General features: G+C 39.0%; 1 protein-coding gene and 1 long non-coding RNA gene across 2 annotated transcripts; both read left to right on the forward strand.

Annotated features, from left to right (window-relative positions):
* Nucleotides 1-16,044: 16,044 nt before the first annotated feature.
* On the forward strand, nucleotides 16,045-20,460 carry LOC145108773 (myosin-H heavy protein). The gene is made up of 14 exons (XM_079045854.1): nucleotides 16,045-16,486; nucleotides 16,970-17,008; nucleotides 17,083-17,136; nucleotides 17,272-17,335; nucleotides 17,453-17,511; nucleotides 17,638-17,762; nucleotides 17,859-17,918; nucleotides 18,019-18,077; nucleotides 18,339-18,418; nucleotides 18,522-18,560; nucleotides 18,920-18,982; nucleotides 19,163-19,210; nucleotides 19,294-19,422; nucleotides 20,115-20,460. The coding sequence occupies exons 1-14, from the start codon at nucleotides 16,292-16,294 to the stop codon at nucleotides 20,160-20,162; spliced, it is 1,062 nt and encodes a 353-aa protein (XP_078901980.1). The 5' UTR covers nucleotides 16,045-16,291; the 3' UTR covers nucleotides 20,163-20,460.
* A 1,863-nt stretch (nucleotides 20,461-22,323) lies between these two features.
* Nucleotides 22,324-37,900, forward strand: LOC145108774 (uncharacterized). Its single transcript, XR_013708545.1, has 3 exons — nucleotides 22,324-22,756; nucleotides 23,826-23,890; nucleotides 37,694-37,900. It is a non-coding gene; the product is annotated as an uncharacterized LOC145108774 (long non-coding RNA).
* The last annotated feature ends 34,189 nt before the right edge of the window (nucleotides 37,901-72,089 follow it).

Consider the following 72,089-nt stretch of genomic DNA (forward strand, 5'->3'; position numbering starts at 1 on the left):
TATAAGTCTGTAGCATTGGAGAAGTTTCAATGTGAGACAGAACGAATAAGAAGAATCAAAGTATGGCAGAAAGATAAAAAGTTTCTCAAATCTGAAAAGATGGGAGAGTACTTTAGTGTCATGTTTATGATCATCTTAATGATTAAGATACCATATCACAATTGGTCCTCTAAAGTCATCTCTTATGACTAAGAAGAGGAGTCATGAATTGTTGAAATGGTTAAATCAAAAAGATGAGTCATACTTCATTCCAAAACAATTCTTAGAGTCATACTCCAAGATTGTAACTTGAGTGACATATCTTAAAGAGGGTTTGTTAACACTAGTCAAATGTAAGAGTAAAAGGTTATCTACTCTTGTACATTTGAAATTGGTAAGTTGTGATGTTTTGGATAAAACAGAGACCAACTTAGGCCAATTGTGTAAAGTGTTAGTCTTGATAAAGAATCCGCACTATCTCTTGAATATTTGACAAGGGAGTCTTATATGTCAAGAGGACAGTGGGAGTCTTAAAGCTCTTGAAAGTTTCATGACTTAATCAAGAATAAAACCTAAAGTCCTTCACTAGCACACGACTTGAGGTTTATAACCTATCGTGTTGAAATTTTTGTGCCTATTCAAGTTGGCTTTGCATAGGAGTTCTGAGAGTTCTCAATTGGTTGCACAACTACTTGGAAGCAATGGCAGGCACCTGAGCTGCCAAATGGCAAGAATTTAAGATTGCACAAGTTTAATCAATATGAGTTTGGATTTGTCACTAACCTTGTCTTGTGATTATGGTTTTGACAAATTCACATGGATAAGAACACATACACTATTAAATCTAAGTGTCATAAGGTTTCTCTCCGATTCATGAAAATGATGGTGAGGAAACACTTTCACTAAGTAGATTTTAGCTAGATAGCAATTGTGATATTTGCATTCTCAAAGTCGTTAGTGGAGCGTGTGTGGTTTACCGGCACACTAACATGGACTTGTGAGAAGTGGAAAAGGTCTAAACAATTGAGACTATGATTACGGCATCCCTTTTCATAGTTCTAAAATTGTTTAGACACACATGTGAGCTATCTAAGAGAGGTGTATGATTTTGATAAAGTTTTATCAAAACAATCTAGTATCAGAAATCTGAACTTTGGTAAGAAAGTCAGCTGATTTCTGAGTACATGTCAAAGCTAGTGGGAGCATAAGTGTTATGCTAATAATCATCATGTTAGTGGGAGCATGATAATTATGACAAAGGTTGCAAGTTAGCAATGTTAATTATAGAAAACAAAAGTTTCAATTCGTGAGGTTGCAGGGGTTGAAAAAGTTGTTTTGCTATAATTAAAGGAGAGGAAATTATACTTCATTTCAATTCTAAAAGCTTAGATTGAGATTTTAATCGTATTTAATCAAGGATATATATATATGAATTTCATGTTGGAATGGCTCAACATAAGGAAATTCTATATATGGGTCCATTATTTGCGTTCTAAAATTCGATTATGATTACGGCATCCCTTTTCATAATCTGAATTTTGAGAACTTGGCAAATTGAAATGGAAATATTATAGCAAAAGACTGGTTTAGTCTTTATGTGAGACATCATGAATCGTGTCCCGCATGCTTCGGATATAGGATCGATTACATGTGCTATATTCATCCTTTCTAAAATTTTCCAAATGCCTGGGGCATTATGAAGGGAAAAGGTCTAGAATTGGATATGACTAAATTGATTAAGCAATTGTCGAGGACAATCTAAGGTTTACCAAAGATTGGTTGCTCAAGGACAGTTGGAAGTATAATGTTAATTCTGGAAGGACCATATTGACATAATCTGTAAGGAGGCAACTCTTGTTCAGAAGTGATAGTCAAAATGGAATATGGAAATGTTTCAAAGTTAGAAATTATTCAATCTGTGTAAGATTAGGAAACTTAATGAAAGAAGGATGTTTCCAAGGAGCTGATCTCCTTTGGAATGCTCTGTAATGATTGTTGTCAAGTCTTTCTGACTTTGTGCATAATCATTAAGAGGATCAATGCATATAAGTTTAGAATCTAACAGATTTCAGTAAATGGCATGAATTTGGAATTCTTGCATTTGCAGTAAGGATTTGGGACTGTGAAAAGAGGATCATTGGAGTGATGTTCAATTGATCTATTTTACAAAGTAAAGATCATAGACAAACATAGTATGCATACTTGGTGTATGGCATGACTAGTGTTTAGGAAACATAGTGTACATGCTTGGAGCATGGGACAACTATTGTTTTAAATTCAAGTATAAAGTTGATAAAACCGAAACAATGAATAATGAGTAATCAGTATGGTGATAAATAAAAGTGTTTATTTATATTCATAGGGTTTGATACCATATTTGATTCATTTATTCTTGTGTTTCACTTTGCATGTTTTGACTTCCAGAATAACTAAGTCGCTCTTCCTGAATGATTAAGTTATTCAAACCATCCACAGTCGGTCATATGTTGGAAGTAGATATGAATCAAGACTGTCATGGGTTGGTTTGTAGAGGTCCAAGTTGGTGGACAAAGTGGTGCTACAACACTCATGAGTGCTCATAAGTTCTGAGTATTGGATTCAACCCGCGCTCATTTGAATCACTTCATGGATTTTATCACGAGTGATCATGAGACGATAATATCTTATATTCTTCAAACCTAGAGATATGAGTTGTTACTATGAGTTGGTTATACATTGATTGCACGAAAACGCATTGGTAACTCGATGTTCTAAAACGTGCCTTTGTGTATGATTCAACAAGTAGTAGAACAAGCCATATGAGTTGAAGTTTATCCATTCCTTTTACCTTCGGGATAAAAGCAATATATGTGGGCCCCTCGATGATTTAAAAATGATACATGTGAGTGCTTGGCCAAGCCAGGACTGATTTGATTTGTTCAATCAGTCAGTCATCATGAATCGGAAATCGGGAAACAACAAATGGACAGAGAGAATGATTGATAATCCATGTCTCAGTCCATATGATATCTAAAATGGAGGAATATATGATCCCTTATCTAATGGACAAGTCATTGACAAAGGTCAGAGTTCATCGACAAGGTCAGAGTTCGACAGAAGCTTTTGAGAGCTACGATTGCCGATCGGTTCCTGAAGTCATACGCAATAATAGTTTTAGACTTATCCAAGTGGGAGACTGTTGGATTAATGTCTAAGTCCATAACTATAATTGGTAAGACTTGACCCGACCCGACATGGTCCATTTGGGTTGCATGGCATCATGCATTTGGATAGACTATAATGAGAGAAATAACACTTAAGGTTGGTTAATATATTATAAGTTCTAATATATTAATAAGGTTATTTAATTAGTATTGATCAAGAATTAATTTGGAATTAATTAAGTGATCAAAAGGAGACTAATTAAATATATGGGTTGATTGTGTAAATCATTCATTATTATATATGTGGGCTTGTGATCCAAGATTCCTTATGTTGGACTAAGTCCATGGGGTGACCCATGGATACTCCATGGAGGTTAAAATCCATGGAGCATAAGGAATGGGTAAAGTTATGAGTTACATGGTGTAACCCTAATAGCCACCATATAAAAGAATCTCATGGCTCAAGAAATCGTGCACTAATGTGTGAGTGTGAGGGCTAGACGATTTCAAGGAATGTTCAAGTTTCTCTCAAGTTATTCCAAGTGTATTTGGTGTTGTGTGAACCATTTGAGGTGTCACACTTGGGGCACTAGGCACTCAAGCTTCATGAAGACATTCTACATCAAAGAGGTATGTATTCTATCTTGTTATATTTATTATTTTGTATGCTAGATTAGGATAATACCTTGGATGTTCATAATTGTATGTATAATAGAGAAAACATAGATCCAAGGTATTTAGGGTTGCATGTACACTTAGGAGTGTTAGAATGCTCATAACCCAACAAAAACAACATGCTAGTGCTAGGCTAGGGATCTTCAGGAATTGCATGATAGAATTGCCTGATTACATGATGCCTGGTAGCCTAGGGTTTTCCTTATATGAGATTGACATCATCACTGTAGTTGCTTAGTGTATGCATCACGGTCGTACATAACTAAGATCTTATAGCCTGAGAATGTTTGGTTCGGCCTTATTTCCTGTTCTTTTTTGATGAAGGGCTTAGGGTAGGATCAAGTATTCGCAAGTCTATAGGGTCCAGCATTATGTATGACTAGCATACACTAGTGCTGCAGGGTTGGTGGAAGTTTCATGGATGGGTGGGTTGTGTGAGACCGGTAGGTCAGTTGTGAGACAGTTAGTCTTCCTTTAGGAGTGAGGTTGAGCGACCACCATGTGTATGCATAGTGTTAGGGTGTTGTGGTGATACTTGAGACAAATATGGGTAGGTATGGAAGGTAGTATGGGCCCGTACTACGGAAAGCACAGGACCCATACGCGTAGCAAGGAAGTCACAACCCATAGGGTTTAATAGGGAGTTGGTTCCCGGTTATTTATGCGGATTGTCTGATATCTTCTTGTTATATTTCAGTACGGTGGTGACGAGGCGTTTCACAACTGGATCCGGATCGGGATCAGGACAGTGTGATCAGGAGGCCCCAGTGGCACCTGAGATTATCGGCCAGGAGGGGCCAGTGTTGACAGAGGATCGGGTCAGGGAGATCATCCGTGAGGAGGTGGTCGAGATTTTCCGGGGTCAGATTCTGGAGTTGTTTGGGACTATTAAGTCCGCTATGATGGTGTACTTTGATGACAGATATGCAGCCCTTGTTGAGACGGCTGCCGCTGCAGCTACCGCGACTGTAACAGCGGCAGGAGGGGGAGGAGCCAGTCGGGGCTTCCAGTACCGGGACTTCGATAACACGAAGCCCCCGATTTTTTATTAAGTTCAGGATCCTATCATAGCCATGAGGTGGATGTCTGATGTGGAGGGATGTTTCTTCACGTACTCGTGTCCTACTGACCAGAAGTTCAGGTGTGCCCTGAACTTGTTGACGACCGGGGTAAAGGATTGGTGGAGATTGGTTAATGGGTCATATTCAGATGAACAGAGAGCTGTTGTTACTTGGGAGCAGTTCAGGGATATGTTCCTCGCTCGCTACATTCCACGGGTCGAGCGCGAGCAGTTGTCACAAGAGTTCTTAGAGCTGAGACAGGGTACTGAGTCAGTGACAGAGATCACCCGTATGTTTACTAAGAGGGCGATGTTTTGCCTAGAGTTTCCCTCGGAGCAGGCTCAGATGACACGTTATCTGAGCATGCTCAAGACTGACATTCGTCAGTTTGTTGCCACACAGCGATGCGATACTCTACTGGATCTATAGGAGACCGCGAGGCGGCGTGAGTTGGAGATTGAGATGCAGTTGAGAGAGCAGCGACAGGCACCGGCACAGTCGCAGCCGGCGCCGAAGCGGTCTAAGACCGCTGATACCAGGACCGGGGGACAGCCAGGCCGCACTTGTGGAAAGTGCGGGAAGGCTTATTCAGGGACGTGCCGAGCAGGGATTGGGTGCCACCGTTGTGGCAAGCAGGGCCATCTGGCCAGGGATTGTAGGCAGCAGACTCTGACTTCCGTGGTCAGACTTTGTTATCATTATGAGCAGGTGGGCCATATGAAGGCCCATTGTCCTTTATTAGCCGCCAAGCCGGCGCAGGCTCCAGCGCCGGCTACATTGAGGATTACGGATGGGAGGCCAGTTAGGGCGGAGCCTCCGAAGGCTCAGGGGCATGCTTTTCAGCTTACGGTCGAAGAGGCCAAGCCAGCACCGGATGTGGTTGCTGGTATGTTTCTATTCTTTATCTCATTTGTTTATTTGAATTATGCTTATCTGTTGTACCTGTGATTAGGTATGTTTGTAGTGAACTCCTTGCCTGCATTGGTTTTATTTGACTCGGGGGCGAGTCGGGCTTTTGTATCACAGTCATTTAGTAGGGAGTTCAGTATGCCAGTTGGCGAGCTAGAGTGTCCGTTGCGAGTCTCTATCGCTAACGAACACGGGGTTTCTGCTTCTTCAGTCTACCGAGGATGTGAGATGGAGATCTTCGGGGTATCTTTCCCGATAGACTTTATTCCGATTCCCATGAGGGATGTGTGCGTGATTGTGGGGATGGATTGGCTCAGTCGATTCAGTGCCATGATTGATTGCGAGGGTCAGCGGGTAGTGGTTCGAACCCCAAGTGGGGGAGAACTGGTTGTATATGGCGAGGACACCAGAGTGGGATCAGGGTTTTGTTCAGCTGCCAGGGATCGACAGTATATTCAGCACAGGTATGTAAGTTATTTAGCGTACGTGGTGGATACGCAGGTCAGGGACCAGACTCCAGTTTCAGAGGTCCCGGTGGTTAGAGAGTTTACTGATGTATTCCTGGAGGAGTTGCCAGGGATACCTCCAGAGAGGCAGGACTAGTTCCGGATCGACCTGGTGCCGTACCGATTGGCGCCGTACCGATTGGCGCCACCTGAGATGCAGGAGATGTCATCACAACTGCAGGAACTGCTGGGTAAGCAGTTCATTCGACCTAGCAGTTCTCCATGGGGAGCACCGATTCTGTTCGTCAAGAAGAAGGACGGTTCGCACTGGATGTGCATTGATTATAAGGAGTTGAACAAATTAACGATGAAGAACCGTTATCCACTCCCTAGGATAAATGATCTATTTGATCAGTTACAGGGTGCATCTTGGTTCTCCAAGATAGACTTGAGGTCGGGGTATCATCAGGTCCGGGTCAGAGAGGAGGACGTGGAGAAGACTGTGTTTCGGACTCGTTATGGTCATTACGAGTTCGTGGTGATGCCGTTTGGGCTCACCAACGCGCCGACAGTATTTATGGATCTGATGAATCGGGTCTGCAGACCGATGATTGATCGCTCGGTCATCGTATTTATTGATGATATCTTGGTATATTCCAAGACTCGAGAGCAGCATGAGGAGCACCCCAGGGAGTTATTAGGAGTTCTAAGACGAGAACGGTTGTATGCCAAGTTCTCGAAATGCGAGTTTTGGTTACGAGAGGTCCAGTTCCTCGGATATCTCGTCAACTAGGAGGGGATTTTGGTTGACCCGGCCAAATTCAAGGCAGTCATGCAGTGGGAGGTGTTGAGATCTCCTTCAGACATCAGGAGTTTTCTGGGATTAGCAGGGTACTACCGAAGATTTATTCGATATTTCTCCAAGATAGCAGTACCCCTCACTCGTCTAACGAGGAAAAGGGTGGATTTTTGGTGGGACCCTGAGCAGCAGAGGGCGTTTGAGACCCTCCGACAGCGGTTATACGAGGCTCCAGTCTTGACACTCCCGGAGGGAGTTGAGGATTTTTTGGTGTTCTGTGATGCATCCATCACAGGTTTAGGGGCGGTCCTCATGCAGAGGGGACGAGTGATAGCCTATGCATCGCGACAGCTGAAGCCGCATGAGACGAGATACCCTACGCATGATATGGAGCTGGGAGCGGTGGTATTCGCTCTCAAGACCTGGAGACATTACCTATATGGGGTCTGTTGTACTATATACACGGATCACAAGAGTTTGAGGCATATCATGGATCAGCCGAACCTGAACATGAGGCAGCGCAGGTGGCTGGATGTAGTCAAGGACTACGATTGCGAGATCCTTTACCACCCCGGTAAAGCGAATGTGGTTGCAGACGTTTTGAGCCGCAAGTCAGCCGGGTCATCCACCCTAACGATATGTATGAGGATAGTGGTGGATTCTCTGCTTGTGAGTCTGATCAGAGACGCCCAGGTTGAGGGCATGCGAAGAGGATCAAGGGTGAGAACACCCGGTTTGTGCAGGATAGTCGGAGATTATTGACCCGATGCAGTCGGGTTTGGGTTCCGATGTCTGGTGGGGTCAGACAGACGGTCATGGAGGAGGTTCACAAGTCTCATTTTTCTATTCACCCGGGGGCCACCAAGATGTATAGAGACCTGAGTTTGAGTTACTGGTGGCCATGTATGAAGCGAGAAATCGCTTGGTACGTCGAGAGGTGCTTGACCTGTAGGATGGTCAAGGTCGAGCATCAGAGGCCGCATGGCAAGCTGCTGCCCATGGAGATTCCCATGTAGAAATGGGAATAGATCGATGGAGTTTGTTACCAAGTTGCTGAGGACGGCGAAGGGGTTTGATGCTATATGGGTCATCATGGATCGATTGACCAAGAGTGCCCATTTCTTGGCCATACGGGAGAGTTCATCGGCCGAGAAGTTGGCTGATGTGTATGTCTGCGAGATTGTTGCTCGCCACGGAGTCCCAGTCTCCATTGTCTCCGGCCGAGATGTTAGATTTACCTACCGCTTCTGGCAGAAGTTCCACGAGGAACTGGGCACGCGGTTGCATTTTAGCACAACATTTCACCTGCAGACCGACAATCAGAGTGAGCGGACCATTCAGACCCTTGAGGACATGTTAAGGGCATGTGTTATTGACTTCGGTGGGAGTTGGGATTCCCACCTACCCCTTGCAGAGATCGCCTACAACAACAACTATCATTCCAGCATTGGCGCTCCGCCTTTCGAGCTGTTGTATGGGCGGAGATGTCGCACCCCGGTTTGTTGGGGTGAGGTCGGACACAGGGTGATGGTCGGACGGAGGTAGTCTTGCAGACTACTAAGAAGATTCAGCAGATTAGGCAGCGGCTATAGACCGCTCAGAGTCGGCATAAGAGTTACGTTGACCAGCGACGATCCGAGTTAGAGTTTCAGGTCGGTGATATGGTACTCCTAAAGGTCTCGCCCTGTAAGGGTGTGATCCGCTTCAGGAAGAGGAGAAAATTGGGTCCCCAATATATTGGGCTGTTCAGGATTGTTGCCAGGATTGGCAAGGTGGCATACAGGCTAGAGCTTTCGGATGAGCTTAGTCGGATTTACAGCACTTTCCACGTTTCGCAATTGCGAAAGTGTGTTATGGACCAGGAGGCGGTGGTATCCTTGGATGACATTCAGGTTGATGATCGCCTGAACTATGTTGAGAGGCCCGTGGCCATACTAGAGAGGAAGGTGAAGATTCTACGGAACAAGGAGATACCTTTGCTGAAGGTACAGTGGGAGCATCGGAGGGGATCCGAATGAACGTGGGAGCCGGAGGCTGAGATGCGGGAGCACTATCCAGAGTTGTTCACCGCAGCAGACTTCGAGGGCAAAGTCTAGTTCAAGTGGGGGAGAATTGTAACGCCCCCGATTCTCAGGTATTGATAGTATGACTTTAAATTTCAAGTTTCAAGGTCTACTCGACGAGTGGATGCCCTGACTCGTCGAGTAGGAGCGGGTTTGGGCCACGTATTTAAGTGAGGGAGGAGTAGAGCCTCCGAGGGCTCAGGGACGCGCTTTCCAGGTTACAGCAGAGGAGGTCAGGGCAGAGTCGGATGCAGCTGCGGGTATGTTTCCATTTTGATATCCTGTTATCTTGTTGATTATGTGGTATTGTAAATCTGTCTGCCTTGTTCCGCATGTTTCGTAGTATGATTGAGGATCTTAGTAGTTAGGAGTTGTAGTTGGTTAGCGTTCAGGAGGATTCTTGGTCGAAAGATAAGGTTTATGATCTCGTTGCTAGGAATAGCAACTGCGATGCGAGAAGTGTTCGGTTGAGATTCGAACTTCCTTGGAGTTCGGGATGTGCGTTGACGGGAGAGAATTAGTTCCTGGTAAAGGGGGGGACTTTATCAAGTAAGGTCGATCGAGTTATTTCGGTTTGTCAGCGGAAGTTAGTAGTTGGTACACTAAGTGCGGGAGAATTGGAAAATTCTCCGGTGAAAACAGCAAGTATTCAGGGTTGGTTAGCTGTTTAGATTCATCAGTGTTGTTAGCCGAGAGTGTGGCATGATTGGAGCAAGTGATAGACAAGTGGGGCACGGAACAGACCATGGTTTCAGGAAAGGTAGTTGGTCGATGTGAGGCCTGGGTTTAGGCCATGGAAAGGATTCCGGGAACGGAACTGGAGTTCGGAACCCCAAGAGGGTTAGAACAGACTGCATGAGAGAGATTCCCGAAAGGGATGGTTCAGGGTGAAGTACGACAGTTTTGAGCGGTCCGGATAGACTGAAGGCCAGAAGGCGTACCAGTCAGACCGAAGGCTCGGGGAACGGTCCAGACAGGCTGAAGGTCCAGGAGGGTGGTCCAGACATGCTGAAGGTTCTGAGAGTGGTCCAGATAGGCTGAAGGCCTGGTAAGGCGGTCCAGTCATGCTGAAGACTCTGTATGTGTTAGTAGATCTGTATGCGGAGAATGAGTGACTGTGTCGCCATGCAATAGTAATTGATATGGTCTAGCCCCAAGTATTGATCATGATGATGAAGTTGGCTGGAGGCTGTGCGTGGGTCTTGTTAGTTATGTGATCGGATTCGAAGTATATGGGAGTTCGAGAATAGCAGTTGCTCTACATGGATAGTGTAGAGTGGAGTTTAGCTCTGTGGCACTTATAGGTGCGGTATGGGTTGTTGAGTAGACTTCCTGGAAAAGGGAAGGTATGTAGCTCCGGAAGGAGTTTGGGTCCTCTGAAAGGAAGGCAGTGGAGTAAATGGATGATCGAAAGTGATTGGTAGTAAGCACTGGGATTGTACCAAATATATGGAAGCACATACGGGTTGGATGCCCGTTGAGGTTGTGGCAATGTTGGATGATGCGCAGGCATGTTTTCAGTCTCCTTGGAAGAGGAGGAGGAAAGTGGTTCCAGATTGCAGATTGGGACAGAGGAAGGTGAGATAGCAGGTTAACAGACTCGGGAGTAGTCTGGACCGGTGCTGAGGACTGTATAAGTATATTACAGTCGGAGGTTAAGGACCTGGAGATCGTGATAGGGAGGTGTGAGTGGGTTGCACTCCATTGTGTCGAACCGAAGGGTTCGAGGGTGACGCAAGGACAAGGTCTTAGTTCCGAGTATGGTTGAAGGCTTGCAACTATAGTTATTAGACTTATCCAAGTGGGAGACTGTTGGATATAGTGTCTAAGTCCATAACTATATTTGGTATGTACTTGACCCGACCCGGCATGGTCCATTTGGGTTGCACTTCACCCGAAAAATTTATGGATAATCGTTTGAGAATAGTATAAGTTATGATTTATTAATATATTATAAGTCCTAATATATTAATATAAAATCATATTATTTAATTAGTATTGATCTATAATTAATCTAGAATTAATTTAGAGATCAAAAGTATGACTAATTAAATATGGGCTCTTGTATTTATATAGTGTGGGCTAATGCTTATTTGGAATGGGCTAGGCTTGCATGGAAAGTCCATGGATACTCCATGGAGCTTTAACCCATGGATCTCATGGAAATGAAAAGACATGGGTATTAGGGTTTACATGGATGTAACCCTAATCCACCACACTATATAAAGGAGGCTTTGGTTCTTGAAATCACACGAGTTGTGGTGAGTAAAGTAAGAGGGCCGATTTCAAGAAGGTGATTACTATTCTCTCAAAGTTCCAAGTTTGTGGTGATTTGTGATTTCCATTTGAGGCATCCACACTATTGGTGCTAGGCTCTAAAACTCCAAGCAATCAACTACAACTACAAGGTAAGTAATTATACTAGCTTTATTTGATTCAAGTTCCCCATGCCATGCTAGATAGGATAAGAACCTTGGAAAAATAATTATTTGCATGTATCATAGTCAAACATAGATCCAAGGTTTCTAGGGTTGCATGTACACCATAGGAGTGTTAGAATGCTCAAAAACCCATCAGTTGTGGTATCCAGTTTTCGCAGGTTGCGAATGAATGTGTAAGACGAAAGTGAGGTAGTGTCTTCAGGTGACACTTAGTTGATGAGTGTTGTCATCAGAGAAAAGAAGCCGGTGGCCGGCTTGGAGCAGTTGATCAGGACCTTGAAAGGGAAGAGATGGATTTTAGAGACTCGATAACTGTGTTTGGAGGAATCTGGGTCGGTTTGAGATCAATGGGTGCATTGTGGGAGAATCATCCGGAAGTTTTTGTTGTCGCAGGCTTCGAGGACGAAGCCTAATTTAAGTGGGGGAGAATTGTAACATCCCAAGTTCGGAAGCAAGAAGTTGGAGGGTGCTAAGTGTAAATAAAGGAAGCTACTTGACGAGTAGGTATGCTACTCGTCGAGTCGGAGCGGGATTGATCGCGGGTTAAGTGGCCAACTCGCCGAGTCGGCGGCTTGGACTCGACGAGTTGGTGCTGGAATGAGAAAACCCTAATCGTGAGGGTTGCACCCTATTTAAAGGACTTTATGTCCTTCTCCCAGCCTCCTAATCCCCCAGAGAGTTCCAGAAAACCCTAATTTCGTGTGAGACTTCATTGTTGAGGATATTGGACAACTCACCTCGCAAGTAGCTTGGAAGGTAGTGAGGACAACTCACCTCGCAAGTAGCTTGGAAGGTAGTGTCAAACTCCTCCAGATGTAGCTCCAACTCCAACACTTATATTCACCAATGTCCTTTGCTATCAATATTCAATTTACCAAAATACCCTCAGAAATCAACTGGTCAACCCTTGGTCAAAGTCAAAGCCAACTGTCACGGTCAACAGTCCATGTCGACCTCAACTCGTCGAGTACCCTTAGCTACTAGCAGAGTTGTAACACCCATAAAAATTGAGCCAAATTAAAACATTTTAATTCATTCAAAACCATTAAGTTCATACATCTCGTTTTCAAAATAGTTTAAACATCAGAGTATCCCCCAGAACCATATCACATAAATCATAAAACATGAGGAGCGGTACGATCACGCATTCGCCTTGCCACGATCTCCTGAAGTACCTGAAACAATACACTGAAACTGTAAGCCCGAAAGCTTAGTGAGTTACCCCCAAAATACCAACCACACATAAACATACTCATAGCATATCACAATACATAACAGCCATGCACATCGGGTCTACTATGTGATTGGTCCGCCCGCACCGGGCCTTCAGTCCACCTGGTCCACCCTCCGAGTCTAGCCATGTACATCGAGTCTACAGTGTGATTGGTCCGCCCGCACCGGGCCTTCAATCCACCTGGTTCACTCTCTGAGTCTACAGTATGACTGCTCCGCCCACATCGGGCCTTCAGTCGGCCTGGTCCACTCTCCGAGCCTCGGCACGCCTGGTCCGCCCTCTTGGGGCCTTCAGCCTATCCGGACCGCTCGTTGGGCCTTCGGAATACCCGGTCCGCCCTGGGTATGTTGGCCTACAGCACAAAGCAGGACCCGCCTCAACCCAACCCCGTCAAACAACCATGTGCACATAAAACAATTATTCACATAACAAATCCTTAACCAGACAAACAGTCTAACAGATCGCATAGCATAACAACATCCTAACCAGGATTTCGACCTATACAGTCACTAGCATAACATTACCCTATATATCGGGTACCGACCTTAACCAGGTCACTAACATAACACCACCCTAAATACCAGGGTGCAGACATAGCAAATCAATACATATCAAACAATTACCCGGATTTCCATCCGATAAAGGGCCGACCTTGGTGCCGTAGACCCTGTCGATATAGTGAGGATAACTCACCTGCAATTGCCAACTGAAGAGATACGACCAAGCTGCTCCGACCACCGATACGAACTTCACCACAGCACACTACCAAAGAACCAATACCGAAGTTACCAAAATACCCTTGGAAGTCAAACTGGTAAACTCTTTGTCAAAGTCAAAGTCATCAGTCAAAGTCAACCTTCATGGTTGACTATACTCGCCGAGTCAACCCGTCCACTCGTCGAGTCCTCATACTCAGAAAACTCTTAGAACACGACTCAACTCGCCGAGTCACCCCAAGACTCGTCGAGTCCAACGATCTCCGAGTCTCATCCTGTCCAACTCACTGAGTCACCCCTCGACTCACTGATTTGCATCTTAACCAGAAGAGGTTAGGGGTTCTGCGACCTGACTCGCCGAGTCCAAGGATATCTTCAACAGACTCGTCGAGTTGTTCTTCCGACTCGCCGAGTCCATGCACATGTTCATACAACTCGTCGAGTACACCCATGTGACTCGCCGAGTCTCTTCAGTTCTCAATCTATGGATTACTGCAGTAGTGAATTACTGCAGTAGTGAAGTTTCTTGCTAAACATAATGACTGCTCCGCCCACATCGGGCCTTCAGTCGGCCTGGTCCACTCTCCGAGCCTCGGCACGCCTGGTCCGCCCTCTTGGGGCCTTCAGCCTATCCGGACCGCTCGTTGGGCCTTCGGAATACCCGGTCCGCCCTGGGTATGTTGGCCTACAGCACAAAGCAGGACCCGCCTCAACGAGTTGTTCTTCGGCGAGAAACTTCACTACTGCAGTAATTCTTAAAAGCACTTGTTTCCAGTAATCTCTTTCTTTATTGAACTGCTCGTGTTGAACTTTATCAATTATTTCGTTCAAGTTCAATCTTTTACGCATGCCAAACCACTTATTCCTATTTGTAAGATGATCCAATGAAATTTCGTGTTCTTTAACCCTAGTGGTAACATGGTGCCAATCTGCATAACCTTCACATCCAATTTACCTTTCGAAACCCCTTTTTCTAAACACTTTACAACAGAAACAAAATACCCTGTCTAGCTCTTTCGAATATACTAGCCATTCTCTATCACATTTCTCCAAATTTGATAAAGTTATTGTATATAAAGCTGCAGAAAATCTTCTACCAAATTTATCGTATGGACCATACATAATACTATTATCTCTTTTAGGACCTTTCTCAACCAAAATTTTAATCTCATCAGAATTAAGTTTTTCCCACCTTCTTGGATAATATATATCAACAAGCTCTTTAACCGACTCATGCTCTTCTGTCTCTTCTACTTCTACATGCTATTGTTCTTCAATGTGCTCTTTAACATGCTCTTCAATGTGCTCTTCAACAAGCTCTTCAATGTGCTCTCCAACATGCTACTCAACATGTTGTCTATGAATAAACTTATATAGAGCACCGACGTCAACCTTTCTATTTTCTTCATCTAGTTTTCTCTTTTTACGTTTTTGATAACCGGATGGTTGTTTAGACTTCATCACTACAAGCTCATAAGTTTCAACTTTCAAGTTTCCAACTTTCAACATTCAAACAATTACAATAAACACAATTTGATAAACAATTTTACAATAAACATAAACTCATAATTTAAACTAATAAACTGATTTCTATGAATCTTAGAAACTAATTCATTCATTCACTATTAGTCTATTCTATTAAACTGATTTATATAATAGATAAACTGATAATAAAATATTAAATTCATTGATAATCTATGAAAGTATGAATCATTTAAATATGCAACTGGCAACTATAAACTTGATAATCCTCAATTTCTCATAAATCTTACCTGATTGGTTGATTAGAAGGAGATAAAATCAGATAATCGACCGCTGAATTGCTTTCTTGCTGTTGTTGCATGCGTGAATCGCATTCACGATTCACCTTCTCCTGCCTTTGTGGCTTTGCCGATCGCTTTTTTTTTAACAAACGAACGAGTAATTCACTAATTTGGCTTCCTGCTTCAGCACTTCTGTTCGTGCGTTCCTAGTTCCTTCAATAAATTGACCAATTCCTTAATGGACTGCAAATTGCATATACTACAAAAAAAGGGCCCCTTAAGATTTTGGGCCCTGTTCCAATGCCCATATTACACATGGGCTAAGCCGGCACCGGAAGAAACATTTATTTATAATAGAAAACTCCTTAACCATTTTTTTTCTTAGAGTCGATGTGAAATTCCTTAATCTCACTTACGGTATGTCTTCTATTGTTTATAGTTTATATCTTTTTTTCCTTTATTTTTTATTAAACCCATTAAACTACGTCCTTCAAAATAAAATATTTAAGATAGGTCTTAAATATTTTTTGTTTATAACTTGACCCACTTCCCATAACATAGTCAGTCACAACGAGTATACAACTTACTGCATAATGACACGTTCAAACAATGACTTTAATTAAAGTTTACTTAATGTTTAATTTTTTACCTTATGGATATCATCATATACCTAAGATACTCATATTGTTAAAATGGTAAAAATTGAAGGGTAATTTTGATTTTTGAAATTTGTTTTTGTTAGAAAGTATTTAGACAGTGTAGGTACCTTGAAATTATACCTACAAATTGTGTATATAAACGGCGGATAAAGAAATTCTAAGTATTTAGGGTTCAAAAACAAACGCCAAAAGACGTTTTCAAAAGATTTCAATCACCCCCACAAAATTTTACTCCTCGCGCCCCTCTTTTCTCCCCCAAATCAAATCCACAATATCTAGAAAACCCCATAAAATCTTGACACAAATCCAATCTGTGTCTCCAATTCTCCATCTTTGTCCAAATTGCACTGTATCAGCTTTTAGCGTGCGATTGACGCCGAGTTCTCCAAACCCCACATTCCATATGAAGAAGGGAACTAAGCGAAAGGCTGCTGCGGCCAGCCGTAAGGACGAAGCAGCAGCCGCCGCCACCACCACCATAGAAGAACCGCAGCAGCAAAATAATAAGGAACCCACCAAAATTGTTCGACCAACAAAACGTTCAAAAGTTCCGAAGCCTGAATCAGAACCAGAGTTCTTCGAGGAACAGCGTGAATTGGTAAAATAACTGTTTTGCTGATTGTGTTTTAATGGAAAGTATTGCACACCAGGCACTGTTCTTCGTGCATATATAAACAAAAGTGCGAATTCATCAATTTACTGATCCACGTGCAAGATCTATGCGCTATTGCCTTATTGGGTTCTTTTTCCAAACGAAACCCTATTAATCTCATTTGATTATTGAGAAAATGTATGTATTTTCGTGTTAGAATGTCAACTTTTGCGATTTGTTTGCAAATTTGGTTGGCTGTCGGCGGAGATTACCTTCTACTTTTATTTTATGCTCTTTTACGTATGTCTCTAATGTACATTGGCCTTTTCAATGGTTGATTTAGTTTTCAAAAGGGTTTTAGAATAAATTCATCTCAAGATTGAATATGTATTGGGACTTGTACCATAGCCATGTCAAAACTTGATGTTTCTATCTAATTTTATCTTCTGTTTTAATGGTTTAATTTATTTTTGCTTATTGTTTTTGCAGGAGGATTTATGGAAGCAGGTTTTCCCTGTTGGGACAGAGGTATGTGTCACCATTTATATTAATCTCATTAGTTTCTTTAACATTGTGATTGTGATTTTACATTTTGTTGACAGTGGGACCAGCTTGACTTGCTTTCTGAATACAAATGGAATTTCTCAAATCTTGAAGTGAGTTCTACTAAGTAGTTCATGTTAACATGTTAACCATGTTTCTCAAAGTTTTATTGCCTTGAGAAACAATGCAAGAGTTTGTTAGAAATGTAACTAACCAAGCTTTAAATCGGTTTTCCAATTATACAACAGGATGCATTTGATGAGGGTGGTGTATTACATGGGAAGAAAGTCTACCTTTTTAGCTGTACAGAGCGTAAGTAGTGAATGAAACTTGTTTATAAACTTCATTGTTTCATTCATTATACATAAAGCGTAGAACTTTAACTCAATATTGTAAATTTGTAACTTGTTTCTTTTTTGTCTTTTGCAGCACAATTGCTCTTTTTTGGTGGTCAATCTAAAGTAACCTGCATACCTGTAGTGGTGGCTGTAAGTGGAACAAAATATCTTTTTTTTTCTTCATTTTTTTTTACATATTAGTTGATAGTTCAAGTTTTGCATACATCTTGTTATTAGTTTTATTTATTATATTTACCTTTTTCAAATATTGAGCAGATTGTATCTCCATTTCCACCTTCTGATAAGATCGGAATTAATTCTGTACAAAGAGAATCTGAAGAAATTCTTGACATGAAACAGATGAAAATGGACTGGGTTCCATATATTCCATTGGGAAAACGGTAAATTTTAATTTTTTATGAAAGAGTATTTGATAGTTTCCAATTACTATTTCATTTTTGCTGGTGTTTACATTTCCATGAATCTCATTCTTACAGAGGTTCTTCAGTTGAAAGGCTTAAATCTCAAATCTATATTCTAAGCTGTGTACAAAGACGGTATTATCCCTTATTTAAAAATTCTATTTTGATCGTTGCATGCATGTTTTGTTTTTTTTAATAGTTTTATTTGCTCACTATCTGATTTTGAACCAAATAGGGCTGGCTTAACACAATTGAAAGAGGAACGTGTCAAGAAATTTGAATACTGTTTACCATGTAAGTATGTATGATGGAATTGGAATTGGAATCGGAAGTCGGAATGGTTAATTCCATTGGAATGAGTGAAAGTTGCTGTCTTCTTTTCTCTGATGGAATGAAAAATTGCAATACAACACATTTTCATTTACGCAACACACATCTTTTCAAAAGGAATCATAATCTTGATTACATACAATATTATTTATTAAAAGAAGTTTCTTAGATTTAAAACTATTCATCATATTTACATATAATAATAAGTTGTTTTTGTTTTTACAGACTTTTATCATCCTTTTAAAGAAGATGAGACTGAACAGAGCACTATTGTGGATATCATGTATCCCATAGAACCAAAGCCTGTAAGTTGATTTTTTTAGCATTTGTCAGATGATATATCATGATCCATTCATACAACTTTGACTTGTGTTGTCACTAATTTGCTTTAATTTTGACTTTCTATAGGTTGTCTGTGAGTTTGATTGGGAGCTGGATGAACTTGAGGTGAGCTATATTTCTTTCTTTTTTCTAATTTTTATAACTTTTTCATATATGTTTCTAAAGAGTCTAAACCAGATAGAAATACGTAAGGTTTTTGACAATTGTTTCTGTTTTTTTTTTTTGGTAAAACAATGTTGTTTTGTAGAATCATGTGAATGCTAACTGTAAATAATGAAAGTTGGTTTTAACGTCTTCAAAGTTCAAAGTATACAAAACTGATTTTACAAGTTAAAAAATGTTTATTTTTTTGCTATTCATAAGGTTGAGATTTGATAATAAGCTACAATTTCTATAATTGTGGCCAAAAATAAAATAGTTTCGTTTGTCTTACAATCATGAAAACTCTTGTAACTTTTTTTTAGGAATTCACTGATGACCTCATTAAAGCAGAGGAGTTGTCTGAAGATCAGAAGGATGCCTTCAAGGTAACTTAACTATAAGGCCATTCTTTCTGCATTAAGTCAAAAAAGAAACATGTATGCATTTCTCATCAATCTCCAACTTTTTACAAATTTGTCCTCATTTATTCTTTCCCCTCTATTTCCCTTAGCATGCCATGATTTGCTCAAGTATTATTCAACAAAATAATATTTCTTTTTATATAGGAATTTGTCAAGGAAAAGGTTCGAGAAGGAAAGAGAGCTAATCGTGAGGTAACTTTGTGAAATTAATTGTTTATAGTATATACGCTAAATACTTGAGCTTTGTTTTATTTTTTAATTTTGACATCTATTAGGCAAGGGAAAAGAGGAAGAATGCTAGAGAGGCACTGAGTAAAGAGAAAGTTGAGGCATATGAGAAGATGAAATTTTATAAATTTTATCCTGTAGCCACACCTGACACCCCTGATGTCTCACAAGTCAAGGTTTGGTACCTTTTTTTTTTTTTTTTTTTTTGAAAAAAGATGCATTTTTTACATTCTGTCATAAATTTTTTCTTAAAAATGCGACCTTTGTGGAAATCCAACTGAAAATGACTCATTTGCCCTTGTCTAAGGTCATCGAATATAATGTGAATTAATATTTAAGGGTAATAGTAGACATTTAGCTTCCTATGTTGCAGTTCTTAATGTGAAATACCATGTGGTTAAATCACATTTAGTAAGTTTAGAGAAAATGTTGTTCAGATAGGTAATGTTAAAAAAGTAATTGAGAAAATGGAAGGAAAAACTAAATGAGGGTAAGTTTGTAAAAAAGTTAGGACTTGATGAAGTGAAAAATAAACACCTGTATATTTTCCTTGGTTTTGAACATCAATGCAAAAAGACCAATTTAGCCTTGATTTAGGTCATCAAGTTATGCCCCATTAAGTTGATTAAGTCAAAAAAAAACACCAACCTTATTTATCCTTGATTTTGATCTGAAATGCAAAAATGATGTGTTTGCCCTTGGTTTAGGTCATCAAATGATGTTTATCAAGTTCTGTTTCCATTAAGTCGAAAAGAAACAATATGTTGTTGATTTTGACCTGAAATGCAAAATGTCCTATTTGCCCCTGTAATGCTTATGTTTGTAATGATTGAATGATATTTGTTAACCATGTGTGTTTTTCTTGCAGTCTCCATTCATAAATAGGTATTATGGAAAGGCACATCAAGTACTTTGACCAGAATACCCTTGAGGCCAAGACAGATGCCCACCCTATTATCCCCCCTACCCCTACTCTTCAGGAAGCTGCCTAAGAAACTGGTTTTCTTTGTCCAAGGAAAAGACATATAAGAGATTTCTTTGTGGTAGGGTGATAGAGCAATAGGGGTTGTTATGTGTATCATTTATACTTGTAGGAATTTTGTTCTTAATTGTTGAAATTTATTGAACATGGTTGTTAAATCACAACCTTAAGAGGATTGGTCCTTCACCTTCACCTTTTTCTTATTGGAATTAGATGCATTTGATAACTTTTATTAGTTGTGTTTATGTGTATATACATACATACATACATACATACATACATATGTTGGGGTTTTGCCTATTTTGGAACACAAATGCACCATCTATCAAGAAAAAAGAAAGAAAAGACAGAAAGCAAGAAATCCAGACACAATATTTGAGAAGTGGAACAAAAGACAGGCGATTGATGGTCTTGAAGAGTATGGTAACAAAGATGATTCCAAGTTTTTTTTTTCCAAAAAGGATATAGATGTTTCTTACCTTTCGAATGCTTCAAAAAGATGCTCTAAAACTTCTTCAAAGTATAAGCAACCAATTAACTTAGTTCAGATGTAAATCTTTACATCTGACGGTGCTCATCTTAAAAAGACAAAAAACAAATTCCGATAATCCAAAAAACCTAAAACTAGATCAAGACATTTTAAGTCACATTATGCTTTATCACATCTGCCTAATTGACCCGCTCTGAAATCGTAGTAAGCATAGGGATATTAATTTCCTACCGTTTATAATTTTACGCCGAATATTCAATAGCCATATAACACCCTAACATTTTTACACTTGAAATAGTGTCATTTTTATCAAAAGCTTATGGTATTTAACCATTTCAATAAAAAACTTATGACATTAAGTCGTATCTTGTAAATTTGGTCTCAAAAAGAAAAAACAATTTAAAAGTTTCTTATAACTTTGGTGTTACAACTTGGATCATACATAACCATAACGAAGCAAGTATAAATACAAACTATCTCCAAAGAGAAGTGATGGAACTACAATGCTTCACTTCTTCTAAATGTCCGAAAGTCATCTTCATGCATATCACACAATAAGGTCCTCTTTTAAGGACTAATCACTTCTATTCTTCAATTCTGAACATAGAATACATGACATTTAAAGTAAAACAAGTGAGACAATAATGTCTCGTGAGCTACATGGATTTTATACGCGTACGTTATCAAACAATTTTGATAAAACATTTATTTTTAAACATATTTCATGCTAGCCACTCTATATGCTATACATGTCACATTCAAATGCGAGAGCTATCAGGCCTTCTCGATTCTTAGGCACATATGTTCTATGAGCTATCAGTTATTTACTGAATCATATTACTATTGCTTTTGGTTGTATACGAAATCTTTATACTAGGGTTTATCCATAAATTGGAAACATCATACCATTGCTTACCAAAATAAAAGGAACCAATCAACCTATTAACGCATCATTATTTATAGACGTCTACTTTGCGACGAGAGTTACCATCACACTGGAGCCTTCTTGCAACACTCCAAAAATCAAGGGTAAAAATTTTATTTTTATTATATTCAAAACACTAGAGTAACTCTTTCAAAACATAGTCAAACATTTCAATACAAATCATTTATCAGAGTTCATTCCCAAAGATCACATATTGCGGAAAACACGAGTGTATGCGCTGTGATCAAGCCGGACCCTTCCTTTTCGAACCGGAGATACCTAAAACCATAAACAAAACTGTAAGCACGAAGCTTAGTGTAACGACCCAAAAATTCTACCGTAAATGACGTTAGTTTTCATTACTCGAATAATTATTTTTGAGTAAACTATTCAAGTTTTAAGGATTATAAATCGAAATAAATTAAATAAAAAGGGTGTTATTTAATACCTAAAATAATGATCAAATATATTTAAAATGTATATAACTTAATTAAATGATCTTTTGGGTAAATACAATTTATTTGATGGTGTAAATGATGTTGAGGGACTAAAGTGTCAATGAAAGAAAGTTAGATTGTCAAGTTATTAGGGTTAGGGGCGCTTGCGATTTAATCAAGGAAATATAGGGTGGTTGTTGTGAAAAATCATTTATAACTCCCAATGAGTATGCGATCGGTTCGTTTTTTTTCCTTGTGGCCATCGACGGAAGTTGTTAACACCCATCCTCGTGTTATTCTTGGGCTGCAGTGATCGATCAAAAAAAAAAAAAAAGAAAAACCCCGAATCCAATTGCTTGGGCTATGAAGTGCGACTATCGGCAATAGAGAAGGACGAGGCAAAGAAGAGCGCGAGAGAGATTACAAGGTTCCGATCGACTCCTAGTTTCCCTCATGTGTGTGTTGTCGATCAGCAAGGAAGGAAAAAAAAAAAAGAAGAAGAAAGAATCGAACGTGAGTAGGAGCGAGGCAGCAGGAACGATCGAGAGGGTGTAAGGCTGGTGCGACTTGAGCCGGTTGGTTGTTTTCATTTCTTTTTTTTGGTTGGGCGTTGAGTTCAATTTGCAGGCAAGGGGTGGAAGCACCAAAATTGAGTCTCCAATCGGGTGTTGGAATGGTAACTCCTTGATTCCTCGTTCTTCATATAATTATTTTCCAATTGCATCCCAATTTGTATCAATAATCATGATTTCTTTTACTTCCTCCTTATGATTTCTTGAGTGGACAAACTCCAGCTTTTATGAGGTATTTTATTGATTAGTTTACTGTGAAAATCCTCCTATAAATGCCCTTTTACATGTTGGTGTTGGTGATTGGGAGTTGGTTGGATTGGTGAAGTCAAATGCTCTCTTTTGGTGTCATTACTAGCACTTCTTTTATCTTCAATTCTTGTGATCTCTTGTGTAATGATTTTATGTGAAAGAATATGTTTTCAACTCTTCATAAGATCCTCAAAATAGTTTTTAAGTATATTCAAATATGTGAATTAGTGGGAGAAATTCAAACCCAAGTTGGTTTTCTCTTTTTAACATCATATGTTTTCTTTCCTTTAAAGACAATGTGCGTTGGATCATGGTTGGAGGATGAAACTATCTTTTTACTTCCATGATATATTTCTACTGGTTTGGACTTGTTTTTAAGCTATTTGGTCGATTTGGGTGATGGCTTAATAGGTTAAGTGGTCAAAAAGTCTTTAAAGCCCAAAGCTGGAAATTGTAAGAAATTGTTGAAGCTGCCCCTGTATTGGAAAAATTATAGTAAAATCACCAGGAGTCGGATTAATGATCCGTAAATTCTCAAAGTTTGTATTTTGAGTCTAGTTTGTCCATGAATTTTTCAAGGTCTTGTTGTTGCCTCCAACCAAGGTGAAAATCGCATTTTTCACCGGCTGGTGAGAATTTAACTGCATTGATAGGAAGTTTTGTAAATATCATATAAAATTGTAGAAAAATAGTTTGGACCTTCAAAAGTACTTTCTGAAAAGCTAAAAGTCTGAACTTCTGGAATATGAAATAAAAACAGAATTTCTACAGGTTCCAAGTGTGCTAAAACAGCTCTAAACAGGTGGCTGTTTTGGGTCCAAAACTGGAAATTTTGCTTGTTAGGTGATTTATGTGTTTGGGTTATGAATTTGTCATCTTTGGCATTGTAGAACTTCACTAACCTTCTTATTTGAATTGTAATAGGGGCAAGGGTGATACTTCAATCTTCACAAGACTTGAAGTGTGAGTTGGTCACATCTTTGGCAAAGGTGAGTCAACTCCTAAAAGTACATTGTTAGGAGTATCCCATATCTTAGATGGAATGGGATGAACCTAGTAATCTAGGATGTATGTGCCCTTTTGATGATTGAGTATTGTGCCATGATGTTGAAATACTTTATGTGTAATTGTATCTAGGATGTTGCATGCTAGACTTCTCTTTGTTTGGTGTGAGATGTGAGCTAGGGTCATGCTAGATTGAGTGAAGTGTATGAACATTATGTGATGTGAGCATGTTAATTCTTGTGTGAAAATATTTGTTAAGATGTTTTAGGACAAGCATGCCAGTGTTGTATAATCAGTTTTGATGTGTTGTGAATGGAAGTAGTGTGTGATGTAAAATGTAATTACTTCATAAAATTACATGTTTGCATGAAAATAACCCTTAAAGAGGTAATATGTTAATAAAAGAAAATTCATAATATTTACATGATTACTTGAAAGGGTAAAAGTGTAACTCCTTATTTAGTTAATCATTATTAAATTAAAAAAGGGGAACAAATTAGTGGGGTGAAGGGTAGTAACCTATTCGTAGGTATATACCCAATCCGTATATTATGATGGCCTAGTGGGTTGAAAGATGAGACAAATTTTCCATTCAGGCGACTTCATGGAGTCACAAAAAGTCAGTTATGCAGCACTGAAGTTGGACGGTGATGCTCTACAGTGGTGGGAGGCGTTGGAATCTATTGTTCATGAGGCTACACTTAAAGCCATGACCTGGGAGGCCTTTAGCCAAAGACTTTAGGAGTGTTTCTGTCCACCGGGGCAGATAAGGAAGGTCGAACGGGAATTTCTTGCGCTGAAAAAAGGAACTATGTCAGTTGCAAAACACAATTCATTGTTCTCTGAGAAGCTACAGTTCGGTAAAAGTTACTGTCCCACAGAGGCAAAACAGGTGGAACATTATGCAGGGGGATTACCGGCGGAGTACCGACTTACTGTGAGGCAGCGTCACACTTTGGCGGCTGCCATGGATGAGGCTATTCGGATCGAGGTTGATTTGGCTACACCGTGGCGCACAGTGATCAAGGGTGGGAAGAAGAGGAAATGGGAGGGTTCGTCTGAATCCTCGAGGAAGAAAAAGAAGGGTCACGAGGATATGAGGGGTGACAAGCCGGACTACTGTACGAAGTGTCATTCCTCACATAAGGGGCCATGCAGTAGCGACACCATGAGATGCAGACGATGTGGAAAGTTGGGCCACAAGCAAGAAGAGTGCAAGAATGAGCCGCTCTGCTATAACTGTAGGCAGATGGGTCATATGAGTGGTCAGTGCCCAAATCCGAAGGTTCAGGCTGGTGGCAGTGGTAAGAAAAATGATGCACCAAAAGTGTAGGTGCGAGCATTTCAGATGACCGCTGAGGAGGTCAGACACGATGATGAGGTATTCTCAGCACTTTTTCATTTAAGTGTTTTGTTACTATGTGTAATTGTATTGATGTTAGTGGTGGTAGACCATTCATATTTGCTGATTTATGTGTTTGTTGTGTGTTAGTTCTGAGTTTTTCTGAATTTTTATGTGTTAGACGTTGTGATAGCGGTAGGGAATATTGTTTTCATCTTTTGGGAAATATACGAGGAGTGTTTTAATATGATGGTGGACACATTTTTCCCTTTTGACTTGGACTCCGATTAGGATTAAGTCGTGCGATGTCGTCATTGATACGTTTTGGCTGTCTGCCAGACAAGCTAAGATTCTCTACGCTAAAAGAGTGTGCGAGTTTTGCATTTCGTGTGAGGGTACATTTGTTTTGTGAGATGAGAACTCTACGGTTCGTTTCCATCATCTGTACTTTAGGGAGAATAAGTATCTGGCGAGGAAGTGTTAGGTTCCTTGGCTCATGCGGTGGACGGTTTAAGGAAGTCAGTGGGTACCTTCTTGTTGAGGTGGTCAAGGAGTTTAGTGATGATAATTATTCGTCTAAGCAAGCTATGCGGTAAATCTCTTGCTGCTAGACAAGTTACGATTCGATGAGGTGATGCACGAGAAGGGGAAGACGGTAGATATCTTGGTGAGAGAAAGATCAAGCAGTGAAGACTGAAACAATTCAAGCTCATCAAAGTCAAATGGGAGGACGGGCCCTTCCTTTACCCGAAACCATAAACAAATCTGTAAGCACGAAGCTTAGTGAGTTCCCCAAATACCATATGCTATACATACCAACGAGCCATACATATCAAACGAGCCATACATATGAAACGAGCCATACATGCCATACATATCACATATCCGACCAGTCAAATAAAGTGCTATGTGCCAACCATAGTCTTGCCATTATGCCACGAGCCGCCTCGTGGTCTTCCTTGCCAGGCCGAGGGCCACAACCTTGGGTCTTACAAACAAGTGCCAGGAGCCATCTATTGGTCTTCCATGCAAGCATCACAAAGACAACTAGCATACAATCTACCGCTACTTAACTAATAATTGCTAGAGTTCAGACTCTGGTCTTGCATAAAAATTGCCAGGAGCCGCCTCCTGGTCTTTCATACAAAATGCCAAGGGTCACACCTGGGTCTTCCTATCATATATAAACCAAATGGCCGACATTGGTGCCTTCGACCCATAGAACACTGAGGAGACTCACCTCGAATGCTGAAGCTCACTGCAAGAAATCCCTAGTTGCTGCCCTAGCAACTTCCCGAACTAACAATACCAAAACAACATCCAATTAGCAACTGAATTCCAAACCATGATCCATAATCCAAACTTAGGGTAAAATGACCATTTTACCCCTGGCCCAACAAGACTCACAACCAAGACCCAAGCCCAAGACCAAACAAGCCCAAAACCGCAAGATTCATAAAAGCCCACTAATGACCCAATTTTCCAAATTGGGCCCAACCTCATATGGGCCTTACCCAAAAGCCCAACAATTCCTGGTCCAATAATAATTCTCCGATGGCCCAAAGGTCCAAGCCCATTGGGCCTACCAAGGCCCAATACAAAGTCTTCAGTGAAACACCACCACCCCAATGCTCTTCTTTCTACTCCAAAAGCTCCAAATGACACCAAAAATGGCTCAACAAGCTTCATAATGCACTAACACTCTTTAGGGTTTCGAAATGAGGAAGGAGGCTGAAGATAAGAAGGTGCATGTGGTCATAAATGTGTTTAAATAGGGTCAAAAACCTAAAATTTAGGGTTTGCACCCTGGCTGCGTACACCTGACGTATCAGCATACGCTCAACGTACTAATGCGATCCAGACTACGCCCTGCATACGAAGGTTTACTCCCCGTAGGGATGGCAAAAAAACCCGAACCCAACGGGGAAACCCGAAACACGAAGATTTTGGGGCGGAGCGGGTTGCTCTTATCGGGTTATGGTCGAGTAACGGGTTGTTATCGAGGATTTTTATCGGGTTCGAGGCATGGAGTGGGATATGTGCGTCCCGCCCCGCCCGCCCCGATATATATATATATATATATATATATATATATATATATATATATATATCCCTAATCTAATAAATAAGTAGAAATTTGCCACGTGTCAATCTCCAAGCCCCCCAAAATCGAATTTTCCCACTTCTTTCACTAAACTAAATTGCCCAAATTGCCCTTCATTTCCTTTCTACAATAAATATGCAAAATAAATATGCAAAATCGGTTATATCCAAAAAAAAAATGAAAGTTTGTTTTCAAAAACGAAATTGATTTATTTCTTGCAATGCTTTTATAAATGGAATGCGAATAAATAATATTTATTACCCTATAAATCAATTGAAATCCTGTAACGATTTTCAATCTTCAATCTTCAATTTATATCCTGTAAATCAATTGAAATCCTCATTTACTATCCGTAATTATCTTCTACAAAACATAATTTCCTGTAACATTTCCATACCAAAAAACGAATAAATTATATCCTTCATTAATTAATAATTAATTATTCAATACCTTATTCAATACCAAAATTACCTGTAACGATTTTCAATCTTCAATCTTCAATTTATATAATTTCCTTGAAAATAAGAACAAATTTTGAATTAATTTCACGTCTATTTTTTTTTATGTAAAGGAATCTAAATATCTTCACAAAACAGAAATGCACCAAATTCGAAATTTAAATTTAAATCTCAAATAATCAGGTCCAAATAAATGCATATGCATATATTAATCATCTATCTATACGATACAGAATCCACGATTATGCTTCTCAGTTTTATTTTGCAAACGCTATTCTTCTTCGATCCTTCTTTGACGTCTTCATAACAAAAAAATGTGTTCTTCTTTAATCCTTCTCAGTTTTATCTGTTGACTATATTTGTTAATCTTTTTATACTATTTATGAAATAGTATTGTAATTTCATGTATACAATTTTCTTTACACATGTCTATCACGAATCCTTTTTTTTTTATTAAAATTTTTATCCTAACAAAAGAGCCTTTCCATGAATTCATACATACTAGATTATGACCCGCGTAAAACGCGGGGAAACATATAAAAATGTACATATAAAGGTTTTAAAAAGTTGGCACTATAAAAAAAGATAAAGTAACAGAAACAGACTTAACATTATTGGTAACATTGAAATGTCTGAAAAAAAAACAATGAAACACCTGAATATCTATAATCGTTGAAGGACCTCTTTGTAGACATAACTTTTTGTTTTATTAGTTGGATGACCTCCCTCGTCATATATGAGTACCTTCAATCCTTTTTCACTTGTGACGCGAGAAACAAAAAACATATAACTGACAATGAGTGAAGACATGTCTACGCAAATATAATCTAACATTTGATAATTATTGTCATTCACTTTTGTTAATGGCCATAACAAAATAAACAACTGTGGGGAATTGGTTTCGCTGTTTTAACATTTGATAATTATTGTCATTCACTTTTGTTAATGGCCATAACAAAATAAACAACTATGGGGAATTGGTTTCGCTGAAAACAGAATGAGATTCTTTTATTAGACGGAGTTAACTTCATGCAAGGTATATAAGTAGTCTCGTTGAAGAATCTAGCATATATGATTCAGGCTTCAATGACGTGTCTTCCAAGTCTAACAATCTGTAATCTAGTACCATTGCATAGTCCTTTGGTTTGGTCGATATTACGAAGTAACATGACTGGAACATCTATTTTTAGTGTAAGTTTATGGTTGGAAATTCTACATGTCTTAAAACCATTCAACACTACTGAAGAGTAGATTGCTTCCTCAAAAAAAATTTGGTACCTCTGTCTCACATAAAGAATTTGAACTCATATATGTTTTCCCTTCATCTTTCATCAATCCTAATGTTGGAACTTTGATGTACAATTTGGAAATTGATTCAAGAGTTACTACAGTTTAAAGTTCATTGCCTGTTTTGGAGGATTACTCAAAGTACATTGCTAATCTCAGTGGGGTTCATTAATATGGTTGATTGTCTGATCTTGGTTGATGTGATGTGTTCTTCTCAATCATGAAATCAATGTGGATAGTCCGCAGACCATGTGTTGGGTAACACCTAATTGAAGCATTTTGACACATTTGGAACAACATAAATCCATTACCTTGCATGTGAGAGTTGGGTAGGGTGAATCAACTGTTACAGGAAGACCTTATTACAGTAAATTAAAAACATTAGGTTCTATATGCAACATTGTTTTGTATATTGATCACATTCCTTCTGGTAAAAAATCCTTCGAAAGATTTCCTGGTAATGATCATTAGAAAGTACAAAACATGTCAAATAACTTTTTAGATTTATTACATCTTGAAGTTATTTCATATGTTATTTTGAGAACATCTAAATGATGTGTAACTACTAAAATGAATAAAGATTTTAAATAAATTGGGTTAGTCAAAACTGAGTTTTTCTTTTTCTTGTTTGGGTTGTCATATTAGGATTTTATCATTTTCCAAAAGGATTTTTCCACATATGTTCATCAAGGTAGGCATTCAAGGAATCTACCTGCAGTTAAAAAATTCCAAAAAAAAGTTATTTTTAAAAGTACGATGCTATTAATAAATTTTTTTGCAAAGTTCAACGCTATTAATGATATTTGCTTCCAAAAGACTGTCCTACAAATGAGCTTCAATGTAGGAAAAAATGAAACATTTCAATATCATCTAAAAATAATCCAAAATAATATATATTTTTGAGTACAATGCCATTAATGAACTTTTTTTTTTTGCAAATTTCAATACGAAAAAATCATTTTTTGAAACTACGATGCTATTGTTGAACTTTTTTGCAAAGTTTAATGCTATTAATGAATTTTTTTTCTAAAAACCAATCCTTTAAATGAGCTTTAATATACAAAAAATGTAACTTTCCATATAAACTAAAAATAATCCAAAAAAGTTATCTTTTAAGAGTACGATGCTATATATGAACTTTTTTTTTTGAAGTTTAATACTCAAAACAATTTTTTTTCCAGAAAAGGTCCTAATATAAGGTTAAAAGAACATATTCTAAAATACTTATCGATCTACATGAGCAAGAATTAAATATTTCCCAATAAGGCATATAAATCATCCTCCTTCTGTAATGAATTTCAAAGCCCCACAATGTGAAATTCTCTGAGTAGCAGCATTCCAGAACTTAAACCATATTGGATAATCAAAATGAAGAGAAGCTGCAATAAAAAATAACAATTGTCACCGTCTTATACAAGTATTAGAGATTATTGAGGTGTTAGATAGTGTATTAACTTGCAATTAAATATAATTTTCAAAGAAAACTTAATATGAGAAACTAACCAAGGTGATCAACGACCAAAGGAGGCATTATAACTAAAACATAAACAAAGAAATATTAGTGATGAAAAGGGAAACTTTAAGGAGAAAACATACAAATTTAAATCATGAAAGATAACAAAATCCACAAGTATATTTTTAAAGTAATTTAAACCGGTATATTTATAAAGTATTTTAAAAAAAAAGCAATTTAAACCAGGCCGTAGGTTTATCCCAATATTGTTCCCTTAAGCATTTCATCGAACATGTAGTAGACAGATAGACCAAACAAAATTCCAAGTATCAAAATCTAACACATCCAAACAAACGAAAAAAAAATCAGATTTGTGATTTTAACAACCAAAAGCGAAGGACATGACATACATTGTGTATGAGTCCATCGTTTATAATTGGATTGCTCAACTTATTGAACACTTCGTCAAAAGTATGAAGAAAATGGGGAATCCCATAGAAAGGTCCGATTCAAATTTCGAAATAACACAACTGCGACAATTAATTTTCAAACCACAAAATTTGATACCCTCATAGCATAAAAATTTAAATACATTTTACTTACATTCACAAGAACCCAAATGAATTCGACCATTTCTGTTGTTCGTTAACTCCAATTTCGACCTACAAGAAACCCAAAAAAATCAAGCAACTTGAGTAACAATCATTTTCATGTTGTCGAAATTTTAGCACAACTATCGATGAAGAGTACAATTAGCAGTTATCAAGAAATAAGCATATATGAGATAACTCAGAAGTTGTCAAGTGGAATTTGAGTTACTTGCTTTCTTACCTTTCCCTGATGTGATTATAATTCCAGTCGTTCCACTAAAAATCTAAATTGTTAAGTAAAAATCAAAACAACCTGCTTTATGTGTATTTTTGAGAGAATGGAGAATGAAGATGATCAATAGCCTAATAAAAGAAATCATCAATGATTTATGGAGATTTACAAAGCGGAAGCATACCTATCGGTTTTAAATATGGATAAATCCCTGATTTCGCGCATACTTAATGGAATTAAAATTTTGTTTTTGATTTTTTAGAATAATTTATGGTTACATAAAAGATTGATTGGGATTAACGAATTGAAAACAGTCTTTGACTCTTACAATTCCAGACACCTTAAAATCTTGAATTTAGAACAAATAAAATATTATGACATATTGAATAAGCATAATCAAAAGGTGGTAATTATGTTGTAGACATAGAATGTAATAAACAATAAAATAAACAATTTATATTAAAAAGACCATTATACCCTGTATCTTTCATAAGGAACCAAAAGTCAAAAATATCCGTTTGTACTCTTTAATAGAGTGTAATATTTAAAGAGTTACCAAATTACCCTTGATCCTAGACATGAGTGACCACACCTTGTAGCCATCACCTGTACAACATTTAAAAAAATAAAAAAAATGTTATAAAAAAAAACTATAGTTTTGATATCTCTTCTAGGGTACATATGATTATTGAAATTAATGCCAACAAAAATCTTCAATATTCAAGTGGCTCTAAATACAACTACCCTCCAGTTTTATGGCCCTTGACTTCACCCTACTCCTAAGCAGAAACGGTGCCTCAGATACTCTAAAAAACCTGAAAGATTAAAATATATACACACAAAAAGATGAAAAGGGTAAAATGAACTTTCAAATATAACAACAATATTTTATAGACAATACTACAAACAAGCTAGAAACATGCAAATACAGACGAAAGAACATCAAAATTAGATTAACACCATACACTCATTTAGTCTTATCTTTCTTCTTCCCTTATAGGAGTTTATAAAACATTTTCTACTTTGTGATGAATTTCTAAATTACTTTTTTGAGATATGTTAGGTTGCAAAGAATGGAACAACAAAGAAATGGAATGGATATGTAATCGTAAAGCAAGATAATAGAATGAGTAATTCCCTTCCAGAAACATGTTTGTGAGGCGTGGAATGGAACATAATGAAAATTTCATACGATTTTTATGTTATATGTTGCAATTTAAAGTATAAAGATAATCCTTTACATATATTTGTTTAGTTATTATTATGTAATTAAAAATGGTTTATATTGCAACTTTTATACTAACATCTTCTCTTATTGCTGAGAAAATCTTGATACTAACAATGTTCCCAACCCTATTTTCGAGAGTGTAGGGTGTACCCATTTATCCTTGATAAAGTAAACTCAATAAGAAGATTCAAACCAGTTAAACGAAAGAATAAGGTTGTGCAAGGTTCTTACTATACTTCTGGGCATGCCCAGACAACGCAAGTTAAACAAAAAAAATCTGCTAATTAACCAAATTAATCAATCCCAAACATTTTCCAATAAGATTTATTGATGTAATCTATTTACATGGTATACTAAAACTTTGTCTTTTCTTTGCTATTGAGTCTAAAGATGTTTTTATAGTATTAAAAAAGGATCGGTGAATAACTTATTTCTAAGAGCCCAATTTGTATTATTATAAAAAGATGTTTTTTTTACAATAAAAACACATATCACCACTGGGTTTTGTTGAGTTGTAGAATATGTGGATCACTCACTGATATAAGGGTTTGAATTCCATCTCCAAATCCAGGAAGGGATCAAATGAGCAAAGCGTTATAGAGATTGACTCGAGTATATCTTCCATTCATGACCTAGTAAGCCACAAAAAAATCATTGACTAAATTCATATACAAAAATGTAAAAATAAAAAATAAAATCGACATATACAAATTCACTACCTAGTGGACATATCTTCCAAATCGAAACAATGGATGAAAGGTAGTGGTGCTGCTGTGTCCATCCTTTTGCTCTCCAGATACCTATAACTTAAAAAATCAAAATCAACAATACAGATCATAAGAACAAAAATCGAAGTAGATTCAGAAAACATAACCATTATGGATTTAAACTTAAATCGAAAGGTTTTATAGATTGGAACTTCATAGTTAAAACAAAATAAAAGAAACATAATCTAAAACGTACCCAAAATCGATCTAAACTATGATCAAATTAAAGTAGAATTCAAAGAAATTTATCTCTATATCATCCATTCTTCTTCCATGATGATCGAACACACGAATGATCCACACAGATCGAAGCCCACATATATATTCTATTTCTTCTTTCCCTAATTTTCTTCTCCACTACAAAATTTAGGTTAGATAAATTATGTAAAGAAATGAGAGGGAGAGCGTAGGAGTACTGGTAATGAGGGTGGGGCGGGGTATTTTTTCATTTTATTTTTGGTGAGATTTAATTGTCATTAATAGAATCCCTAATTTAATGCATTTTATTTTTGTTAGATTTAATTGTCATTAATAGAATTCCTAAATTAATTCATTTTATTTTTGTGAGATTTAATTGTCATTAATAGAATTCCTAATTTAATTCATTTTATTTTTGGTGATATTTAATCATCATTAATAGAATTCCTACTTTAAAACGTAATATTTGTTTTATAAAATTTGTGGACAAAATTAAAGGGTTGACAAAGATGATGTCAACAAATAATCCAAAGGTGGAAAATATAGGATTGAAATGCAATCAATGGGCCTGATTTTTTCAGTTTAGAATTAAGGGTTCTCTTTTAATAATATTTAGAGATTTGTTAATGATTGATGAATTAATATTTACTTTTTAAGAAAAAACCCATCGTATTCTGTCAATCATTACAAATACAAAAAATATCATGTTGGCTATCATCAATTTCTGTAAAATCTGACAAATTATCTTTAAATAGTTTATCACCAAAATGACAATTTGTCTAAAAAAATATGCTATAGGGACCATTTCTGTAACATTTCCACAAATCTGCTATATGGACCATTTTTGTAACACATATTTATGCCATATCATTCTTTTTTGCAATGTTAAATATCTAACTTGATTACATTTCAAACAATTTTAATTGTTTTTTACCATTCATAGCAATGTACTTTCATTTAACATAAATTTTGCATTTTTAAATTAAAAAAGTACCATATTACCCCTACTATTTGCTTACTTATACTATTCATGTTCCCACTGGATCCTTTTTTATGGATGCATCGTTTGGTCAATGTGGATAAAAATAATGATGATAAGTAAAGGTACAAAATCTCATATGAAAGTCAAAGATGGATGTAATTTGAAGTAGGATCCTATTTTCCAAATTATTAAACTGAAACTCGACATTTTATTTCTTTTAACAATGAAATATGTACTTAACTTTCAATTTCAATATGCTTTCAATTGTTTGCAAGAAATGAATATAGGTAAAAAAGTATACCTCAAAAACATTGAACAGATTGATGATGATTCACATATAAAAGTGCGGGTGGTAAAGATGTGGAACTTTATAAAGAATAATTTGGTTTTATCAATTGAAATGATCCTAATGGATGAGGAGGTTTGTTGTAGTATCTTTTTAATATCCCATTCAATATTACATATGTTTCAAGCAATAATATAATTGTTATTTATTTGATTTAGCAGGGTACAAAATACCATTCTCGTGTTTTCAATCAAAATTTTTCCAGATTTGGTGATCTTTTAAAGGAAGATCAAACTTATATCATTATAAAACCCAACATGGCGGCTGTGAATAATGGTTTTAGTGCTACGAGTCATAAACAAACCATAACTTTGAATTGGAAAACTATTCTAAAAAAATGTGAGAATTTTTCAGGTCCGGTGAATGTATTTGTGTTTGTTGATTTTAATTCTATTATCGGACAAACATGCCCAAGAGACTCATTCTTTGGTTAGTTATTTAATTTTATTCGAATCACTTTTATAACTTGTGTAATTTATTATACATGTTAGTAGTTAACTTAATCTTACTTATTATATTTTATTAAACTTGTGTAGATGTTATTGGACAAATTGTCTCATTTCGGGCACTTGAAACATCAAATCCTAACCCATCCAAGCATTACATAAAGATGACTATTAGCAACCTACAGTTAGATTATATTTCTTTTATTTCTTTATTATTTTTAATCACATTTTTTCCGTACTAACTAATTTCATTTTTTATTTAAGTCTGTACACCTGAAGGTCATTATATTTGGAACTCAAGCATACCAGATGTCACAGTACCTCAAAACTAACCCCACGGTTACTTGTTTTATAAAGTGATTAGAATAAAATTAAATAACACAAGTAACCGTGGGGTTAGTTTTGAGGTACTGTGACATCTGGTATGCTTGAGTTCCAAATATAGTGACCTTCATGTGTACAGACCTAAATAAAAAATGAAATTAGTTAGTACGGAAAAAATGTGATTAAAAATAATAAAGAAATAAAAGAAATATAATCTAACTGTAGGTTGCTTATAGTCATCTTTATGTAATGCTTGGATGAGTTAGGATTTGATGTTTCAAGTGCCCGAAATGAGACAATTTGTCCAATAACATCTACACAAGTTTAATAAAATATAATAAGTAAGATTAAGTTAAATACTAATATGTATAATAAATTACACAAGTTACAAAAGTGATTGGAATAAAATTAAATAACTAACCAAAGAATGAGTCTCTTGGGCATGTTTGTTCGATAATAGAATTAAAATCAACAAACACAAATCCATTCACCGGACCTGAAAAATCCTCACATTTTTTTAGAATAGTTTTCCAATTCAAAGTTATGGTTTGTTTATGACTCGTAGCACTAAAACCATTATTTACGGCCGCCATGTTGAGTTTTATAATGATATAAGTTTGACCTTCCTTTAAAAGATCACCAAATCTGGAAATTTTTTTATTGAAAACACGAGAATGGTATTTTGTACCCTTGCTAAATCAAATAAATAACAATTATGTTATTGTTTGAAACATATGTAATATTGAATGGGATATTAAAAAGATACTACAACAAACCTCCTCATCCATTAGGATAATTTCAATTGATAAAATCAAATTATTCTTTATAAAGTTCCACATCTTTACCACCCGCACTTTGATATGTGAATCATCATCAATCTGTTCAATGTTTTTGAGGTATACTTTATTACCTATATTCATTTCCTGCAAACAATTTAAAGCATATTGAATTTGAAAGTTAAGTATATATTCCATTGTTAAAAGAAATAAAATGTCATGTTTCAGTTTAATAATTTGAAAAATAGGATCCTACTTAAAATTACACCCATCTTTGACTTTCATATGAGATTTTATACCTTACTTATCATCATTATTTTTATCCACATTGACCAAACGATGCATCCATAAAAAAACGGATCCATAAAAAAACGGATCCAGTGGTAACATAAATAGTATAAGCAAGCAAATAGTAGAGGTGATATGATACTGTTTTAATTTTGAAAATGCAAAATTTATGTTAAATGAAAGTACATTGCTATGAATGGTAAAAAAACAATTAACTTTGTTTGAAATGTAATCAAGTTTAAATATTTAACATTGCAGAAAAGAATGATATAACATAAATATGTGTTACAAAAATGTCCCTATAGCAGATTTGTGGAAATGTTACAGAAATGGTCCCTATAGCAGATTTATTTAGACAAATTGTCATTTTGGTGATAAACTGTTTAAAGATAATTAGTCAACATTTACAAAAATTGATGATAGCCAACATGATATTTTTTGCATTTGTAACGATTAACAAAATACGATGGGTTTTTTCTTAAAAAGTAAAAATTAATTCATCAATCATTAACAAATATGTATGAATTCATGGAAAGGCTCTTTTATTAGGATAAAAATTAAAAAAAAAAGATTCCTGTTAGACATGTGTAAAGAAAATTGTATACATGAAAGTACATTACTATTTTATAAATATTATAAAAAGATTAACAAATATAGTCAACAGATAAAACCGAGAAGGATTGAAGAAGAACACACCTTTTTGTTATGAAGACGTCAAATAAGGATTGAAGAAGAATAACGTTTGCAAATAAAACTGAGAAGCAGAATCGTGGATTCTGTATCGTATAGATAGATAATTAATATATGCGTATGCATTTATTTGGACCTGATTATTTGAGATTTAAATTTAAATTTCGAATTTGGTGCATTTCTGTTTTGTGAAGATATTTAGATATTTAGATATTTAGATTCCTTTGCATAAAAAAATAGACGTGAAATTAATTCAAAATTTGTTCTTATTTTCAGGGAAATGATTTAAATTGAAGATTGAAGATTGAAAATCGTTACAGGTAATTTTGGTATGGAATAATGTATTTAATAATTAATTATTAATTAATGAAGGATATAATTTATTCGTTTTTTGGTATGGAAAGGTTACAGACAATTATGTTTTGTAGAAGATAATTACGGATAGTAAATGAGGATTTCAATTGATTTATAGGGTAATAAATATTATTAATTCGCATTCTATTTATAAAAGCATTGCAGGAAATAAATCAATTTCGTATTTGAAAAACAATCTTTCATTTCTTTTTTCGGATATAACCGATTTTGCATATTTATTTTGCATATTTTTGCATATTTATTGTAGAAAGGAAATGAAGGGCATTTTGGGCAATTTAGTTTAGTAAAAGAAGCGGGAAAATTCGATTTTGGGGGGCTTGGAGATTGACATGTGGCGAATTTCTACTTATTTATTAGATTAGAGGATTAATACATATTTTAAAATGGAATTATTTTTAAGAGTTCGAGCATTAATTTGGGGTGTAAGAACCATCGCACACATGTGAGATAATATTTTAAAGTTATTAAAGAATTGGTTTGGTAATTGGTATAAGACCTTATCCCACATCGTCTGCTTCAAGAAAAAAAGGGGAGGGCACCCTCTCATAAACAACCAAACAGGTGATCACACACGCTTTACCTTAAGTTGGTTTAGTTTAAAGATGAACCCACTTAAGAACTAGTTTAAAACAATGCAAACGCGGTTCACGCCAACTTGGTTTAGTTAAAGCTTTGAACGTTGGTTTCATGTTTGGGTTTTCGAATACTTTTTTGGGTTTCGGGTAAAGGGTTGGGTTTGGGAGAAAGTTTTGCCCCGATGGGGTGCCCCGATAAGAACCCGTCGGGTTTCAGGGCGGGTTTGGGTACATTTTTCATTTTCGGGTTCGGGGATGGGATACACTGTCTTGCCCCGCCCCATTGCCATTCCTAACGCCCCGCATACTCACTCCGAAATTACGTATTTGCCACCGGGGACTAAACTTGCAATTAAAGCACAACTCAAGGGTTAAAACGAATACCTGAAAAATAGATGTTACAACGCCAATGTACACCAAAATAAATATTGTAAATTTTTAAATGAAAAAAGAAACTTTTGGGGTGTAATTGGTATGAAATCCTAGGTGTTACAAACACTTAGCATGCTTGAAAATCAAATAAGGAATCATTTAGCATGTCATCCCATTTATAACCATTTGGAAGCACTTTGATCATTATAAAAACAAGTAATAAGGTAGCATATAAAATGCTTAAAAACCTTCAATTTGCTTTATAAGAGAGTCATTTTTAACATTTAAATCTTTTTAAATTAGCCATGTATCTCATAGCGGGAAAAGTCCTAATGTATTTACCTGGGTAGTCAGGTTGTCTACACAAGTCTATCGATCCTTTAGTCTTGATCCTTGCTTTGCCCTATAACTCTTTCACCTTTAATTCTTACACAATTGTTCATTCACTTTGTTAATTAATTTACTAGCATATACTCATATATATAATATGTCCATAGTCATTCTATACACCAAATATCTCACTTGACAGATAGCTCAACGCTTTCTAAAGTTGTCTCATCATACTTGTATTTCATTAACACTTTTGTTATGGACAAAGGCTTTTTTTATAATTCTTATAAGTTTGTTTGACTTATAGTCTTATGTACCATTTCTTTTCAACGTTTATAATGTTGCTCCATGTTATTTGAAATAATACAACTTCAACTATAATATGCAACTCCCCCATTAGATACCACTACCGATGATCTTCAAATTTCACAGGCCACCTGGACTTTCGCAGGTGGGGACAAAAAATCTGGGAATTTTTATTCTGCATGCCACCTAGATTTTTGTTGACATGTGAAAATCATGGCTATTTGGGTCAAGGCAATAACAAAAACTCAAAACTAACAACATATAATCAAAGCCAAACTATGAGAATAAAAAATAATATGTAACGACCCAAAAATCCAGGGTAAAAATTTCATTTTGATTATATTCAAAACACTCTTGTAACTTTGTTCAAAACATTGAAAAGTATTTCAAATAAAACAATTATCAGAGTCCAATCCCAAAGATCACATATTACGGAAAGCACGAGTGTGTGAACTGCGATTGTCCCGAGCTCTTTCATTTGAAAGCTGGAGTACCTGAAACAAAAACTGAAAACCGTAAGCACAAAGCTTAGTGAGTTCCCTATACATACCCCACATGAAACCACATAAGTCATGCACACAAACATATAAGGATGCCATGGAAACCCTCCATGGTCTTACTCCGGGTGCCATGGGAACCCCTATATGGTCTTAACTAACTGTTATGGGAACCCCCACATGGTCTTGACTATCTGCCATGGGAATCCCCACATGGTCTTATCTGACTGCCATGGGAACCTCTACATGGTCATCATATAACTGCCATGGGAACCCCTACATGGTCTTCATATAACTACATAACACATTGACAACACATTCACAAAGAACCACTACAGTTAAATAACATGGGCCGGCCTTGGTGCCTTCGACCCATTGATATGGTGAGTAGACTCACCTCGAATGCTGAAGCTTACTGAAAGAAATCCCTAGCTGCTGCCCTGACGACACCTCCGATCTAACAGATCAAAATAACACCCAATTATCAATTGGGTTCCTTTCTAAGGCCCACTATCCATACTTGGGGTAAAATGACCATTTTACCCCAGACCCAACATGAACCAAAACTGAGGCCCAATTCCATTAACCAAAAGGTCCACAAAGGCCCACTAATGGCCAAGTTTTCCAAATTGGGCCCAATCCCATATGGGCCTTATCCTAAGCCCATATTTTCCTTAATTACAATTCAAATTACCTCAAACACCCCTTGGGACTAACTTGGTCAAAGGCATAAGTCAAAAGTCAAAGTCAACGGCCCAAGTTGACCCAACTCGACGAGTTGTCCTTCAACTCGTCGAGTTTCTCCCTCAGACTGCAAATTCGGGAAAAACCGATCCAACTCGCCGAGTTTATCCATAAACTCGTCGAGTTCATCAGAAACCAAACATCTTAATCCATTAAGCCACCATTCTCGAAACTAAAAGCTTCACCACTCAGATCTCAACTAAAATAGCATCTAGAAGGGTAAAGTTTCCAACTTTACCCCTAGGAACCATCAAAATGGGTTAAAAACCCAAACCCTAGGCTTAAAGGGTTAAGAGCTTAAACAATAATCACTTAATCATCAAGACAAAGCCTCAAAATGCAGATCTGGTCCTTTAAGACTGCATGGCCATGTAAAGTTTCCAACTTTACACTCATGCATCACTAGGAGAGGCTCAAATGCTCAAAAGAGACCAAAAGAAGAGTTTAATGGGTGCATGAAGCCCTTAAGACCATAAAGTTGACACCTTTATGCCAAAAGAACTCATGAAGATCATAGACCTGAAAGGATAACACTTGGAACGTCCTACATCCCTATCAACCACCCAAACATGGATAAAAGCATACAAACTAACCCATAAAGAGATCTAAGGAAATATTAAGCAAGGTTAGAACTTTATACCCGAAATGTGCTGGAAATGGAGCAGATAATCAAGATCTGAAAGCTCCTACTTGAACCATCGCTTTGCACCAAACTTCTCTTCCTTCCATGAGCTTCAAACACACCAAAACACACCCACAATGAGCTCATAACACTCAAGGAGGCTCTAGGGTTTCGAGATTAGGGTTAGGGGCTATGGAGGCTGGGAATGAGGCCAACACCTGGGACTTATGGTGTTTATATAGGGTGCAAAAGCCTAAAATTAGGGTTTCTCAATCAGCGTTCAACTCGTCGAGTTCCCTTCACCAACTCGACAAGTTGGTCCTTAAAAACACGCGACCCAAAAGCTTTCAACACATCGAGTTTATGCCATAAACTCGATGAGTTGGCCCCTAAAAAGGGAATTTATTTCCATAATTGAACTTCTAGATTCCGGGTGTTACAACTCTCCCCCACTTAAATTAGATTTCGTCCTCGAAATCGCTCATTATTAACACTCATATCAAAACGACCAACCTGATGATCATAATCGAAAATTCTGTGCACAAAATAATCTTCCCAAGACAACCGAAACCCAAACCGACTTCTATCCCGAAGACAACAATCAAACCTTCAGCTCCTGCAACCCACTTCTACCTTTCTAAGAACTGAAATCTATAATGGTCTGACTCCCCAACATAGGGGTGAGCATGGTGCGGTTGTTGGCCAAAACCAAACCAAAAACTGCAACTTCGGTTTTTTGAAGTTTAGAAACCGCACCGTTCGGTTTTTATGCGGTTCGGTTTTTGCGGTTTTTTTGCGGTTAATTGCGGTTCGGTTTTTTTTTGCGGTTTTTTGTCAATTTTTTATTTGGTTTTTGGTTTGCCTTTGTACTAAAACTCAGTAACTCAACGATTTACTTTGACTCAGATGAGGAGTGCTAATCATTTCTTGAGAAACTTTACATAGAGATGAGGAGCGCAAGATTGACTCTCTTATATGAAAGGTGAGAATGATGAAGGTTTTATCTCAAAGGCGATCAGAGTTACTATTATAAGGCTGACAAAATTAAAGCCCAAATGATATCTTGGAGATGAACTGATACCACCACCTCTTGGTTTGAAATCAAATGACATAACCACTCATCCAACATGCTTGTAATGCTTAAATATAATACAAATTAAATATAATATTTGTTTCACAGGTACATGCGATAATATCAGTTAATGTATTCATAAAAATGATACTATCATCACTAGTACTCTTCATATTTAAATGTTCAAAAATGTAATAAACATTATTTGTTCTTGTAAATATCACTATACATATGCTTAAAAATATATAATCATCCTCTGCTAAGATAGATTTATATATTTATAGAAATTTTAATTGTCATTAGTTCCTCGTTTTTACAAATATCGATACCTAATATATATATATATATATATATATATATATATATATATATATATATATATATATATATATATATATATATATATATATATATATATATATATATATATATTCGGTGCGGTTCGGTTTTTTGCGATTTTTGCAAGACTAGAAACCGTACCGCACCGAACATTTCCGATTTTTGCAAAACTAAAAACCGCACCATCGGTTTTCATTTCTGTTTCAGTTTATGCGGTTTTTTCGATTTTTTTCGGTTTGCGGTTCGGTTTTTGCTCACCCCTACCCCAACAGACTGCCCACGCTGAAACCATTGCTTGCCAAAATCTTAATGAATAACAACCAATCATAACACTTCCAACAACGATCTATTCAGAACTACTGAAACTATCCTACCTCACTATTCGAAACCTAAAATCTCAATGGTCTGACTCCCTGGCAGACCTTCCACACTGAACCGCCAATAAGCCGACTTCATAGAGTCTCGTACCAACAAAATGCTACCAACCCTTGATCACATTTCCGCTTCAAAGGGAAACAAAGTCACTAACCATATACAACTACATATCACTTATACTCGACAGAAGGCTCAGATAATCTTTCGAGTAGAAGATTCATCCCTGCAACGGTTAGACTCAGACGAGAGCTGCGCAACAGGGTCAAATCAATTACTCTCAGATTATTTAATCCCGCTACGAGTGACTTAGCAATTACCAAGTAACGCCCGGTTCCTGGTATGCATTTAAATATCAATTTATTCATTTTTGTATAGAAACTCGACGAGTTGGAGGCCCCAAACTCGTCGAGTAGAGACAGATTGGGACGCGGGTTAAGAAGTCTACTCGACGAGTTGAGGATCCTTAACTCGACGAGTAGGCCTGGCAGAATGAAACCCTATTTTTCAGGGTTTTGCACCAGATGCGACCTGGTCTCCGACCACTTCAGCTGTTCGTAATGATCACCGGAAGGAAACCTGGAACGTCACAAGGAAAGGAAAATGGTCAGCCGCTCTCCCGGGAGGAGGTCCCGGAAAAATGCTCCGACGGTCAAGTCAGTAGAGTGAATGAGAGTGAGGACTGAAGAACTAGGAAGAATAGCTTACCCATCAAGGCAGGGCGAACGCCCTTTTATACTGAGGATCCTCCTCGATCTGTACAAGGGACAAGGACTGCGATCCCGATAAGATCCGCCGTCCTTATTGGCAGGTCGTGTTCCTCGTAGTGTCAGAGCTAACGATTGGTCCAGGCGATAATGCTCCGGATGTGCTCATTGTCGCTTGGAGCCGTTATCTTTGGACTGTAGCGAAGGACAACATTTGGCGATGGCGGGACTCCTCCGCGGTCGCCCCGCTATTGTCCCTGGCGGCCAAGGTGGCCGAGTCGGGCCCAGTCAGGCCTCACATGGTATTCCTTGTCGGGGGCTCTCTTACTTCTGGCCCACTCTGAGGGGCGTGTCATCAAGTCCCCCAGTCTAGTAGTCATAGCGTATGCTAGCTAGCTATAACGTTCTGGACTTAACTGCCGGTATACGTGTCGTGCCCTCGTTTGGTCGTCGCTTCATATTTGGTGATGTGACCGCTCGACGTGTGCGGCGGTTACGTCAGCCGTGTCAGGGGTTTTCGTAAATCCCGCTCTTTTTCCCCTTATAGTTTGTGAGCAGTTTTTCCCTAATTTTTATCTTCTTCTCTTGTTTCCTTCACCTTTTCTTCTTTTCCTGCACCTCCTTTATGGCTTCTTCCATGAGTTTGATCCTCAGTTCCTCCGAATTCGCCACTCTTCAAGAGGCTTATTGTCACACCCCAAAACCGGAACGACGGAAACGTTCTGGGGTGGAGGACGTCATGTTTAGTATCACAAGACATGCATCATAGTAATCAAAGTAATGAACAACCATTTCATTAGAAAGAAAGTGTTTACAAAGTGTGTGTTCACAAAACATAGAATACATAAGCAAATAACAAACAAGACTTGAAGCTATACTGCTCCATCTTCTGAATCCCAGTGCGCGAACCTGTCTACTGGTCTCCTGAGAATACAAGTTATTTTGAAAGCGTAGATCAACATTTAAGCTGGTGAGTTCATAAGATTTTAGTGATGTAAGTAAGTTGTAGAAAGTTGTTGTAAAATGTTGTTGAAAATGTAGTTGAAAGATGTAGTAAGTTGTAAGTTCTGTTTAGAAAAGTTTCGCCTGTTCCTCTTAGAAAATCCTATATTTCCTACTTTGATGAAAGATACGTAAAAATGATTCTACAATCCTTTCTATGAGTACTAAATGGATACAAGTGATATAAAACTCAGAGTAAACAAACAATCGACTGTGCGCATCTGCCCTAAGCCCACAACCAAACAAGGAACAGGAAGTAAGGCGGATAGCACCCATCCCATTGTTTGTTAGATCGTTGTTGTATATAACCCTGGCGTATACACTTGTTACTCATGGAGTTAATTGTAATGGTTCCTTTATATTTAATGAAAAGATTCTTTTAAGAAAACCCTTATTCCTTATAATCAAATGGTGACCACAGAAGTTACTTCTATAATCACTTAGTTTATACTGGCTATATATGATCTAATATCGAATAGATAGTTAATTGGGTGAATCTGCCCTAAGCCCACAACCAAACAAGGAACAGGAAGTAAGGCGGAAAGCACACATCCAACTACCTATTGGGTATTAATGATATATAATCATGATGTATAAACTAGGATATTATAGAGTTAATCACCTAAGGCCCTTTAAGTTTAAACTGGTTTAATAAAATGGATTAAACCCTTAACTGGTAAGTTTCTAGTCTTGTATACCAAAAGTTATGATTTGGAATGTATGTTTTGTACTAGAAAACTGTGCATTGACTCTGTGTCCTATGACTTGACCCATACCTGGTACCCTTATGATGACTTAATGTATACTGAACCTATATATCTAGAATCGAATAGATAATAGACTGGGTGAATCTGTTCCAAGCCCACAACCAAACAAGGAACAGGAAATGAAGCGGAGATCACACCTCCTATTACCTGTCGGATCCTATTGATATATATGTATCCTTTGATGTGTACATTAAGGAATCAAAAGGTTAGCATTATGATCCTTTCTACTAAACGTAGCCTTCTACCAAGGCATCAAATGTTATGTATTTTTGTTTCTTGTATGAGCGTGCATTTTCCCGAGTGAGACTATCATCAACTAAATATAGTTTATACATTAATGAATATGTGAGAAGATCACAAAGTAAACGTAATAGGGAAAATAATGTTTTACCTCAGCGGTGACACTGCTGGCTATAAAGTAATAAAATACAGACTCCAGGTAGTATTAAATGTACAATACACCTCGGGGAGTCTTTTTGCCTTTAATTCTTAGTCGGTTAATTAAAGGTTTTAATGTGAACTCGTATGTAACCATGCTGATCGACGGACGAATAAATGATGACCCTCCGGTGTCATATGTAGTGAGGTGACATTTGTCACCCCTTGGCCTTATCGGCTGGGACTGTAGCTAGCAGTCGGGGTGTGGGAGTGTCTGTCCCGTATAGATCTATACATAAGATGCCCGCTCTCCCTCCAGGAGACTCTGGTTACAATATGATACAACACTGTATTGTTGTATCCTTAAATAGTATGTCACATTAATTTATCGTATAACAGTGTTTGTATAGTAAGTCATAGTGTAGTAATGTTCTTTCTATACTAGTGTATAGTATACTCTCTTGTATAGTGTATAGTGTTTCTCATAATAGTGTGTTCTGACTCATGTATGAACTGACTCTTTGTATGCTTCATTGTACTAGAAGTAATGAGTAGTGTCTTCCTAAACTATACCTATTATAGTTTACTAGTAATGTACTTGAACTGTTGTTAAAAAGACTCATTTTACTACTAAGTCATGCTGATACTTTAAAAACGGAGTTTTGTTAAACTATAAAGTACATAACTTGAAAAGAGTCTTTGAAATGTTTTGACAACTTATAAATGTTTTGACAACTTGTATTCCCCCCCTTAAAACATTTAAAACAGTTAAAAGATTCATTACGGGGTATGAACTCACCTGATGTGGGTGACTCAACGAATACGCGTGTAAGGATGAGAAGTTCCACGAATGAAGTCCCGAGACACAACAAGTCCTAAATGACATATATTGGCATGAATATAGTGTTTATAAGCAACTATATGAAAGGAAACACCTTCCGGGACTAGGAAACACTTTGAACAAGTGTTGGAATCACATGTGATTCGTCAAAGGAAAGTGGAATGGCACTACCATGAGTTTACGACCATGAGTTTACGGCCAAGGGAGTTTACGGCCGTAAAATCATGGTCAAACATGCATAATAGGGTGTTTGAAGGCTAGGGAAGCTTGAGGGACCTTTGCTCTACACAAGGATGAGAAAGACCAACTCAATGGAGAGTGTTGAGGTGTTTACGGCCAAGGGAGTTTACTCCTGGCCGTAAACTCTCTAAATGACGAGTTTGGTGATGATTCAAGGTCTTACAAAGCACAAGGGAGTGTTATAGCCTTAAATCCAAGCCTTAGGAAGAGTTTATGGCCAATATGGCATACTTATAGGGGTTTACGGCCATGGGAGATGGATTGGCTGTAAACTCCTTTTGGTCTTGCATTCTTGATGTTTTCAAGGCTCTAAGCATGAGTCTTAACTAGATATCAAGTATAGGGAAGAGTACTTACGATCTAGAGGCTTGAAATGGTGATTAAGGTCCAAGAACACTAGTGTGTGTTCTTGGTGTTCTTGGTGGTTCTTGAAGATCTAAGAAAAGATGATTTCCATAGATGAAATCATTAGATGATACTAGATTAAGAGATGTATCAACAAATCAAGGAAGAACACTTACAACTTTTGAAGATCTAGGATGAAAGTCAGGATGATAGTTGAGAGAGAAATGGAGTGTTCTTGAGGTTGGAATGTAAGAAATGGCTAGAAATGATCAAGGGCCATATATATGGACTTGAGTTTACGGCCACATGAGTTTACGGCCGTAAAATCATTGGCATTGTGGCCCTGAACTCCTTATGATGAGGTTAAGGCTGGATTTGTTGTACAGTGTCTCTAGCAGGTACATTCTAACACTCATTCCTTAAGTGTATTAGGCTTAAAACTCCTTAGAATGACCTTTAACCAGGCTAGAAGTCATTACTAATGAGTCTGACACTCAGTTGAGTTGACTGACTGAGCTTTCAAAGCAAAATTTTTTCGGGTTGTCACATTATCCCCCCGTTAGATGGAATTTCGTCCCGAAATTAGCTTTCTTAGCAGTGCTACTGGGGTTGCGCTCCTCTGATTTGCAGAATACCTACTCGTAGACCTGACAACTTTGCCCTGGTGTTCATGATAGGATTCGTACTTGGTCCATCTATCATTACCTCGTGTATACAAGTCGTACATGATTAGGATTAGTAAGACGGTCGGATGTGCGACTCTGCCCCAGGTCCACAACCAAACAAGGAACAAGAGATAGGGCGGAAACACACATACTAAATCTGCGTAATCATAATCATATACTACCCTCGTGTATACACTGAATAGTGATAGGTGGGCTGTATTCGTCCATAGCCTCTGTGCTCGAACTTGGTCTGGTGGACGAGTGGTATTTCGTGACGGTCTGCGGACATCCGACGATAAGGCTTCGGAGGACAAAGTACTCTTCGCACGAGTACTTCGAGGTTTAGAATACGAAAGATAAAACTGAGGTTTAGGTCGGACTGTCGATACGAATGACGAAAGTTTCCAGAACTTGACGATCGAGGAGATAGAAACATATGAACTTAGTATGGTGAGGACCACGCCAACTCATGACGAATGATGGTAACGGACTCTTTCCTGAACAAAGTTTGGCCGATTGGAAAGAAATGTCTGTTATACGATAATGTATCCCTAGCATGTTCGATAATGTACTCCTAGTGTGTTCGACAATGTACTCTTAGTGTGTTCGACAATGTACTCTTAGTGTGCTTGACAATGTACTCTTAGTGTGCTCGACAATGTACTCTTAGTGTGTTCGACAATGTACTCTTAGTGTGTTCGACAATGTACTCTTAGTGTGCTCGACAATGTACTCTTAGTGTGTTCGACAATGTACTCTTAGTGTGCTCGACAATGTACTCTTAGTGAATGTTCTTGTGCTTTCTGTTTTCCCCTTGATGTTGACACTTCTACGTATTGTACCGCGATGAGCGAGTACATACAAATGAAAGTGTTTTGATAACTGGTGATGATACTTTATATCATGATCCTCCTCGGTACCACTACGATCGCCTGTCATATACAAGTTATGAATATTTAAGATGAATAAGACGGTCGACCGAGTAACTCTGCCTCAAATCCACAACCAAACAAGGAACAGGAATTAAGGCGGAATTACTCACTCTAAGTCTGCAACATCTTAGTTATGCACAACCCTGATGTATATGTTCAGCCATCATAGCTTCTCTAAACGGATCCTTTAGTTCTCTTGAATACTGTGACTTGTTCCTATGAGTGAGTTATTATAATTACTTTTAAGTGTTATCCCCAAGTTTTAATCTTATATAAATATAAATTAATTTTCAAAGCAATTTCTACATCGAAACGTACCGCTGCTCGATGGCGATTCCGAGGTCGATTCTCCTGCGGTGATCATCAGAATTCTTCCATCCGTGCCTGAGTTCTTTGTTATCGGGCAGTCCCTCTGGTAGTGTCCAGTCTCACCACAGCCATAGCAGGCTTGGTTTTCTTCAACTCCGGGGACTTGGGAGATCGGTTGAGCCGGTGCCCTGCAGAAACGGACTGTGTGTCCTTTTCTGTGGCAGTTCAGACACTGCATTTTCCGGCATACTCCGGTGTGGTGATAGTTGCATTTCCCACACTTCGGAAGGGTTCCAGCATATCGAATGACAGGTGCTGGAGTAGCAGGTGTTGTGGCGGCGTACATAGTACTCGTTCGTTCCCCCTGCGGGGTGTCCTATGTTGTTCGCTTCTTCTTCCTCTTATTCCCCGACTTCTGTCCATAGTCCTCTTCCCTCGATGGCTCGGGAACCGGGACTTCTACGCCATGGTGGACTTCATGGTCGATGAGTCGCTGGGCCAGGCGTTTGGCACTATCGAATGTGGCTGGGTTAGAAGACAACACATCTCCTTGAGTCGGGGCAGTCAGACCCCAGATGTACCTTTCTATCTTCTTGCTCTCCGGGGTAACCATCCCGGGGCACAGTGCCGCCAGGTCGCTAAACCTGTCAGTGTAGGCCACTATGTCTGAGCCAACCATCTTGAGCTCCCATAGCTCTTGTTCCAGCTTTTATACTTCGCCCATTGGGCAGTATTCTCCCATCATCATTTCCTTCAAGTTTTCCCAGCCCATAGAATTTGCCACTGTTAGAGTCAGTGACTTAACATGGCCATTCCACCATGTTAGGGCTCTTCCAGAGAAGGTGCATGCAGCAAACTTGACTTTGCTCCCTTCTGGGCATGAACAGATTTCAAAGACCGAATCTTTTTTCTCGAACCATCGCATCAGAGCGATGACTCCACCATTTCCGTCGAAGGAATTGGGTTTGCAGTTCATGAAGTCTTTATACGTAAATTCCTGTGGGTATTCGTGGGTATCTCTGTGGTTGTTTAGATGAGCACCGCTGCCAGATCCACTGATACCACTTGCACGAATTTGGGTTAAGGCGGCTGTCGTTGCTGCTGTTACCGCTGCCTGAAAAGCAGCTAGGTCGAACTGTGGCGGGGGTACTGGCGGTTGAGTTGGAGTTATCGGAGTAGTGCGTCTATTTGATCTGCGAGGAGGCATCTTTGCTAAAAGAATACAAAGATGAGACGGAATAAGTCTAAAGCAATGGATACAAGCCAAAAGCTGAAAAGACAAGGTTATCCTAGTTCCGAGTGCATCGGGTCCTGACTTCCACAGGGTTCTAGAAATAATTCATAAAAGAGTCTATACCTAATAAACTCTATGAATTTGAAATGGCTTATCCTCGAATGAATATCTGTTGCCTGAATAACTGTTACCAGCTGCATGTAAGAAAATAATCCTAACACATAATGTGAGCTGTGTTTCCACTCGCTCATTAAGTTTAAACAAGATTATTATTTATTAGTGTGACGCATAAGACGTTTTGGTTACTTCGGTTGATACTTCTTTGAAAGTTCCTCATGATCTTGCTCTCGTTTCCTCCTGACTCTTCTGTTGTCTACTATGAGGAAGTGGTTACATCTATCTGGGCTTGTCGTGCGAGAATGGAAGTGACTAAAGAATCTATGAGATTTAAGTGAAACATTATGGGGTGATCCTTACAGAGTCCTCCTATAATTGCACAATGTATACAAGTTGTATATAAGATTAAATAGACCTTCGAATAAGTGATCCTACTCCAAAACCATAACCAAACAAGGAACAGGTAGTGAAGCGTAGATCACAAATTCTAAGTCTATAAAATCTCAATTATATATAACCTTGGGAGTATACATTGCAAGATTATAGACCTTATCCGTAAGGGTCTTTTAAGTTATCACATAAGTTATTTGTATAGTGCCTAAAATACTCCTATAGTATTTTAATATAATCTACTTGGTATGTTTTAAACTTGTTATCGCGTTATAGTATCATAGAATACTCCTATAGTATTCTAACTTTCATGTTCTGATCTAGAGATCCCCTGTATAGAGTTAGGTAAGTTTTAACACCGTTGCAACACCACATCACTCCCAAGCACATGTCGGTCGCATCTCAAATGAATATAGTTGATCAGGCTATATTGATACCAGATACGATTACATAACTGCCTAGGTTTGACCGCAATATTCAACCTTTAAATACTTCTGTTCTGTTCTTCTTCTGATACTCGTTCTAGTATGTATACATGTATAAGCAAGTAGATATATTTTTATAACTTATTGTTATACTCTTAAAATATATCATTATCCAGAGCACTTAAGCCCCATTGTATTTATAGTTGTATATCTTTTATCGGTTGATATACTTAGTTCACTATAAACAATGCTCTGATACCAATCTGTCACACCCCAAAACCGAAACGGCGGAAACGTTCTGGGGTGGAGGACGTCATGTTTAGTATCACAAGACATGCATAATAGTAATCAAAGTAATGAAAAACCATTTCATTAGAAAGAAAGTGTTTACAAAGTGTGTGTTCACAAAACATAGAATACATAAGCAAATAACAAACAAGACTTGAAGCTATACTGCTCCATCTTCTGAATCCCAGTGCGCGAACCTGTCTACTGGTCTCCTGAGAATACAAGTTATTTTGAAAGCGTAGATCAACATTTAAGCTGGTGAGTTCATAAGATTTTAGTGATGTAAGTAAGTTGTAGAAAGTTGTTGTAAAATGTTGTTGAAAATGTAGTTGAAAGATGTAGTAAATTGTAAGTTCTGTTTAGAAAAATTTCGCCTGTTCCTCTTAGAAAATCCTATATTTCCTACTTTGATGAAAGATACGTAAAAATGATTCTACAATCCTTTCTATGAGTACTAAATGGATACAAGTGATATAAAACTCAGAGTAAACAAACAATCGACTGTGCGCATCTGCCCTAAGCCCACAACCAAACAAGGAACAGGAAGTAAGGCGGATAGCACCCATCCCATTGTTTGTTAGATCGTTGTTGTATATAACCCTGGCGTATACACTTGTTACTCATGGAGTTAATTGTAATCGTTCCTTTATATTTAATGAAAAGATTCTTTTAAGAAAACCCTTATTCCTTATAATCAAATGGTGACCACAGAAGTTACTTCTATAATCACTTAGTTTATACTGGCTATATATGATCTAATATCGAATAGATAGTTAATTGGGTGAATCTGCCCTAAGCCCACAACCAAACAAGGAACAGGAAGTAAGGCGGAAAGCACACATCCAACTACCTATTGGGTATTAATGATATATAATCATGATGTATAAACTAGGATATTATAGAGTTAATCACCTAAGGCCCTTTAAGTTTAAACTGGTTTAATAAAATGGATTAAACCCTTAACTGGTAAGTTTCTAGTCTTGTATACCAAAAGTTATGATTTGGAATGTATGTTTTGTACTAGAAAACTGTGCATTGACTCTGTGTCCTATGACTTGACCCATACCTGGTACCCTTATGATGACTTAATGTATACTGAACCTATATATCTAGAATCGAATAGATAATAGACTGGGTGAATCTGTTCCAAGCCCACAACCAAACAAGGAACAGGAAATGAAGCGGAGATCACACCTCCTATTACCTGTCGGATCCTATTGATATATATGTATCCTTTGATGTGTACATTAAGGAATCATAAGGTTAGCATTATGATCCTTTCTACTAAACGTAGCCTTCTACCAAGGCATCAAATGTTATGTATTTTTGTTTCTTGTATGAGCGTGCATTTTCCCGAGTGAGACTATCATCAACTAAATATAGTTTATACATTAATGAATATGTGAGAAGATCACAAAGTAAACGTAATAGGGAAAATAATGTTTTACCTCAGCAGTGACACTGCTGGCTATAAAGTAATAAAATACAGACTCCAGGTAGTATTAAATGTACAATACACCTCGGGGAGTCTTTTTGCCTTTAATTCTTAGTCGGTTAATTAAAGGTTTTAATGTGAACTCGTATGTAACCATGCTGATCGACGGACGAATAAATGATGACCCTCCGGTGTCATATGTAGTGAGGTGACATTTGTCACCCCTTGGCCTTATCGGCTGGGACTGTAGCTAGCAGTCGGGGTGTGGGAGTGTCTGTCCCGTATAGATCTATACATAAGATGCCCGCTCTCCCTCCAGGAGACTCTGGTTACAATATGATACAACACTGTATTGTTGTATCCTTAAATAGTATGTCACATTAATTTATCGTATAACAGTGTTTGTATAGTAAGTCATAGTGTAGTAATGTTCTTTCTATACTAGTGTATAGTATACTCTCTTGTATAGTGTATAGTGTTTCTCATAATAGTGTGTTCTGACTCATGTATGAACTGACTCTTTGTATGCTTCATTGTACTAGAAGTAATGAGTAGTGTCTTCCTAAACTATACCCATTATAGTTTACTAGTAATGTACTTGAACTGTTGTTAAAAAGACTCATTTTACTACTAAGTCATGCTGGTACTTTAAAAACGGAGTTTTGTTAAACTATAAAGTACATAACTTGAAAAGAGTCTTTGAAATGTTTTGACAACTTATAAATGTTTTGACAACTTGTATTCCCCCCCTTAAAACATTTAAAACAGTTAAAAGATTCATTACGGGGTATGAACTCACCTGATGTGGGTGACTCAACGAATACGCGTGTAAGGATGAGAAGTTCCACGAATGAAGTCCCGAGACACAACAAGTCCTAAATGACATATATTGGCATGAATATAGTGTTTATAAGCAACTATATGAAAGGAAACACCTTCCGGGACTAGGAAACACTTTGAACAAGTGTTGGAATCACATGTGATTCGTCAAAGGAAAGTGGAATGGCACTACCATGAGTTTACGACCATGGGTTTACGGCCAAGGGAGTTTACGGCCGTAAACTCATGGTCAAACATGCATAATAGGGTGTTTGAAGGCTAGGGAAGCTTGAGGGACCTTTGCTCTACACAAGGATGAGAAAGACCAACTCAATGGAGAGTGTTGAGGTGTTTACGGCCAAGGGAGTTTACTCCTGGCCGTAAACTCTCTAAATGACGAGTTTGGTGATGATTCAAGGTCTTACAAAGCACAAGGGAGTGTTATAGCCTTAAATCCAAGCCTTAGGAAGAGTTTATGGCCAATATGGCATACTTATAGGGGTTTACGGCCATGGGAGATGGATTGGCTGTAAACTCCTTTTGGTCTTGCATTCTTGATGTTTTCAAGGCTCTAAGCATGAGTCTTAACTAGATATCAAGTATAGGGAAGAGTACTTACGATCTAGAGGCTTGAAATGGTGATTAAGGTCCAAGAACACTAGTGTGTGTTCTTGGTGTTCTTGGTGGTTCTTGAAGATCTAAGAAAAGATGATTTCCATAGATGAAATCATTAGATGATACTAGATTAAGAGATGTATCAACATATCAAGGAAGAACACTTACAACTTTTGAAGATCTAGGATGAAAGTCAGGATGATAGTTGAGAGAGAAATGGAGTGTTCTTGAGGTTGGAATGTAAGAAATGGCTAGAAATGATCAAGGGCCATATATATGGACTTGAGTTTACGGCCACATGAGTTTACGGCCGTAAAATCATTGGCATTGTGGCCCTGAACTCCTTATGATGAGGTTAAGGCTGGATTTGTTGTACAGTGTCTCTAGCAGGTACATTCTAACACTCATTCCTTAAGTGTATTAGGCTTAAAACTCCTTAGAATGACCTTTAACCAGGCTAGAAGTCATTACTAATGAGTCTGACACTCAGTTGAGTTGACTGACTGAGCTTTCAAAGCAAAATTTTTTCGGGTTGTCACATCATCCCCCCGTTAGATGGAATTTCGTCCCGAAATTAGCTTTCTTAGCAGTGCTACTGGGGTTGCGCTCCTCTGATTTGCAGAATACCTACTCGTAGACCTGACAACTTTGCCCTGGTGTTCATGATAGGATTCGTACTTGGTCCATCTATCATTACCTCGTGTATACAAGTCGTACATGATTAGGATTAGTAAGACGGTCGGATGTGCGACTCTGCCCCAGGTCCACAACCAAACAAGGAACAGGAGATAGGGCGGAAACACACATACTAAATCTGCGTAATCATAATCATATACTACCCTCGCGTATACACTGAATAGTGATAGGTGGGCTGTATTCGTCCATAGCCTCTGTGCTCGAACTTGGTCTGGTGGACGAGTGGTATTTCGTGACGGTCTGCGGACATCCGACGATAAGGCTTCGGAGGACAAAGTACTCTTCGCACGAGTACTTCGGGGTTTAGAATACGAAAGATAAAACTGAGGTTTAGGTCGGACTGTCGATACGAATGACGAAAGTTTCCAGAACTTGACGATCGAGGCGATAGAAACATATGAACTTAGTATGGTGAGGACCATGCCAACTCATGACGAATGATGGTAACAGACTCTTTACTGAACAAAGTTTGGCCGATTGGAAAGAAATGTCTGTTATACGATAATGTATCCCTAACATGTTCGATAATGTACTCCTAGTGTGTTCGACAATGTACTCTTAGTGTGTTCGACAATGTACTCTTAGTGTGCTTGACAATGTACTCTTAGTGTGCTCGACAATGTACTCTTAGTGTGTTCGACAATGTACTCTTAGTGTGTTCGACAATGTACTCTTAGTGTGCTCGACAATGTACTCTTAGTGTGTTCGACAATGTACTCTTAGTGTGCTCGACAATGTACTCTTAGTGAATGTTCTTGTGCTTTCTGTTTTCCCCTTGATGTTGACACTTCTACGTATTGTACCGCGATGAGCGAGTACATACAAATGAAAGTGTTTTGATAACTGGTGATGATACTTTATATCATGATCCTCCTCGGTACCACTACGATCGCCTGTCATATACAAGTTATGAATATTTAAGATGAATAAGACGGTCGACCGAGTAACTCTGCCTCAAATCCACAACCAAACAAGGAACAGGAATTAAGGCGGGATTACTCACTCTAAGTCTGCTCAGGCGATGAGTGGGCCAGTGCTCGGAGGCAGTTCTGGTCAGATTAGCCGTCGTGTGGTGCAACGTCATGGGCTTATGCGTCTACTATCTTCTACGTCGCCACACCCCAGAGATGTGTTGGTGATACCCGATGACGACGTTCAGTAGTCTGAGGGTATCGAGGGGGCGTCTCAACAACCCATTGTTCCTGTTCAAATTGCTTTGAGTTCTGGTGTTAGTCCTCAGTCTTCAGGGGATAACGCTGAGCGGTTATTCCGCGAGTTCGCCGCTACAAAGGTGTCTCATGGTGCACCTGCCTTTGTTCCGGAATGGAATCTTCGCCCTGATTCGAGTCTGTCCATCCGTTCTGCTGCCTTGGAGTTTACTCATCATGCCCTTCATCCTATTACTGTCGAGGATATGGAATCTATGAGCAACGCCGCCCTTGCACATAACCTTGCTTATGCTGCCACGCAAGCTATGACTTACTTGGCTGCCAGATCTCGGCATGTGCAACAGTTTGGCGACTTGGAGCATGCACACTCTGTTCTGGCAGCGAGTGAGGCGAGTTTGAAGGGCAAGGTGGTGGACCTTGGTGCTACCGTTCATCGATTGGATCAGCAAAATAAATCATTGGTGTCGGAGAAACTGGTGTTGGAGGATGTTCGAAGTGCTTTAGAGGCTCAAGTGGAATCTTTGACACAAACAAATGAGGGTCTAATGATACAGAAAGAGAGCCTAGAATGCGACCTTGTCGACCGCGAGAGTGAGTTGGAAAGCGTTGAGGGCCGATCGTAGTTGGCTGCTCCAGGTTGGCCTTGTGTGTGTGATGGATAAGCTCATAGAGCATCCTAAATTTACTTGGGGTATTAGCCACATCTGTCACGCTGCATTTGTTGCAGGTGAAGAGTCAGGTTGGGCTAGTTTAAAGGTGCAAGTTGATGCTGGGACTTATGACCCTTTTGTTAGTGACTTGCGTTCGAGTCACTCCTCGGCTCTAGACGATGCCCTCCTGGTTTTTGCGACTATGGATTTTGCAGGTTTACTTGGGTTGGGCCAGCTGGATGTAGATGGAGTGAAAACATTGTGTGCATTTGACGAAGGTGAGGATGTTGTGGGAGATGTGGGGACAGGTCTTGTTGAGGGAAACATTGCTAATGTGATTGGGGGTGGCGCTAATGGGGCTGGAGCTGATGGGGCTGGAGCTGATGGAATTGATGCAGGTGGTGCTAATGACAATGTCTGAAGTTGTTTAGAGCTGCCCTTCGGGGTGTGAAAATATTTGGTGAAGCTTTGTTTTGTTTTGTTTTTGAACAATTTGTGGCCTCTAAGGCCTTTTATCCTGTTATGTTGATGGTGACTTTGTTTGTTTTGTTTCCGAACAGTTTGTGGCCTCTAAGGCCTTTTATCGTGCTATGTTGACTGTGTTTTGTATGAATCAATGGTGGCTTTGTTTGTTTACTTTGAGTATCTTGTCTGAGATTTTTAGACATACCAAACCTCCTTTGTAGGTTTTTGCTGTTTTTCATGACTCTATTCTGAGATTTGTCATTTTGTTGTGTATGCATGTGGATTCACTAAGTATCCTCTGTGTTGTGTTTTTTTTTTTCTCTCTCTCTCTCTCTCTCTCTCTCTCTCTCTCTTTTTGCTTTATTATACATACTCATTGTGCACAACACATTAAGACTATCACATTTTCTTTTATTTATGTAATCCTGATACATGCTAGTTTCCTGCACTATAATTCCTTATCGGACTGCTCTGAGCCTCTGCCTGTTGGTCCGGGTGATTAATCAGGCCAAGGGATATTTCACTATCTTCCCTTCTGCGTAGGGGCTAGTAGTCTTTGCTCAAAAGTGGAACCTCCTTAAGTTCCTCGCATTCCATGTTCTTGGTATTTTCCTTCCTTCGGGTGTTTCCAAAGAGTATGACCCGTTGCGGTGCGCTTCTACCACCTTGTATGGTCCCTCCCACGTCCGGCTTAGTTTTCCGCGGGGCAGCGCGTGGCTGACTTCGTTCTTCCGTAGGACGTAATCCCCAACTCGGAAGGCCTTGTCCTTGACTCGCTGGTTGTAGTATATCTCTACTGTTTTTTTGTAAGCGGCTTGGCGCATGCTCGAGCGCTCTCGCCGTTCTTCCAAGAGGTCTAAGTTTTCCCTTAGGTTCTCGTCATTTGCTTTCTCATGGCAGTATTCTGTCCGTATCGAGCCCATCATCATTTCCACTGGTAACATTGCCTCGGCTCCATAGGCCAAACTGAATGGTGTTTCTTTTGTACTGGTTCGTGGTGTTGTTCGATATGATCAAAGAACTTCTGGTAGCTCGTCTACCTAATTACCCTTCGCTTTGCCCAACCGCTTCTTAATTCCATGCACCAGCTTCCTATTGGACACTTCCGTTTGTCCATTGGCATGGGGGTGTGCTGCGGACGTGAACCTTTGCTTTATTCCTCTTTCGACACATCAATTTTTGAAGGGGTTCTCAGTGAACTGCAGCCCGTTGTCACTGACCAAGACTTTGGGTGTCCTAAATCTCGTTATAATGTTCTTCCATACGAACTTGATCATTTGTTTTCCAGTGATGCATGCCAATGGTTCAGCTTCTATCCATTTTGTGAAATAGTCAACCGCCACGACTAGGAACTTCACTCTTCCCGGCGCCTCTGGGAAGGGGATGACCATGTCGATTCCCCATTGATAGAAAGGCCATGGGCTGACTATACTTGTCAACTTGGTTGGGCGTACTCCTTGCGCCGACGAGAAGGTTTGGCATTCCACACACGTCCGAGTTAATTCGACGACATCCTGATGTATATCCGGCCAGTAGAGCCCCATGCGTAGTACCTTGCTTGTTAGTGCCTGTGGTCCCTCGTGGGCTCCGGATGACCCCGCGTGGGCTTCTTTTAGGGCCTTTTTCCCTAACTCGCCATCTATGCATTTTAGCCACGGGGCCGTGTGGCATTTTCTATGCAACGTTCCTCCCAGGATCGCGTACTGGGGGGCTCGTATCATCGTTTTTTGTGCCTCTTTGTGGTCGTCAGGAAGTATGCCGTGTTGTAAGTAGTCTATGATGGGTGTTATCTAGTTAGGTTGTGCCGTAGAGAGGGAATCGACTTGGCGCTCATCGATGCTCCTTTCTTTTAGCACATCCACAAGACCTCCTTAGAGAGGTGCCCAAAACATGTTGATGCGAGCTTGCTAAGGGCATCTGCCCGTCTATTACTTCCCCTCGAGATCTGCTTTATGGTGAAGCTCTTGAGCGAGCTTGTGATTCGCTGGACTGCTTTGACGTACCTTTCCATCCTTTTATCCTTTGCTTCAAATTCTCCCGTGACTTGGTTGGCCGCCAAGCGTGAGTCGGTTAAAGCTACAATCCTTTCCGCCCCTATTTTTACTGCCAATCTGAGGCCAACTAACAAGGCTTCGTATTCAGCTTCGTTGTTGGAGGTGTAGAAGTCGAATCACAAAGCATACGTGATTTCTTCGCCCGTGGAGCTGGTCAGGATTAATCCTGCACCCGAGCCTTCCTTGCTGGAAGCTCCATCCGTGTAGAGGGTCCATTGCTAATCAGCCTCTTCTTCTTGGTATCTTTGTTGGGTCGTGCCGGTCATTTCTTGCTGAAACTCTCCCAAGATTTCCAACAGGAAATCTGCCAATGCCTGCCCTTTGATGCTCATCCTAGGATGGTAGCGAATGTCGTGTTCTCCTAGTTCTATGGCTCATTTTGCGAGGTGTCCGGATGTCTCTGGCTTCAAGATTACCTGCTTGATCGGGCAACTGGTTAATACCTCTATCCGGTGGGCCTGAAAATACCGACGGAGTCGCCGTGCCGCGTAGATTAAATCGAGCACCAACTTTTCGATGATTGGGTAATTAACTTCTGGCTCATATAGGGCCCGACTCACGAAGTAGATCGGGAGTTGCCGTCCTTGCCTTTCGACTACCAGCACTGACGAAATGCCGTCCTTTGATGCGGATAGATAGACCTGCAGCATCTCGCCCGATACTGGGCTAGCTAAAGTGGGGAGCATGTGTAATGACTCTTTTATCTTCTACAACGCGGATTCGGCCTCCGGTGTCCATCAGAAGTTGTTCTTTTCTATGCATCCCTTGAGTGTGTGGAACAGGGGCATGGCTTTCGATGATTGGGTAATTAACTTCTGGCCCCTGCAGGGCCTGACTCACGAAGTAGATCGGGAGTTTCCGTCCTTTCCTTTCGACTACTAGCACTGACGAAATGGCGTCCTTTGATGCGGATAGATAGACCTGCAGCGTCTCGCCCGGTAGTGGGCTGGCTAAAGTGGGGAGCGTGTGTAATGCCTCTTTTATCTTCTGCAGCACGGATTCGGCCTCCGGTGTCCATCGGAAGTTGTTCTTTTCTATGCATCCCTTGAGTGTGTGTAACATGGGCATGGCTTTCTTGGCTGACATAGAGATGAACCGATTGAGCGCCGCTAGTTTTCCGTTCAACCCTTGGGCGTCTCTTAGTGTGTTCGGCGAGGGTGTCTCTTCAAGCTCGCTGATCTTGACTGGGCTTGGTTGGATTCCCTCCTTTGTTACGTAATATCCCAGGAATTGTCCTTCTTCTACCCCAAAGGTGCAACTTCATCTTAGCTTTTTCCAAAGTTTGCAGTGTCTCCTCCACATCGCGTAGTAACCTTCGCTCGTCTAGGCTCTTGATGACCATGTCGTCAACATAAACTTCGGTATTCCTGTCGATTTGATTGGCAAATAGAGAGTCGACCAGTCGCTGGTGAGTTGCTCCGACGTTCTTTAGCCCGAATGACATTTTTGTATAGCAGAAAGCGTCGTGATCCGTGTAAAAGGCTGTTTTCTCTTTGTCATTCTTGCTCATTAGGATTTGGTGATGTCCTTTGTATGCATCCAAGAAACACTTCCACTGGAAACCTTGCAGGGATTCTACCTTCTGGTCTATCTCCGGTAGTGGGTAGCAATCCTTGGGACATGCTTTATTGAGATCCGAATAATCGATACACATGCGCCAACTACCGTGGTGCTTTTTTACCATTACTGGGTTGGCGATCCATGTGGGGAAAATCGCTTCCCTGAGGATCCCAACACTGGTCAACTTGGCCACCTCTGCATTGATTGCCTTGTTCTGATCTCCTCCTTGGACTCGCTTCTTCTGCTTTACTTCTTTGGCCCCTGGTTTTATCATTAGCTTGTGTTCTATGATCCCCCGGTCGACCCCCACCATGTCTGTGGGTGTCCAGGCGAACACATGTTTATATATTTACAACATTTGAACCAACGTCTGCCTTGTTACCGCGGGAAAGGTCGTTCCCACATTTACTTGTTGGTCTGGGTATTCCCTGTCGATTACTTCCCACCCCCCCCCCCCCCCCCCCGCTCGACGAGTCTGGCTTCGGTCTCTTGGCCTCAACTGAGATGTCTTTTGGCTGCATGATTTCGTAGCATTTGAGCTCCCTTGGAGGGGTGGCGAGGATTGTCCCTGGACCCTAACTCGTGCTGAATTTCACTATTCTTGGGATTGTTGACGAGATTGCTCCAAACTTTAGTAGGGCTGTTCGTCCTAATATGACGTTGTGCTCGGATGGGTGTCGTATGACCACAAAATCTACAATGATGGTCCGTTTCTTGGTCTTGTCTTGACTGGTTAATGTAAACGGTAAGTGAATCGTACCTAGGGGCCACAAGCTGTGTCCTGTGAACCCTATGAGCTGGCCCGCGGCTGGCCTTAGTCCTTCCTTCCATGCGTCTGGCAGCAGCTGGAAGCAATGCTCATAGATGATGTCTGCGGAGCTTCCCGTGTTGACGTACACCCGGTGGATTATGATATCTCGGATGGATCCCTGGATGATAAGGGGTTGTCCCCTTTCCAACCGATCGGGCTTGGGTCGGTCATGGAGAACGTTAGCCCTTGCATGGTTTCCATGATGCTGCGTACACTGGTCGCGTATTCCGTTCTCCCCCTTTTATGGTGGATCGTGAGGATCTCTTTCCTGTAATCTGCTCTTCTAGTGTCGTCTTTAGGATTTTCTGCATCGAATTTGGCCCACAGAATCTTGGCGATTTCTATCACGTTTCCCTTCAGTTGCTTCTCTTATATTTCCCTTTTTAAGACTGAGCAGTTGACCGTATCGTGTGTCCTACTCTTATGGTATTCGCAGTTACGCGTCTTAATGCCCTTTGCTGCCGGTTTTCGGCGACAGTATAGACTTCTGCTCGTCTTCCCCACCTCTTGTCTTTGATGAAAGGTCTGAAATGTCCCTGCGATCGTCTATCTCGTCCCCAGAACCTACCTCCTCCCCGAGAATCGTGGTGGGGAGTAGACTGGTGGTGTCGTTTCCCGGCTGAGGAAGACATGGCGTTGAGGTATGCTTGCTTCGACGCTTCTCCATCCTCTTGGCGTAAGAATCGCTCCACTCGCTCCTTTAGTTCATCCCTTGTTTGGGGTTTCTTGCCCATGAGTTTCCGAGATAGCGAACCTGGTAATAATCCCCAAGTGAACGCTCTTGCGATCAACCCTCATCATGCTCTGGGACGTCTAGTGTTGCCTTGGTGAACCTGGCGAAATAGTCCTTGACTGGTCCCCCCTCCCTTTGTTTGCACCCTATGATGGAGTGACAGTCACCTTTGTACTTCTGGAGTTGCATGAAGTTGGTTAGAAAGAGATACTTCAGTTGGCTAAAGTTGTTGATGCTGCCCGGGCGCAGTGTCTTGAACCACGTTCCTGCGTTACCGTCTAGGGTGGTGGGGAAATATGTGCACCAGAACCATTCGTCTAGCTTGAGGGATGTCATGGTCCACTCGTACTTGTCGATGTGGCTATCTGGGTCTGTGGTACCATCGTACGTTTTGAGGTGGGGCAATTTGGCAGTGTTGGGGATTTCGTATTCCAACAATTCTTTGACGAACGACGACGTGACACTTCGTGAAAGGCAATCTTGGTTTGGTGTCCGCTGGACGAAGTGGTACCCTGGTTGTTGCATTGCCAAAAAAGGTTGTACTAGCAAATTTTTGTAGGCTATGAGGTCTGGCGTTGCTGGGCCATAGAAATTTGACGGCTGAAACGGGATGGGGAGTGTGTAGGCTATGGTTATTTGTTGGTAACGCGTGAATGGCGGTGCTGACACGGTGCCCATCACTAATGGCATGTGGTTTTGTGGTATGACGCTTGGGCCGGTTGTGGTGTTGCTCATCGGTGCTATATGTGTGTGCATGGGCAAGTCGTTTACTGGTGGCACTATGGGGGTTGTTTGTTGTGGGTCGGTAGTGGTTTGGGCAGATGGTGGTAGAGGGCTATGGCCGGTGTTGTTAAATCCGATGGTGTTAGGAAAAAACGGTGGCAAAGGGGGCACAATGGAGGAGTTTCGTAAGTCAGCGTGGGTAGTGGTGTTTGTTTTTGGGCCACAACAGACGACATGGTTGCTGTGAGAAAAGGTGGTTGGCCACCGAGTAATGGCGCTGCTACGAGAGGAGGTGGCGGTCCACCGGACGCTGCTACAAGAGGAGGTGGTGGACCACTGGATGATGGAACTGCTACAAGAGGAGGTGGCGGACCACCAGATGATGGCGCTGCTACAAGAGGAGGTGGCGGACCACCGGATGATGGCGCTGCTGGAGTGTTAGCCGCTTCTAACGATGCCATCAGATGTATTGGGCTGTACGGTGGTTCTGGTGGCTCGCCGATGGTATTGTTTATCATGTGGCTAGGTTAAAGAGGAAAGAGTTTGCGTATCTGTTGTCACACAAAAGGATGGCGCCAAATGATGCAACCTGGTCTCCGACCACTTCATCTGTTCGTAATGATCGCCGGAAGGAAACCTGGAAGGTCACAAGGAAAGGAAAACCGTCAGCCGCTATCCGGGAGGAGGTCCCGGAAAAACGCTCGGACGGTCAAGTCAGTAGAGTGAATGAGAGTGAGGACTGAAGAACTGGGACGAATAGCTTACCCATCAAGGCAGGGTGAACGCCCTTTTATACTGAGGATCCTCATCGATCCGTACGAGGGACAAGGACAGCGATCCCGACAAGATCCGCAGTCCTTATTGGTAGGTCGTGTTCCTCATAGTGTCAGAGCTAATGATTGGTTCATTTAATAGTGCTTTCTGTTTTATCCTTGTTATTACGACTGCAAACGATTCGTATCGCAACAAGCGAGTACTAGTAGTAAGAGTGTTTTGATAGCTAGTGATGATACTTCATATTATGATCCCTATCAGGTCCCTCTATGATCGCTGGGTGTATACGAGTCATATGTAATTAAGATTGATAAGACCGTTAACTGAGTGACTCTGCCCTAAATCCACAACCAGACAAGGAACAAGAATTAAGGTTGAATCACTAACTCTAAGTCTGCAAAACCTTAATTATAAGTAACCCTGATGTATACACTAAGTTATCACAGCTCACCTGCAAGGATCCTAAGTTTATGTATAAGTGTTGTGATTTGATCGAACGAGAGAGTAATTTGACTACTTTTTAAATGATAGTAGTTTTAGCAAACATATCACGTACCATACAAACGTACGATACTTAAATGTTCTTATTTTGAAACACTACCAAAAGTCCTAGTAAGGTTCCTCGTTGATTCTACTGGTTCAGTTGTCAAACTTCTCCTGCCCCTCCGTCATTCCTCTCGATTGGACAGTCCCTCTTGAAGTGCCCCGTTTCACCGTATAGATGACATACTAGGCTCATACTGGCATTGGTGGTCGAAGTGACGTGTCGGGCCGGAGTCCTACAGAAACGGGCAGTGTGCCCCTTCCTGTTGCATCTATTACAATGCAACTTTCTGCAGACTCCATGGTGATGGTAGTTGAACTTGCTGCAGTGTGGGAGATTTCTAGCATAAAATTTTCTGGGTGTCGGGGTAGTAGAGGCAGCGGGGGTAGCGACCGCTACCACTTGTTGTCTTTTGGTAAGCCCTTGAGTTGAACTGCCCCCTTTTTCGATCTTGATCTTTCGTTTCATGTTCTTAGGTTTTTGGGTTGGGGCTTCCTGGTCGGTAGACACTCGCTGGTGCCCTTGATTGTTTCTGCGATTAGTATTGCCGGCACTGTCTCCACTTCCGTTGGCGTTGTTAGCATTGAGTTGTGCCATGACGGCTGTCACGGCTGCTGTAACTTCATCTTGAAAGGTAGCGGAGTCTATCTGCAGAATTGGTGTCTCGCCAGTTGGCTGATTACCCCTTTGCGAAGACATGATTCTGTTGCATGGCGAGAAACGATCTCATGAGTAGCGATGATCATTGCTAGTTGCATTCTTACAATTTATATACACATATATAAATTTCGCGCTTTGCTGAACTATTCTCAATGTTTCTGTTAAACATTCCTGAGATGGAGTTATGGTAGTGGGTAGAGGTAGGTTTTTTGGGTTATGAGCATTCTAACACTCCTAAGTGTACATGCAACCCTAAATACCTTGGATCTATGTTTTCTCTATTATACATACAATTATGAACATCCAAGGTATTATCCTAATCAAGCATACAAAATAATAAATATAACAAGATAGAATACATACCTCTTTGATGTAGAATGTCTTCATGAAGCTTGAGTGCCTAGTGCCCCAAGTGTGACACCTCAAATGGTTCACACAACACCAAATACACTTGGAATAACTTGAGAGAAACTTGAACACTCCTTGAAATCGTCTAGCCCTCACACTCACACATTAGTGCACGATTTCTTGAGCCATGGGATTCTTTTTTATGGTGGCTATTAGGGTTACACCATGTAACTCATAACTTTACCCATTCCTTATGCTCCATGGATTTTAACCTCCATGGAGTATCCATGGGTCACCCCATGGACTTAGTCCAACATAAGGAATCTTGGATCACAAGCCCACATATATAAGAATGAATGATTTACACAATCAACCCATATATTTAATTAGTCTCCTTTTGATCACTTAATTAATTCCAAATTAATTCTTGATCAATACTAATTAAATAACCTTATTAATATATTAGAACTTATAATATATTAACCAACCTTAAGTGTTATTTCTCTCATTATAGTCTATCCAAATGCATGATGCCATGCAACCCAAATGGACTATGCCGGGTCGGGTCAAGTCTTACCAGTTATAGTTATGGACTTAGACATTAATCCAACAGTCTCCCACTTGGATAAGTCTAAAACTATTATTGCGTATGACTTCAGGAACCGATCAGCATCTGTCGAACTCTGACCTTGTCGATGAACTCTAACCTATGTCAATGACTTGTCCATTAGATAAGGGATCATATATTCCTCCATTCTAGATATCATATGGACTGAGACATGGATTATCAATCATTCTCTCTGTCCATTTGTTGTTTCCCGATTTTCGATTCATGATGACTGACTGATTGAACAAATCAAATCAGTCCTGGCTTGGCCAGGCACTCACATGTATCATCTTTAAACCATCGAGGGGCCCACATATATCGCTTTTATCCCGAAGGTAAAAGGAATGGATAAACTTCGACTCATATGGCTTGTTCTACTACTTGTTGAATCATACACAAAGACACGTTTTATAACATCGAGTTACCAATGCGTTTTCGTGCAATCAATGTATAACCAACTCATAGTAACAACTCATATCTCTAGGTTTGAAGAATATAAGATATTATCGTCTCATGATCACTCGTGATAAAATCCATGAAGTGATTCAAATGAGCGCGGGTTGAATCCAATACTCAGAACTTATGAGCACTCATGAGTGTTGTAGCACCACTTTGTCCACCAACTTGGACCTCTACAAACCAACCCATGACAGTCTTGATTCATATCTACTTCCAACATATGACCGACTGTGGATGGTTTGAATAACTTAATCATTCAGGAAGAGCGACTTAGTTATTCTGGAAGTCAAAACATGCAAAGTGAAACACAAGAATAAATGAATCAAATATGGTATCAAACCCTATGAATATAAATAAACACTTTTATTTATCACCATACTGATTACTCATTATTCATTGTTTCGGTTTTATCAACTTTATACTTGAATTTAAAACAATAGTTGTCCCATGCTCCAAGCATGTACACTATGTTTTCCAAACACTAGTCATGCCATATACCAAGTATGCATACTATGTTTGTCTATGATCTTTACTTTGTAAAATAGATCAATTGAACATCACTCCAATGATCCTCTTTTCACAGTCCCAAATCCTTACTGCAAATGCAAGAATTCCAAATTCATGCCATTTACTGTAATCTGTTAGATTCTAAACTTATATGCATTGATCCTCTTAATGATTATGCACGAAGTCAGAAAGACTTGACAACAATCATTACAGAGCATTCCAGAGGAGATCAGCTCCTTGGAAACATCCTTCTTTCATTAAGTTTCCTAATCTTACACAGATTGAATAATTTCTAACTTTGAAACATTTCCATATTCCATTTTGACTATCACTTCTGAACAAGAGTTGCCTCCTTACAGATTATGTCAATATGGTCCTTCCAGAATTAACATTATACTTCCAACTGTCCTTGAGCAACCAATCTTTGGTAAACCTTAGATTGTCCTCGACAATTGCTTAATCATTTTAGTCATATCCAATTCTAGACCTTTTCCCTTCATAATGCCCCAGACATTTGGAAAATTTTAGAAAGGATGAATATAGCACATGTAATCGATCCTATATCCGAAGCATATGGGACACGATTCATGATGTCTCACATAAAGACTAAACCAGTCTTTTGCTATAATATTTCCATTTCAATTTGCCAAGTTCTCAAAATTCAGATTATGAAAAGGGATGCCGTAATCATAATCGAATTTTAGAACGCAAATAATGGACCCATATATAGAATTTCCTTATGTTGAGCCATTCCAACATGAAATTCATATATATATCCTTGATTAAATACGATTAAAATCTCAATCTAAGCTTTTAGAATTGAAATGAAGTATAATTTCCTCTCCCTTAATTATAGCAAAACAACTTTTTCAACCCCTGCAACCTCACGAATTGAAACTTTTGTTTTCTATAATTAACATTGCTAACTTGCAACCTTTGTCATAATTATCATGCTCCCACTAACATGATGATTATTAGCATAACACTTATGCTCCCACTAGCTTTTACATGTACTCAGAAATCAGCTAACTTTCTTACCAAAGTTCAGATTTCTGATACTAGATTGTTTTGATAAAACTTTATCAAAATCATACACCTCTCTTAGATAGCTCACATGTGTGTCTAAACAATTTTAGAACTATGAAAAGGGATGCCGTAATCATAGTCTCAATTGTTTAGACCTTTGCCACTTCTCACAAGTCCATGTTAGTGTGCCGGTAAACCACACACGCTCCACTAACGAGTTTGAGAATGCAAATATCACAATTGCTATCTAGCTAAAATCTACTTAGTGAAAGTGTTTCCTCACCATCATTTTCATGAATCGGAGAGAAACCTTATGACACTTAGATTTAATAGTGTATGTGTTCTTATCCATGTGAATTTGTCAAAACCATAATCACAAGACAAGGTTAGTGACAAATCCAAACTCATATTGATTAAACTTGTGCAATCTTAAATTCTTGCCATTTGGCAGCTCAGGTGCCTGCCATTGCTTCCAAGTAGTTGTGCAACCAATTGAGAACTCTCAGAACTCCTATGCAAAGCCAACTTGAATAGGCACAAAAATTTCAACACGATAGGTTATAAACCTCAAGTCGTGTGCTAGTGAAGGACTTTAGGTTTTATTCTTGATTAAGTCTTGAAACTTTCAAGAGCTTTAAGACTCCCACTGTCCTCTTGACATATAAGACTCCCTTGTCAAATATTCAAGAGATAGTGCGGATTCTTTATCAAGACTAACACTTTACACAATTGGCCTAAGTTGGTCTCTGTTTTATCCAAAACATCACAACTTACCAATTTCAAATGTACAAGAGTAGATAACCTTTTACTCTTACATTTGACTAGTGTTAACAAACCCTCTTTAAGATATGTCACTCAAGTTACAATCTTGGAGTATGACTCTAAGAATTGTTTTGGAACGAAGTATGACTCATCTTTTTGATTTAACCATTTCAACAATTCATGACTCCTCTTCTTAGTCATAAGAATGCACTAAGATGACTTTAGAGGACCAATTGTGATATGGTATCTTAATCATTAAGATGATCATAAACATGATACTAAAGTACTCTCCCATCTTTTCAGATTTGAGAAACTTTTATCTTTCTGCCATACTTTGATTCTTCTTATTCGTTCTGTCTCACTTTGAAACTTCTCCAATGCTACAGACTTATACTTAAACTTATAAGTATAACCATATTTACTGAACTTAAGTAAATCATGACGAATAGTCTTCTTGATCTTTTGTGGTGGACTTGACCAGTGCACAAGAATGTGTACTCGATCCCTTAGTCCTTTCCTTATTCACATAAGGAATTAGTCTTAATTTTCCAAGCTGAAAGTTCTCATTCATCATACTATACAACTTGCATGATTCCAAGTTTCGGTCCAATTGAACCTTGGGTGATGAGAATCTTTCCTTATTTGGTAATATTAGACACTACCACAACCGAAAGAATCAAATCCATTTTTCCAATATTGCTATCAATGGAATCTTATAAGCAACAACTTTTCACAAATGCCATTGTAAGGATACTTAAAATAAATAAAATCAAAACCTTTTTCTTTTATTTTAAAACTTTGCGGAAAAACTTATCCTTACAATCCATATGAAAACCTTGTTGTTATCTATTCCTAAGCAATATAAATATCATAACTCTTAAGTAATAGCCCAAAATTCTGATCACCGAACCATGCGATTGAAATCCATCTTCGCGATCAGAATCAGCATGTACTTAATAGAGTTAGACAATGGACTTTACCTGAAGTAGAGCCAAACTTATTGACTTTAACATCCTTAGGTAAATTTGGCAGCTTCGTAACCAATGCCCCTTCCTTTGGCAATAGTTACCTATGGACCCTTGATAATGGGACTATCTCAGACTTCGCCTCTCTCTTTACCATTGGGTCAACCGAGTTGACTATGGCCGATCCCTTTCCATTGGGAAGAGAGAGCTTTACTGGATATCCAATGTCATCATTGTCAATGTCCATAGCGTTTTAGGAAGTTGATCTTAGCAAATAGATAAGATCATTAAGGGTCTTGTCTTAGTCTGTTTCATAGGATTCCCAAAAGAACTCACTATGTGACTTAGAAAGTAGTTGAGCCACCAACTTCCTCAAGACTTTGACACTCAACTCTCCCGGCTTGTCAATATGTGACTACATCTCCAAGATGTGATCACACCTAGACCTTGCCTTGCCAATAGGGCTTGAGTGACCTTAAACTTTTTAGGAACTTGTGGGTTAGGGAGAATAATTGGAGGAGGTGAAAGAAGTATGATATCCATGGGACATCATCTTCATTTAGGAAAGCTTGTTTCAAGAGATTTGGGAAGATCATAAATGTCTAGACCAGACATCTTTTTTGGGAGATATTCAAGATAGTTGATTTAAAGTCCTTAATATGATATTAAGGCTAGGACCCAACAAACTATTTTATAACTTAGAAGAGGGATGCCGTAATCCAAGCTATAAAATATTTGAAGGTAGGTGAATGACGATTCACCAATTTCCACCATGAAAAACGAAATAATTTATTAGGTTTTAATTGGATTTGAAAGTCCTAGATCTTTGAGATTCATTGAACTGTTCAAAGGCATGTTTCAATCTCGAGTGTGCCCTTCAGGTTTTGTGACTGGGATGCCGAGGATCACAAAACAAGGTGTGAATAACCATGCAAATATACTTGGTACCCTTAATATTTACCCCTTAATCAATGTGCCGGTTAACCACACACGCTCCACCGATACTATGATAAATATTAAGTTACCCTTTGCCTACCTTGTTAAGTCCAGGTTAGTGTGCCGGTTAACCACACACGCTCCACTAACGACTTAAGCAAAGTGCAAAGTGTAATTTCATGGGTTAGCACCAAATTCACATTTTCCTAAGTAACTAAGATTGGGTATTAATAAGAGTTTAGTTACTTAGTATTTATCATTAATACTTTTAATGAAAGGAGAATTATAGTCCTTGTCCTACCCGTTCGGCTAACGACCCTCCACCAGTCAAGGAAGCGGTGGGTGAGAGTGGACACCCATTAAACTGCCATTTTATAGGCAGTAACCTTATACCCCCCTTATAGACCGGCTTCGTGAATGAGGCCTACTAACGGTAAGACTGACTTTACTCTTATATATATATATATATATATATATATATATATAAATATTATTAACTTATAATATTATAAAGTATAAGGGTTGAATTTTAATTTTTTAAAATTCTAAGGGCTAACTTGGAATTAAAGTATTCATAAGTGAAAACTTTTCAAATTCCAAAACTTGAGGGCAAGTTTTGAAACTATTCAAAACTATTTAATTCCATAACTTATGAGTTTAAAGTAGTTTTAATTAAAAAAAAAAAAAACTCTTCAAGTTCCATAACTTGAGGACAAGTTATGGAAGACTTTAAACTAATTAATAAAAAAAAAATAACCTTTTTTTTATTGTAACTTATGGAACTAATTAAGGTTACACTTTTTTTTTTAATTTAATGAAGAGACTCTTCATTTTGTAACCTTTGCCAACTTTTATGAGTTTTATGATTCTTAAATGTGACTTTTCATATAACTTGAGGACAAGTTACAAAAACACACTTTGGAATCAACTCTTAGATTAAAATGGATTGAAAACAACTATTTCACACAACTTTTCTATTAATCTAAGAACCTCATAAGAACAAGATAATTCAAATCATCAATCTTCAAGAAATTAGCATGAACATACAAACTAATACAAATCTTGAAATTATGACAATTATCTTAGAAATTGGATTAGCATGAACATTAC

Source organism: Lactuca virosa, chromosome 4 (genome assembly GCF_052849685.1).
Source record: "Lactuca virosa cultivar CGN04683 chromosome 4, Lactuca_virosa_CGN04683_v6, whole genome shotgun sequence".
Lineage (NCBI taxonomy): Eukaryota > Viridiplantae > Streptophyta > Magnoliopsida > Asterales > Asteraceae > Lactuca > Lactuca virosa.

Excerpts from the sequence above, each read along its gene's own strand:
- LOC145108773 (XM_079045854.1), top strand. The coding sequence starts at position 16,292 with ATGAAGAAGGGAACTAAGCGAAAGGCTGCTGCGGCCAGCCGTAAGGAC. Across the intron at positions 17,009-17,082 it reads TTTTCCCTGTTGGGACAGAG|TGGGACCAGCTTGACTTGCT; the intron begins GTATGTGTCACC and ends TTTTGTTGACAG. Across the intron at positions 17,512-17,637 it reads GCATACCTGTAGTGGTGGCT|ATTGTATCTCCATTTCCACC; the intron begins GTAAGTGGAACA and ends AATATTGAGCAG.